Consider the following 72,089-nt stretch of genomic DNA (forward strand, 5'->3'; position numbering starts at 1 on the left):
TGTATTCAACTCACAGAGTTGAACCTTTCTTTAGACAGAGCAGATTTGAAACACTCTTTTTGTGGATTTTACAAGTGGAGATTTCAAGCGATTTGAGGCCAATTGTAGTAAAGGAAATATCCTCGTTTAAAAACTAGACAGAATCATTCTCAGAAACTACTGTGTGATGTGTGCGTTCAACTCACAGAGTTTCACCTTTCTTTTCATAGAGCAGTTTGGAAACACTCTGTTTGTTAAGTTTGCAAGAGGATATTTGGACCACTTTGAGGCCTTCGTTGGAAACGGGATTTCTCAGGATAATGCTAGACAGATGAATTCCCAGTAACTTCTTTGTGTTGTGTCTGTTCAACTGCCAGAGTTGAACCTTCCTTTAGACAGAGCAGTTTGCAAACACTCTTTTTATGGAATTTGCAAGTGGAGATTTCAAGCGATTTCAGGCCAATCTTAGAAAGGGAAATATCTTTGTATAAAAACTAGACAGAACCATTCTCAGAAACTACTTTGTGTTGTGTGCGTTCCACTCACAGAGTTCAACCTTTCTTTTCATAGAGCAGTTTGGAAACACTCTGTTTGTTAAGTCTGCAAGGGGATATTTAGACCTCTTTGACGCCTTCGTTGGAAACGGGATTTCTTCATCTACAGCTAGACACATGAATTCTCAGTAACTTCTTTGTGTTGTGTGTATTCAACTCACAGAGTTGAACCTTTCTTTAGACAGAGCAGATTTGAAACACTCTTTTTGTGGATTTTACAAGTGGAGATTTCAAGCGATTTGAGGCCAATTGTAGTAAAGGAAATATCCTCGTTTAAAAACTAGACAGAATCATTCTCAGAAACTACTGTGTGATGTGTGCGTTCAACTCACAGAGTTTCACCTTTCTTTTCATAGAGCAGTTGGGAAACACTCTGTTTGTTAAGTTTGCAAGAGGATATTTGGACCACTTTGAGGCCTTCGTTGGAAACGGGATTTCTCAGGATAATGCTAGACAGATGAATTCCCAGTAACTTCTTTGTGTTGTGTCTGTTCAACTGCCAGAGTTGAACCTTCCTTTAGACAGAGCAGTTTGCAAACACTCTTTTTGTGGAATTTGCAAGTGGAGATTTCAAGCGATTTCAGGCCAATCTTAGAAAGGGAAATATCTTTGTATAAAAACTAGACAGAACCATTCTCAGAAACTACTTTGTGTTGTGTGCGTTCCACTCACAGAGTTCAACCTTTCTTTTCATAGAGCAGTTTGGAAACACTCTGTTTGTTACGTCTGCAAGGGGATATTTAGACCTCTTTGACGCCTTCGTTGGAAACGGGATTTCTTCATCTACAGCTAGACACATGAATTCTCAGTAACTTCTTTGTGTTGTGTGTATTCAACTCACAGAGTTGAACCTTTCTTTAGACAGAGCAGATTTGAAACACTCTTTTTGTGGATTTTACAAGTGGAGATTTCAAGCGATTTGAGGCCAATTGTAGTAAAGGAAATATCCTCGTTTAAAAACTAGACAGAATCATTCTCAGAAACTACTGTGTGATGTGTGCGTTCAACTCACAGAGTTTCACCTTTCTTTTCATAGAGCAGTTGGGAAACACTCTGTTTGTTAAGTTTGCAAGAGGATATTTGGACCACTTTGAGGCCTTCGTTGGAAACGGGATTTCTCAGTATAATGCTAGACAGATGAATTCCCAGTAACTTCTTTGTGTTGTGTCTGTTCAACTGCCAGAGTTGAACCTTCCTTTAGACAGAGCAGTTTGCAAACACTCTTTTTATGGAATTTGCAAGTGGAGATTTCAAGCGATTTCAGGCCAATCTTAGAAAGGGAAATATCTTTGTATAAAAACTAGACAGAACCATTCTCAGAAACTACTTTGTGTTGTGTGCGTTCCACTCACAGAGTTCAACCTTTCTTTTCATAGAGCAGTTTGGAAACACTCTGTTTGTTAAGTCTGCAAGGGGATATTTAGACCTCTTTGACGCCTTCGTTGGAAACGGGATTTCTTCATCTACAGCTAGACACATGAATTCTCAGTAACTTCTTTGTGTTGTGTGTATTCAACTCACAGAGTTGAACCTTTCTTTAGACAGAGCAGATTTGAAACACTCTTTTTGTGGATTTTACAAGTGGAGATTTCAAGCGATTTGAGGCCAATTGTAGTAAAGGAAATATCCTCGTTTAAAAACTAGACAGAATCATTCTCAGAAACTACTGTGTGATGTGTGCGTTCAACTCACAGAGTTTCACCTTTCTTTTCATAGAGCAGTTGGGAAACACTCTGTTTGTTAAGTTTGCAAGAGGATATTTGGACCACTTTGAGGCCTTCGTTGGAAATGGGATTTCTCAGGATAATGCTAGACAGATGAATTCCCAGTAACTTCTTTGTGTTGTGTCTATTCAACTCACAGAGTTGAACCTTCCTTTAGACAGAGCAGTTTGCAAACACTGTTTTTGTGGAATTTGCAAGTGGAGATTTCAAGCGATTTCAGGCCAATCTTAGAAAGGGAAATATCTTTGTATAAAAACTAGACAGAATCATTCTCAGAAACTACTTTGTGTTGTGTGCGTTCCACTCACAGAGTTTAACCTTTCTTTTCATAGAGCAGTTTGGAAACACTCTGTTTGTTAAGTCTGCAAGGGGATATTTAGACCTCTTTGACGCCTTCGTTGGAAACGGGATTTCTTCATCTACAGCTAGACACATGAATTCTCAGTAACTTCTTTGTGTTGTGTGTATTCAACTCACAGAGTTGAACCTTTCTTCAGCAGAGCAGATTTGAAACACTCTTTTTGTGGATTTTACAAGTAGAGATTTCAAGCGATTTGAGGCCAATTGTAGTAAAGGAAGTATCCTCGTTTAAAAAGTAGACAAAATCATTCTCAGAAACTACTTTGTGATGTGTGCGTTCAACTCACAGAGTTTCACCTTTCTTTTCATAGAGTAGTTTGGAAACACTCTGTTTGTTAAGTTTGCAAGAGGATATTTGGAGCACTTTGAGGCCTTCGTTGGAAACGGGATTTCTCAGGATAAGGCTAGACAGATGAATTCCCAGTAACTTCTTTGTGTTGTGTCTATTCAACTCCCAGAGTTGAACCTTCCTTTAGACAGAGCAGTTTGCAAACACTGTTTTTGTGGAATTTGCAAGTGGAGATTTCAAGCGATTTCAGGCCAATCTTAGAAAGGGAAATATCTTTGTATAAAAACTAGACAGAATCATTCTCAGAAACTACTTTGTGTTGTGTGCGTTCCACTCACAGAGTTTAACCTTTCTTTTCATAGAGCAGTTTGGAAACACTCTCTTTCTTAAGTCTGCAAGGGGATATTTAGACCTCTTTGACGCCTTCGTTGGAAACGGGATTTCTTCATCTACAGCTAGACACATGAATTCTCAGTAACTTCTTTGTGTTGTGTGTATTCAACTCACAGAGTTGAACCTTTCTTTAGACAGAGCAGATTTGAAACACTCTTTTTGTGGATTTTACAAGTAGAGATTTCAAGCGATTTGAGGCCAATTGTAGTAAAGGAAGTATCCTCGTTTAAAAAGTAGACAAAATCATTCTCAGAAACTACTGTGTGATGTGTGCGTTCAACTCACAGAGTTTCACCTTTCTTTTCATAGAGCAGTTGGGAAACACTCTGTTTCTTAAGTTTGCAAGAGGATATTTGGACCACTTTGAGGCCTTCGTTGGAAACGGGATTTCTCAGTATAATGCTAGACAGATGAATTCCCAGTAACTTCTTTGTGTTGTGTCTGTTCAACTGCCAGAGTTGAACCTTCCTTTAGACAGAGCAGTTTGCAAACACTCTTTTTATGGAATTTGCAAGTGGAGATTTCAAGCGATTTCAGGCCAATCTTAGAAAGGGAAATATCTTTGTATAAAAACTAGACAGAACCATTCTCAGAAACTACTTTGTGTTGTGTGCGTTCCACTCACAGAGTTCAACCTTTCTTTTCATAGAGCAGTTTGGAAACACTCTGTTTGTTAAGTCTGCAAGGGGATATTTAGACCTCTTTGACGCCTTCGTTGGAAACGGGATTTCTTCATCTACAGCTAGACACATGAATTCTCAGTAACTTCTTTGTGTTGTGTGTATTCAACTCACAGAGTTGAACCTTTCTTTAGACAGAGCAGATTTGAAACACTCTTTTTGTGGATTTTACAAGTGGAGATTTCAAGCGATTTGAGGCCAATTGTAGTAAAGGAAATATCCTCGTTTAAAAACTAGACAGAATCATTCTCAGAAACTACTCTGTGATGTGTGCGTTCAACTCACAGAGTTTCACCTTTCTTTTCATAGAGCAGTTTGGAAACACTCTGTTTGTTAAGTTTGCAAGAGGATATTTGGACCACTTTGAGGCCTTCGTTGGAAACGGGATTTCTCAGTATAATGCTAGACAGATGAATTCCCAGTAACTTCTTTGTGTTGTGTCTATTCAACTCACAGAGTTGAACCTTCCTTTAGACAGAGCAGTTTGCAAACACTCTTTTTGTGGAATTTGCAAGTGGAGATTTCAAGCGATTTCAGGCCAATCTTAGAAAGGGAAATATCTTTGTATAAAAACTAGACAGAATCATTCTCAGAAACTACTTTGTGTTGTGTGCGTTCCACTCACAGAGTTTAACCTTTCTTTTCATAGAGCAGTTTGGAAACACTCTGTTTGTTAAGTCTGCAAGGGGATATTTAGACCTCTTTGACGCCTTCGTTGGAAACGGGATTTCTTCATCTACAGCTAGACACATGAATTCTCAGTAACTTCTTTGTGTTGTGTGTATTCAACTCACAGAGTTGAACCTTTCTTCAGCAGAGCAGATTTGAAACACTCTTTTTGTGGATTTTACAAGTAGAGATTTCAAGCGATTTGAGGCCAATTGTAGTAAAGGAAGTATCCTCGTTTAAAAAGTAGACAAAATCATTCTCAGAAACTACTTTGTGATGTGTGCGTTCAACTCACAGAGTTTCCCCTTTCTTTTCATAGAGTAGTTTGGAAACACTCTGTTTGTTAAGTTTGCAAGAGGATATTTGGACCACTTTGAGGCCTTCGTTGGAAACGGGATTTCTCAGGATAAGGCTAGACAGATGAATTCCCAGTAACTTCTTTGTGTTGTGTCTATTCAACTCCCAGAGTTGAACCTTCCTTTAGACAGAGCAGTTTGCAAACACTGTTTTTGTGGAATTTGCAAGTGGAGATTTCAAGCGATTTCAGGCCAATCTTAGAAAGGGAAATCTCTTTGTATAAAAACTAGACAGAATCATTCTCAGAAACTACTTTGTGTTGTGTGCGTTCCACTCACAGAGTTTAACCTTTCTTTTCATAGAGCAGTTTGGAAACACTCTGTTTCTTAAGTCTGCAAGGGGATATTTAGACCTCTTTGACGCCTTCGTTGGAAACGGGATTTCTTCATCTACAGCTAGACACATGAATTCTCAGTAACTTCTTTGTGTTGTGTGTATTCAACTCACAGAGTTGAACCTTTCTTTAGACAGAGCAGATTTGAAACACTCTTTTTGTGGATTTTACAAGTGGAGATTTCAAGCGATTTGAGGCCAATTGTAGTAAAGGAAATATCCTCGTTTAAAAACTAGACAGAATCATTCTCAGAAACTACTGTGTGATGTGTGCGTTCAACTCACAGAGTTTCACCTTTCTTTTCATAGAGCAGTTGGGAAACACTCTGTTTGTTAAGTTTGCAAGAGGATATTTGGACCACTTTGAGGCCTTCGTTGGAAACGGGATTTCTCAGGATAATGCTAGACAGATGAATTCCCAGTAACTTCTTTGTGTTGTGTCTGTTCAACTGCCAGAGTTGAACCTTCCTTTAGACAGAGCAGTTTGCAAACACTCTTTTTATGGAATTTGCAAGTGGAGATTTCAAGCGATTTCAGGCCAATCTTAGAAAGGGAAATATCTTTGTATAAAAACTAGACAGAACCATTCTCAGAAACTACTTTGTGTTGTGTGCGTTCCACTCACAGAGTTCAACCTTTCTTTTCATAGAGCAGTTTGGAAACACTCTGTTTGTTAAGTCTGCAAGGGGATATTTAGACCTCTTTGACGCCTTCGTTGGAAACGGGATTTCTTCATCTACAGCTAGACACATGAATTCTCAGTAACTTCTTTGTGTTGTGTGTATTCAACTCACAGAGTTGAACCTTTCTTTAGACAGAGCAGATTTGAAACACTCTTTTTGTGGATTTTACAAGTGGAGATTTCAAGCGATTTGAGGCCAATTGTAGTAAAGGAAATATCCTCGTTTAAAAACTAGACAGAATCATTCTCAGAAACTACTGTGTGATGTGTGCATTCAACTCACAGAGTTTCACCTTTCTTTTCATAGAGCAGTTTGGAAACACTCTGTTTGTTAAGTTTGCAAGAGGATATTTGGACCACTTTGAGGCCTTCGTTGGAAACGGGATTTCTCAGTATAATGCTAGACAGATGAATTCCCAGTAACTTCTTTGTGTTGTGTCTATTCAACTCACAGAGTTGAACCTTCCTTTAGACAGAGCAGTTTGCAAACACTGTTTTTGTGGAATTTGCAAGTGGAGATTTCAAGCGATTTCAGGCCAATCTTAGAAAGGGAAATATCTTTGTATAAAAACTAGACAGAATCATTCTCAGAAACTACTTTGTGTTGTGTGCGTTCCACTCACAGAGTTTAACCTTTCTTTTCATAGAGCAGTTTGGAAACACTCTGTTTGTTAAGTCTGCAAGGGGATATTTAGACCTCTTTGACGCCTTCGTTGGAAACGGGATTTCTTCATCTACAGCTAGACACATGAATTCTCAGTAACTTCTTTGTGTTGTGTGTATTCAACTCACAGAGTTGAACCTTTCTTTAGACAGAGCAGATTTGAAACACTCTTTTTGTGGATTTTACAAGTGGAGATTTCAAGCGATTTGAGGCCAATTGTAGTAAAGGAAGTATCCTCGTTTAAAAAGTAGACAAAATCATTCTCAGAAACTACTTTGTGATGTGTGCGTTCAACTCACAGAGTTTCACCTTTCTTTTCATAGAGTAGTTTGGAAACACTCTGTTTGTTAAGTTTGCAAGAGGATATTTGGAGCACTTTGAGGACTTCGTTGGAAACGGGATTTCTCAGGATAAGGCTAGACAGATGAATTCCCAGTAACTTCTTTGTGTTGTGTCTATTCAACTCACAGAGTTGAACCTTCCTTTAGACAGAGCAGTTTGCAAACACTCTTTTTGTGGAATTTGCAAGTGGAGATTTCAAGCGATTTCAGGCCAATCTTAGAAGGGGAAATCTCTTTGTATAAAAACTAGACAGAATCATTCTCAGAAACTACTTTGTGTTGTGTGCGTTCCACTCACAGAGTTCAACCTTTCTTTTCATAGAGCAGTTTGGAAACACTCTGTTTCTTAAGTCTGCAAGGGGATATTTAGACCTCTTTGACGCCTTCGTTGGAAACGGGATTTCTTCATCTACAGCTAGACACATGAATTCTCAGTAACTTCTTTGTGTTGTGTGTATTCAACTCACAGAGTTGAACCTTTCTTTAGACAGAGCAGATTTGAAACACTCTTTTTGTGGATTTTACAAGTAGAGATTTCAAGCGATTTGAGGCCAATTGTAGTAAAGGAAGTATCCTCGTTTAAAAAGTAGACAAAATCATTCTCAGAAACTACTGTGTGATGTGTGCGTTCAACTCACAGAGTTTCACCTTTCTTTTCATAGAGCAGTTGGGAAACACTCTGTTTCTTAAGTTTGCAAGAGGATATTTGGACCACTTTGAGGCCTTCGTTGGAAACGGGATTTCTCAGTATAATACTAGACAGATGAATTCCCAGTAACTTCTTTGTGTTGTGTCTGTTCAACTGCCAGAGTTGAACCTTCCTTTAGACAGAGCAGTTTGCAAACACTCTTTTTATGGAATTTGCAAGTGGAGATTTCAAGCGATTTCAGGCCAATCTTAGAAAGGGAAATATCTTTGTATAAAAACTAGACAGAACCATTCTCAGAAACTACTTTGTGTTGTGTGCGTTCCACTCACAGAGTTCAACCTTTCTTTTCATAGAGCAGTTTGGAAACACTCTGTTTGTTAAGTCTGCAAGGGGATATTTAGACCTCTTTGACGCCTTCGTTGGAAACGGGATTTCTTCATCTACAGCTAGACACATGAATTCTCAGTAACTTCTTTGTGTTGTGTGTATTCAACTCACAGAGTTGAACCTTTCTTTAGACAGAGCAGATTTGAAACACTCTTTTTGTGGATTTTACAAGTGGAGATTTCAAGCGATTTGAGGCCAATTGTAGTAAAGGAAATATCCTCGTTTAAAAACTAGACAGAATCATTCTCAGAAACTACTCTGTGATGTGTGCGTTCAACTCACAGAGTTTCACCTTTCTTTTCATAGAGCAGTTTGGAAACACTCTGTTTGTTAAGTTTGCAAGAGGATATTTGGACCACTTTGAGGCCTTCGTTGGAAACGGGATTTCTCAGTATAATGCTAGACAGATGAATTCCCAGTAACTTCTTTGTGTTGTGTCTATTCAACTCACAGAGTTGAACCTTCCTTTAGACAGAGCAGTTTGCAAACACTGTTTTTGTGGAATTTGCAAGTGGAGATTTCAAGCGATTTCAGGCCAATCTTAGAAAGGGAAATATCTTTGTATAAAAACTAGACAGAATCATTCTCAGAAACTACTTTGTGTTGTGTGCGTTCCACTCACAGAGTTTAACCTTTCTTTTCATAGAGCAGTTTGGAAACACTCTGTTTGTTAAGTCTGCAAGGGGATATTTAGACCTCTTTGACGCCTTCGTTGGAAACGGGATTTCTTCATCTACAGCTAGACACATGAATTCTCAGTAACTTCTTTGTGTTGTGTGTATTCAACTCACAGAGTTGAACCTTTCTTCAGCAGAGCAGATTTGAAACACTCTTTTTGTGGATTTTACAAGTAGAGATTTCAAGCGATTTGAGGCCAATTGTAGTAAAGGAAGTATCCTCGTTTAAAAAGTAGACAAAATCATTCTCAGAAACTACTTTGTGATGTGTGCGTTCAACTCACAGAGTTTCACCTTTCTTTTCATAGAGTAGTTTGGAAACACTCTGTTTGTTAAGTTTGCAAGAGGATATTTGGACCACTTTGAGGCCTTCGTTGGAAACGGGATTTCTCAGGATAAGGCTAGACAGATGAATTCCCAGTAACTTCTTTGTGTTGTGTCTATTCAACTCACAGAGTTGAACCTTCCTTTAGACAGAGCAGTTTGCAAACACTCTTTTTGTGGAATTTGCAAGTGGAGATTTCAAGCGATTTCAGGCCAATCTTAGAAAGGGAAATCTCTTTGTATAAAAACTAGACAGAATCATTCTCAGAAACTACTTTGTGTTGTGTGCGTTCCACTCACAGAGTTCAACCTTTCTTTTCATAGAGCAGTTTGGAAACACTCTGTTTCTTAAGTCTGCAAGGGGATATTTAGACCTCTTTGACGCCTTCGTTGGAAACGGGATTTCTTCATCTACAGCTAGACACATGAATTCTCAGTAACTTCTTTGTGTTGTGTGTATTCAACTCACAGAGTTGAACCTTTCTTTAGACAGAGCAGATTTGAAACACTCTTTTTGTGGATTTTACAAGTGGAGATTTCAAGCGATTTGAGGCCAATTGTAGTAAAGGAAATATCCTGGTTTCAAAACTAGACAGAATCATTCTCAGAAACTACTTTGTGATGTGTGCATTCAACTCACAGAGTTTCACCTTTCTTTTCATAGAGCAGTTGGGAAACACTCTTTTTCTTAAGTTTGCAAGAGGATATTTGGACCACTTTGAGGCCTTCGTTGGAAACGGGATTACTCAGTATAATGCTAGACAGATGAATTCCCAGTAACTTCTTTGTGTTGTGTCTATTCAACTCCCAGAGTTGAACCTTCCTTTAGACAGAGCAGTTTGCAAACACTGTTTTTGTGGAATTTGCAAGTGGAGATTTCAAGCGATTTCAGGCCAATCTTAGAAAGGGAAATATCTTTGTATAAAAACTAGACAGAATCATTCTCAGAAACTACTTTGTGTTGTGTGCGTTCCACTCACAGAGTTCAACCTTTCTTTTCATAGAGCAGTTTGGAAACACTCTGTTTGTTAAGTCTGCAAGGGGATATTTAGACCTCTTTGACGCCTTCGTTGGAAACGGGATTTCTTCATCTACAGCTAGACACATGAATTCTCAGTAACTTCTTTGTGTTGTGTGTATTCAACTCACAGAGTTGAACCTTTCTTTAGACAGAGCAGATTTGAAACACTCTTTTTGTGGATTTTACAAGTGGAGATTTCAAGCGATTTGAGGCCAATTGTAGTAAAGGAAATATCCTCGTTTAAAAACTAGACAGAATCATTCTCAGAAACTACTGTGTGATGTGTGCGTTCAACTCACAGAGTTTCACCTTTCTTTTCATAGAGCAGTTGGGAAACACTCTGTTTGTTAAGTTTGCAAGAGGATATTTGGACCACTTTGAGGCCTTCGTTGGAAACGGGATTTCTCAGGATAATGCTAGACAGATGAATTCCCAGTAACTTCTTTGTGTTGTGTCTGTTCAACTGCCAGAGTTGAACCTTCCTTTAGACAGAGCAGTTTGCAAACACTCTTTTTATGGAATTTGCAAGTGGAGATTTCAAGCGATTTCAGGCCAATCTTAGAAAGGGAAATATCTTTGTATAAAAACTAGACAGAACCATTCTCAGAAACTACTTTGTGTTGTGTGCGTTCCACTCACAGAGTTCAACCTTTCTTTTCATAGAGCAGTTTGGAAACACTCTGTTTGTTAAGTCTGCAAGGGGATATTTAGACCTCTTTGACGCCTTCGTTGGAAACGGGATTTCTTCATCTACAGCTAGACACATGAATTCTCAGTAACTTCTTTGTGTTGTGTGTATTCAACTCACAGAGTTGAACCTTTCTTTAGACAGAGCAGATTTGAAACACTCTTTTTGTGGATTTTACAAGTGGAGATTTCAAGCGATTTGAGGCCAATTGTAGTAAAGGAAATATCCTCGTTTAAATCTAGACAGAATCATTCTCAGAAACTACTGTGTGATGTGTGCGTTCAACTCACAGAGTTTCACCTTTCTTTTCATAGAGCAGTTTGGAAACACTCTGTTTGTTAAGTTTGCAAGAGGATATTTGGACCACTTTGAGGCCTTCGTTGGAAACGGGATTTCTCAGTATAATGCTAGACAGATGAATTCCCAGTAACTTCTTTGTGTTGTGTCTATTCAACTCACAGAGTTGAACCTTCCTTTAGACAGAGCAGTTTGCAAACACTATTTTTGTGGAATTTGCAAGTGGAGATTTCAAGCGATTTCAGGCCAATCTTAGAAAGGGAAATATCTTTGTATAAAAACTAGACAGAATCATTCTCAGAAACTACTTTGTGTTGTGTGCGTTCCACTCACAGAGTTTAACCTTTCTTTTCATAGAGCAGTTTGGAAACACTCTGTTTGTTAAGTCTGCAAGGGGATATTTAGACCTCTTTGACGCCTTCGTTGGAAACGGGATTTCTTCATCTACAGCTAGACACATGAATTCTCAGTAACTTCTTTGTGTTGTGTGTATTCAACTCACAGAGTTGAACCTTTCTTTAGACAGAGCAGATTTGAAACACTCTTTTTGTGGATTTTACAAGTGGAGATTTCAAGCGATTTGAGGCCAATTGTAGTAAAGGAAATATCCTCGTTTCAGAACTAGACAGAATCATTCTCAGAAACTACTTTGTGATGTGTGCGTTCAACTCACAGAGTTTCACCTTTCTTTTCATAGAGCAGTTGGGAAACACTCTGTTTCTTAAGTTTGCAAGAGGATATTTGGACCAATTTGAGGCCTTCGTTGGAAACGGGATTACTCAGTATAATGCTAGACAGATGAATTCCCAGTAACTTCTTTGTGTTGTGTCTGTCCAACTGCCAGAGTTGAACCTTCCTTTAGACAGAGCAGTTTGCAAACACTGTTTTTGTGGAATTTGCAAGTGGAGATTTCAAGCGATTTCAGGCCAATCTTAGAAAGGGAAATATCTTTGTATAAAAACTAGACAGAATCATTGTCAGAAACTACTTTGTGTTGTGTGCGTTCCACTCACAGAGTTTAACCTTTCTTTTCATAGAGCAGTTTGGAAACACTCTGTTTGTTAAGTCTGCAAGGGGATATTTAGACCTCTTTGACGCCTTCGTTGGAAACGGGATTTCTTCATATACAGCTAGACACATGAATTCTCAGTAACTTCTTTGTGTTGTGTGTATTCAACTCACAGAGTTGAACCTTTCTTTAGACAGAGCAGATTTGAAACACTCTTTTTGTGGATTTTACAAGTGGAGATTTCAAGCGATTTGAGGCCAATTGTAGTAAAGGAAATATCCTCGTTTAAAAACTAGACAGAATCATTCTCAGAAACTACTGTGTGATGTGTGTGTTCAACTCACAGAGTTTCACCTTTCTTTTCATAGAGCAGTTGGGAAACACTCTGTTTGTTAAGTTTGCAAGAGGATATTTGGACCACTTTGAGGTCTTCGTTGGAAACGGGATTTCTCAGGATAATGCTAGACAGATGAATTCCCAGTAACTTCTTTGTGTTTTGTCTGTTCAACTGCCAGAGTTGAACCTTCCTTTAGACAGAGCAGTTTGCAAACACTCTTTTTGTGGAATTTGCAAGTGGAGATTTCAAGCGATTTCAGGCCAATCTTAGAAAGGGAAATATCTTTGTATAAAAACTAGACAGAACCATTCTCAGAAACTACTTTGTGTTGTGTGCGTTCCACTCACAGAGTTCAACCTTTCTTTTCATAGAGCAGTTTGGAAACACTCTGTTTGTTAAGTCTGCAAGGGGATATTTAGACCTGTTTGACGCCTTCGTTGGAAACGGGATTTCTTCATCTACAGCTAGACACATGAATTCTCACTAACTTCTTTGTGTTGTGTGTATTCAACTCACAGAGTTGAACCTTTCTTTAGACAGAGCAGATTTGAAACACTCTTTTTGTGGATTTTACAAGTGGAGATTTCAAGCGATTTGAGGCCAATTGTAGTAAAGGAAATATCCTCGTTTAAAAACTAGACAGAATCATTCTCAGAAACTACTGTGTGATGTGTGCGTTCAACTCACAGAGTTTCACCTTTCTTTTCATAGAGCAGTTTGGAAACACTCTGTTTGTTAAGTTTGCAAGAGGATATTTGGACCACTTTGAGGCCTTCGTTGGAAACGGGATTTCTCAGTATAATGCTAGACAGATGAATTCCCAGTAACTTCTTTGTGTTGTGTCTATTCAACTCACAGAGTTGAACCTTCCTTTAGACAGAGCAGTTTGCAAACACTGTTTTTGTGGAATTTGCAAGTGGAGATTTCAAGCGATTTCCGGCCAGTCTTAGAAAGGGAAATATCTTTGTATAAAAACTAGACAGAATCATTCTCAGAAACTACTTTGTGTTGTGTGCGTTCCACTCACAGAGTTTAACCTTTCTTTTCATAGAGCAGTTTGGAAACACTCTGTTTGTTAAGTCTGCAAGGGGATATTTAGACCTCTTTGACGCCTTCGTTGGAAACGGGATTTCTTCATATACAGCTAGACACATGAATTCGCAGTAACTTCTTTGTATTGTGTGTATTAAACTCACAGAGTTGAACCTTTCTTTAGACAGAGCAGATTTGAAACACTCTTTTTGTGGATTTTACAAGTGGAGATTTCAAGCGATTTGAGGCCAATTGTAGTAAAGGAAATATCCTCGTTTAAAAATTAGACAGAATAATTCTCAGAAACTACTGTGTGATGTGCGCGTTCAACTCACAGAGTTTCACCTTTCTTTTCATAGAGCAGTTTGGAAACACTCTGTTTATTAAGTTTGCAAGAGGATATTTGGACCACTTTGAGGCCTTCGTTGGAAACGGGATTTCTCAGGATAATGCTAGACAGATGAATTCCCAGTAACTTCTTTGTGTTGTGTCTGTTCAACTGCCAGAGTTGAACCTTCCTTTAGACAGAGCAGTTTGCAAACACTCTTTTTGTGGAATTTGCAAGTGGAGATTTCAAGCGATTTCAGGCCAATCTTAGAAAGGGAAATATCTTTGTATAAAAAATAGACAGAACCATTCTCAGAAACTACTTTGTGTTGTGTGCGTTCCACTCACAGAGTTCAACCTTTCTTTTCATAGAGCAGTTTGGAAACACTCTGTTTGTTAAGTCTGCAAGGGGATATTTAGACCTCTTTGACGCCTTCGTTGGATACGGGATTTCTTCATCTACAGCTAGACACATGAATTCTCAGTAACTTCTTTGTGTTGTGTGTATTCAACTCACAGAGTTGAACCTTTCTTTAGACAGAGCAGATTTGAAACACTCTTTTTGTGGATTTTACAAGTGGAGATTTCAAGCGATTTGAGGCCAATTGTAGTAAAGGAAATATCCTCGTTTAAAAACTAGACAGAATCATTCTCAGAAACTACTGTGTGATGTGTGCGTTCAACTCACAGAGTTTCACGTTTCTTTTCATAGAGCAGTTTGGAAACACTCTGTTTGTTAAGTTTGCAAGAGGATATTTGGACCACTTTGAGGCCTTCGTTGGAAACGGGATTTCTCAGGATAATGCTAGACAGATGAATTCCCAGTAACTTCTTTGTGTTGTGTCTGTTCAACTGCCAGAGTTGAACCTTCCTTTAGACAGAGCAGTTTGCAAACACTCTTTTTATGGAATTTGCAAGTGGAGATTTCAAGCGATTTCAGGCCAATCTTAGAAAGGGAAATATCTTTGTATAAAAACTAGACAGAACCATTCTCAGAAACTACTTTGTGTTGTGTGCGTTCCACTCACAGAGTTCAACCTTTCTTTTCATAGAGCAGTTTGGAAACACTCTGTTTGTTAAGTCTGCAAGGGGATATTTAGACCTCTTTGACGCCTTCGTTGGAAACGGGATTTCTTCATCTACAGCTAGACACATGAATTCTCAGTAACTTCTTTGTGTTGTGTGTATTCAACTCACAGAGTTGAACCTTTCTTTAGACAGAGCAGATTTGAAACACTCTTTTTGTGGATTTTACAAGTGGAGATTTCAAGCGATTTGAGGCCAATTGTAGTAAAGGAAATATCCTCGTTTAAAAACTAGACAGAATCATTCTCAGAAACTACTGTGTGATGTGTGCGTTCAACTCACAGAGTTTCACCTTTCTTTTCATAGAGCAGTTGGGAAACACTCTGTTTGTTAAGTTTGCAAGAGGATATTTGGACCACTTTGAGGCCTTCGTTGGAAACGGGATTTCTCAGGATAATGCTAGACAGATGAATTCCCAGTAACTTCTTTGTGTTGTGTCTGTTCAACTGCCAGAGTTGAACCTTCCTTTAGACAGAGCAGTTTGCAAACACTCTTTTTGTGGAATTTGCAAGTGGAGATTTCAAGCGATTTCAGGCCAATCTTAGAAAGGGAAATATCTTTGTATAAAAACTAGACAGAATCATTCTCAGAAACTACTTTGTGTTGTGTGCGTTCCACTCACAGAGTTTAACCTTTCTTTTCATAGAGCAGTTTGGAAACACTCTGTTTGTTAAGTCTGCAAGGGGATATTTAGACCTCTTTGACGCCTTCGTTGGAAACGGGATTTCTTCATCTACAGCTAGACACATGAATTCTCAGTAACTTCTTTGTGTTGTGTGTATTCAACTCACAGAGTTGAACCTTTCTTCAGCAGAGCAGATTTGAAACACTCTTTTTGTGGATTTTACAAGTAGAGATTTCAAGCGATTTGAGGCCAATTGTAGTAAAGGAAGTATCCTCGTTTAAAAAGTAGACAAAATCATTCTCAGAAACTACTTTGTGATGTGTGCGTTCAACTCACAGAGTTTCACCTTTCTTTTCATAGAGTAGTTTGGAAACACTCTGTTTGTTAAGTTTGCAAGAGGATATTTGGAGCACTTTGAGGCCTTCGTTGGAAACGGGATTTCTCAGGATAAGGCTAGACAGATGAATTCCCAGTAACTTCTTTGTGTTGTGTCTATTCAACTCCCAGAGTTGAACCTTCCTTTAGACAGAGCAGTTTGCAAACACTGTTTTTGTGGAATTTGCAAGTGGAGATTTCAAGCGATTTCAGGCCAATCTTAGAAAGGGAAATATCTTTGTATAAAAACTAGACAGAATCATTCTCAGAAACTACTTTGTGTTGTGTGCGTTCCACTCACAGAGTTTAACCTTTCTTTTCATAGAGCAGTTTGGAAACACTCTCTTTCTTAAGTCTGCAAGGGGATATTTAGACCTCTTTGACGCCTTCGTTGGAAACGGGATTTCTTCATCTACAGCTAGACACATGAATTCTCAGTAACTTCTTTGTGTTGTGTGTATTCAACTCACAGAGTTGAACCTTTCTTTAGACAGAGCAGATTTGAAACACTCTTTTTGTGGATTTTACAAGTAGAGATTTCAAGCGATTTGAGGCCAATTGTAGTAAAGGAAGTATCCTCGTTTAAAAAGTAGACAAAATCATTCTCAGAAACTACTGTGTGATGTGTGCGTTCAACTCACAGAGTTTCACCTTTCTTTTCATAGAGCAGTTGGGAAACACTCTGTTTCTTAAGTTTGCAAGAGGATATTTGGACCACTTTGAGGCCTTCGTTGGAAACGGGATTTCTCAGTATAATGCTAGACAGATGAATTCCCAGTAACTTCTTTGTGTTGTGTCTGTTCAACTGCCAGAGTTGAACCTTCCTTTAGACAGAGCAGTTTGCAAACACTCTTTTTATGGAATTTGCAAGTGGAGATTTCAAGCGATTTCAGGCCAATCTTAGAAAGGGAAATATCTTTGTATAAAAACTAGACAGAACCATTCTCAGAAACTACTTTGTGTTGTGTGCGTTCCACTCACAGAGTTCAACCTTTCTTTTCATAGAGCAGTTTGGAAACACTCTGTTTGTTAAGTCTGCAAGGGGATATTTAGACCTCTTTGACGCCTTCGTTGGAAACGGGATTTCTTCATCTACAGCTAGACACATGAATTCTCAGTAACTTCTTTGTGTTGTGTGTATTCAACTCACAGAGTTGAACCTTTCTTTAGACAGAGCAGATTTGAAACACTCTTTTTGTGGATTTTACAAGTGGAGATTTCAAGCGATTTGAGGCCAATTGTAGTAAAGGAAATATCCTCGTTTAAAAACTAGACAGAATCATTCTCAGAAACTACTCTGTGATGTGTGCGTTCAACTCACAGAGTTTCACCTTTCTTTTCATAGAGCAGTTTGGAAACACTCTGTTTGTTAAGTTTGCAAGAGGATATTTGGACCACTTTGAGGCCTTCGTTGGAAACGGGATTTCTCAGTATAATGCTAGACAGATGAATTCCCAGTAACTTCTTTGTGTTGTGTCTATTCAACTCACAGAGTTGAACCTTCCTTTAGACAGAGCAGTTTGCAAACACTCTTTTTGTGGAATTTGCAAGTGGAGATTTCAAGCGATTTCAGGCCAATCTTAGAAAGGGAAATATCTTTGTATAAAAACTAGACAGAATCATTCTCAGAAACTACTTTGTGTTGTGTGCGTTCCACTCACAGAGTTTAACCTTTCTTTTCATAGAGCAGTTTGGAAACACTCTGTTTGTTAAGTCTGCAAGGGGATATTTAGACCTCTTTGACGCCTTCGTTGGAAACGGGATTTCTTCATCTACAGCTAGACACATGAATTCTCAGTAACTTCTTTGTGTTGTGTGTATTCAACTCACAGAGTTGAACCTTTCTTCAGCAGAGCAGATTTGAAACACTCTTTTTGTGGATTTTACAAGTAGAGATTTCAAGCGATTTGAGGCCAATTGTAGTAAAGGAAGTATCCTCGTTTAAAAAGTAGACAAAATCATTCTCAGAAACTACTTTGTGATGTGTGCGTTCAACTCACAGAGTTTCCCCTTTCTTTTCATAGAGTAGTTTGGAAACACTCTGTTTGTTAAGTTTGCAAGAGGATATTTGGACCACTTTGAGGCCTTCGTTGGAAACGGGATTTCTCAGGATAAGGCTAGACAGATGAATTCCCAGTAACTTCTTTGTGTTGTGTCTATTCAACTCCCAGAGTTGAACCTTCCTTTAGACAGAGCAGTTTGCAAACACTGTTTTTGTGGAATTTGCAAGTGGAGATTTCAAGCGATTTCAGGCCAATCTTAGAAAGGGAAATCTCTTTGTATAAAAACTAGACAGAATCATTCTCAGAAACTACTTTGTGTTGTGTGCGTTCCACTCACAGAGTTTAACCTTTCTTTTCATAGAGCAGTTTGGAAACACTCTGTTTCTTAAGTCTGCAAGGGGATATTTAGACCTCTTTGACGCCTTCGTTGGAAACGGGATTTCTTCATCTACAGCTAGACACATGAATTCTCAGTAACTTCTTTGTGTTGTGTGTATTCAACTCACAGAGTTGAACCTTTCTTTAGACAGAGCAGATTTGAAACACTCTTTTTGTGGATTTTACAAGTGGAGATTTCAAGCGATTTGAGGCCAATTGTAGTAAAGGAAATATCCTCGTTTAAAAACTAGACAGAATCATTCTCAGAAACTACTGTGTGATGTGTGCGTTCAACTCACAGAGTTTCACCTTTCTTTTCATAGAGCAGTTGGGAAACACTCTGTTTGTTAAGTTTGCAAGAGGATATTTGGACCACTTTGAGGCCTTCGTTGGAAACGGGATTTCTCAGGATAATGCTAGACAGATGAATTCCCAGTAACTTCTTTGTGTTGTGTCTGTTCAACTGCCAGAGTTGAACCTTCCTTTAGACAGAGCAGTTTGCAAACACTCTTTTTATGGAATTTGCAAGTGGAGATTTCAAGCGATTTCAGGCCAATCTTAGAAAGGGAAATATCTTTGTATAAAAACTAGACAGAACCATTCTCAGAAACTACTTTGTGTTGTGTGCGTTCCACTCACAGAGTTCAACCTTTCTTTTCATAGAGCAGTTTGGAAACACTCTGTTTGTTAAGTCTGCAAGGGGATATTTAGACCTCTTTGACGCCTTCGTTGGAAACGGGATTTCTTCATCTACAGCTAGACACATGAATTCTCAGTAACTTCTTTGTGTTGTGTGTATTCAACTCACAGAGTTGAACCTTTCTTTAGACAGAGCAGATTTGAAACACTCTTTTTGTGGATTTTACAAGTGGAGATTTCAAGCGATTTGAGGCCAATTGTAGTAAAGGAAATATCCTCGTTTAAAAACTAGACAGAATCATTCTCAGAAACTACTGTGTGATGTGTGCATTCAACTCACAGAGTTTCACCTTTCTTTTCATAGAGCAGTTTGGAAACACTCTGTTTGTTAAGTTTGCAAGAGGATATTTGGACCACTTTGAGGCCTTCGTTGGAAACGGGATTTCTCAGTATAATGCTAGACAGATGAATTCCCAGTAACTTCTTTGTGTTGTGTCTATTCAACTCACAGAGTTGAACCTTCCTTTAGACAGAGCAGTTTGCAAACACTGTTTTTGTGGAATTTGCAAGTGGAGATTTCAAGCGATTTCAGGCCAATCTTAGAAAGGGAAATATCTTTGTATAAAAACTAGACAGAATCATTCTCAGAAACTACTTTGTGTTGTGTGCGTTCCACTCACAGAGTTTAACCTTTCTTTTCATAGAGCAGTTTGGAAACACTCTGTTTGTTAAGTCTGCAAGGGGATATTTAGACCTCTTTGACGCCTTCGTTGGAAACGGGATTTCTTCATCTACAGCTAGACACATGAATTCTCAGTAACTTCTTTGTGTTGTGTGTATTCAACTCACAGAGTTGAACCTTTCTTTAGACAGAGCAGATTTGAAACACTCTTTTTGTGGATTTTACAAGTGGAGATTTCAAGCGATTTGAGGCCAATTGTAGTAAAGGAAGTATCCTCGTTTAAAAAGTAGACAAAATCATTCTCAGAAACTACTTTGTGATGTGTGCGTTCAACTCACAGAGTTTCACCTTTCTTTTCATAGAGTAGTTTGGAAACACTCTGTTTGTTAAGTTTGCAAGAGGATATTTGGAGCACTTTGAGGACTTCGTTGGAAACGGGATTTCTCAGGATAAGGCTAGACAGATGAATTCCCAGTAACTTCTTTGTGTTGTGTCTATTCAACTCACAGAGTTGAACCTTCCTTTAGACAGAGCAGTTTGCAAACACTCTTTTTGTGGAATTTGCAAGTGGAGATTTCAAGCGATTTCAGGCCAATCTTAGAAGGGGAAATCTCTTTGTATAAAAACTAGACAGAATCATTCTCAGAAACTACTTTGTGTTGTGTGCGTTCCACTCACAGAGTTCAACCTTTCTTTTCATAGAGCAGTTTGGAAACACTCTGTTTCTTAAGTCTGCAAGGGGATATTTAGACCTCTTTGACGCCTTCGTTGGAAACGGGATTTCTTCATCTACAGCTAGACACATGAATTCTCAGTAACTTCTTTGTGTTGTGTGTATTCAACTCACAGAGTTGAACCTTTCTTTAGACAGAGCAGATTTGAAACACTCTTTTTGTGGATTTTACAAGTAGAGATTTCAAGCGATTTGAGGCCAATTGTAGTAAAGGAAGTATCCTCGTTTAAAAAGTAGACAAAATCATTCTCAGAAACTACTGTGTGATGTGTGCGTTCAACTCACAGAGTTTCACCTTTCTTTTCATAGAGCAGTTGGGAAACACTCTGTTTCTTAAGTTTGCAAGAGGATATTTGGACCACTTTGAGGCCTTCGTTGGAAACGGGATTTCTCAGTATAATACTAGACAGATGAATTCCCAGTAACTTCTTTGTGTTGTGTCTGTTCAACTGCCAGAGTTGAACCTTCCTTTAGACAGAGCAGTTTGCAAACACTCTTTTTATGGAATTTGCAAGTGGAGATTTCAAGCGATTTCAGGCCAATCTTAGAAAGGGAAATATCTTTGTATAAAAACTAGACAGAACCATTCTCAGAAACTACTTTGTGTTGTGTGCGTTCCACTCACAGAGTTCAACCTTTCTTTTCATAGAGCAGTTTGGAAACACTCTGTTTGTTAAGTCTGCAAGGGGATATTTAGACCTCTTTGACGCCTTCGTTGGAAACGGGATTTCTTCATCTACAGCTAGACACATGAATTCTCAGTAACTTCTTTGTGTTGTGTGTATTCAACTCACAGAGTTGAACCTTTCTTTAGACAGAGCAGATTTGAAACACTCTTTTTGTGGATTTTACAAGTGGAGATTTCAAGCGATTTGAGGCCAATTGTAGTAAAGGAAATATCCTCGTTTAAAAACTAGACAGAATCATTCTCAGAAACTACTCTGTGATGTGTGCGTTCAACTCACAGAGTTTCACCTTTCTTTTCATAGAGCAGTTTGGAAACACTCTGTTTGTTAAGTTTGCAAGAGGATATTTGGACCACTTTGAGGCCTTCGTTGGAAACGGGATTTCTCAGTATAATGCTAGACAGATGAATTCCCAGTAACTTCTTTGTGTTGTGTCTATTCAACTCACAGAGTTGAACCTTCCTTTAGACAGAGCAGTTTGCAAACACTGTTTTTGTGGAATTTGCAAGTGGAGATTTCAAGCGATTTCAGGCCAATCTTAGAAAGGGAAATATCTTTGTATAAAAACTAGACAGAATCATTCTCAGAAACTACTTTGTGTTGTGTGCGTTCCACTCACAGAGTTTAACCTTTCTTTTCATAGAGCAGTTTGGAAACACTCTGTTTGTTAAGTCTGCAAGGGGATATTTAGACCTCTTTGACGCCTTCGTTGGAAACGGGATTTCTTCATCTACAGCTAGACACATGAATTCTCAGTAACTTCTTTGTGTTGTGTGTATTCAACTCACAGAGTTGAACCTTTCTTCAGCAGAGCAGATTTGAAACACTCTTTTTGTGGATTTTACAAGTAGAGATTTCAAGCGATTTGAGGCCAATTGTAGTAAAGGAAGTATCCTCGTTTAAAAAGTAGACAAAATCATTCTCAGAAACTACTTTGTGATGTGTGCGTTCAACTCACAGAGTTTCACCTTTCTTTTCATAGAGTAGTTTGGAAACACTCTGTTTGTTAAGTTTGCAAGAGGATATTTGGACCACTTTGAGGCCTTCGTTGGAAACGGGATTTCTCAGGATAAGGCTAGACAGATGAATTCCCAGTAACTTCTTTGTGTTGTGTCTATTCAACTCACAGAGTTGAACCTTCCTTTAGACAGAGCAGTTTGCAAACACTCTTTTTGTGGAATTTGCAAGTGGAGATTTCAAGCGATTTCAGGCCAATCTTAGAAAGGGAAATCTCTTTGTATAAAAACTAGACAGAATCATTCTCAGAAACTACTTTGTGTTGTGTGCGTTCCACTCACAGAGTTCAACCTTTCTTTTCATAGAGCAGTTTGGAAACACTCTGTTTCTTAAGTCTGCAAGGGGATATTTAGACCTCTTTGACGCCTTCGTTGGAAACGGGATTTCTTCATCTACAGCTAGACACATGAATTCTCAGTAACTTCTTTGTGTTGTGTGTATTCAACTCACAGAGTTGAACCTTTCTTTAGACAGAGCAGATTTGAAACACTCTTTTTGTGGATTTTACAAGTGGAGATTTCAAGCGATTTGAGGCCAATTGTAGTAAAGGAAATATCCTGGTTTCAAAACTAGACAGAATCATTCTCAGAAACTACTTTGTGATGTGTGCATTCAACTCACAGAGTTTCACCTTTCTTTTCATAGAGCAGTTGGGAAACACTCTTTTTCTTAAGTTTGCAAGAGGATATTTGGACCACTTTGAGGCCTTCGTTGGAAACGGGATTACTCAGTATAATGCTAGACAGATGAATTCCCAGTAACTTCTTTGTGTTGTGTCTATTCAACTCCCAGAGTTGAACCTTCCTTTAGACAGAGCAGTTTGCAAACACTGTTTTTGTGGAATTTGCAAGTGGAGATTTCAAGCGATTTCAGGCCAATCTTAGAAAGGGAAATATCTTTGTATAAAAACTAGACAGAATCATTCTCAGAAACTACTTTGTGTTGTGTGCGTTCCACTCACAGAGTTCAACCTTTCTTTTCATAGAGCAGTTTGGAAACACTCTGTTTGTTAAGTCTGCAAGGGGATATTTAGACCTCTTTGACGCCTTCGTTGGAAACGGGATTTCTTCATCTACAGCTAGACACATGAATTCTCAGTAACTTCTTTGTGTTGTGTGTATTCAACTCACAGAGTTGAACCTTTCTTTAGACAGAGCAGATTTGAAACACTCTTTTTGTGGATTTTACAAGTGGAGATTTCAAGCGATTTGAGGCCAATTGTAGTAAAGGAAATATCCTCGTTTAAAAACTAGACAGAATCATTCTCAGAAACTACTGTGTGATGTGTGCGTTCAACTCACAGAGTTTCACCTTTCTTTTCATAGAGCAGTTGGGAAACACTCTGTTTGTTAAGTTTGCAAGAGGATATTTGGACCACTTTGAGGCCTTCGTTGGAAACGGGATTTCTCAGGATAATGCTAGACAGATGAATTCCCAGTAACTTCTTTGTGTTGTGTCTGTTCAACTGCCAGAGTTGAACCTTCCTTTAGACAGAGCAGTTTGCAAACACTCTTTTTATGGAATTTGCAAGTGGAGATTTCAAGCGATTTCAGGCCAATCTTAGAAAGGGAAATATCTTTGTATAAAAACTAGACAGAACCATTCTCAGAAACTACTTTGTGTTGTGTGCGTTCCACTCACAGAGTTCAACCTTTCTTTTCATAGAGCAGTTTGGAAACACTCTGTTTGTTAAGTCTGCAAGGGGATATTTAGACCTCTTTGACGCCTTCGTTGGAAACGGGATTTCTTCATCTACAGCTAGACACATGAATTCTCAGTAACTTCTTTGTGTTGTGTGTATTCAACTCACAGAGTTGAACCTTTCTTTAGACAGAGCAGATTTGAAACACTCTTTTTGTGGATTTTACAAGTGGAGATTTCAAGCGATTTGAGGCCAATTGTAGTAAAGGAAATATCCTCGTTTAAATCTAGACAGAATCATTCTCAGAAACTACTGTGTGATGTGTGCGTTCAACTCACAGAGTTTCACCTTTCTTTTCATAGAGCAGTTTGGAAACACTCTGTTTGTTAAGTTTGCAAGAGGATATTTGGACCACTTTGAGGCCTTCGTTGGAAACGGGATTTCTCAGTATAATGCTAGACAGATGAATTCCCAGTAACTTCTTTGTGTTGTGTCTATTCAACTCACAGAGTTGAACCTTCCTTTAGACAGAGCAGTTTGCAAACACTATTTTTGTGGAATTTGCAAGTGGAGATTTCAAGCGATTTCAGGCCAATCTTAGAAAGGGAAATATCTTTGTATAAAAACTAGACAGAATCATTCTCAGAAACTACTTTGTGTTGTGTGCGTTCCACTCACAGAGTTTAACCTTTCTTTTCATAGAGCAGTTTGGAAACACTCTGTTTGTTAAGTCTGCAAGGGGATATTTAGACCTCTTTGACGCCTTCGTTGGAAACGGGATTTCTTCATCTACAGCTAGACACATGAATTCTCAGTAACTTCTTTGTGTTGTGTGTATTCAACTCACAGAGTTGAACCTTTCTTTAGACAGAGCAGATTTGAAACACTCTTTTTGTGGATTTTACAAGTGGAGATTTCAAGCGATTTGAGGCCAATTGTAGTAAAGGAAATATCCTCGTTTCAGAACTAGACAGAATCATTCTCAGAAACTACTTTGTGATGTGTGCGTTCAACTCACAGAGTTTCACCTTTCTTTTCATAGAGCAGTTGGGAAACACTCTGTTTCTTAAGTTTGCAAGAGGATATTTGGACCAATTTGAGGCCTTCGTTGGAAACGGGATTACTCAGTATAATGCTAGACAGATGAATTCCCAGTAACTTCTTTGTGTTGTGTCTGTCCAACTGCCAGAGTTGAACCTTCCTTTAGACAGAGCAGTTTGCAAACACTGTTTTTGTGGAATTTGCAAGTGGAGATTTCAAGCGATTTCAGGCCAATCTTAGAAAGGGAAATATCTTTGTATAAAAACTAGACAGAATCATTGTCAGAAACTACTTTGTGTTGTGTGCGTTCCACTCACAGAGTTTAACCTTTCTTTTCATAGAGCAGTTTGGAAACACTCTGTTTGTTAAGTCTGCAAGGGGATATTTAGACCTCTTTGACGCCTTCGTTGGAAACGGGATTTCTTCATATACAGCTAGACACATGAATTCTCAGTAACTTCTTTGTGTTGTGTGTATTCAACTCACAGAGTTGAACCTTTCTTTAGACAGAGCAGATTTGAAACACTCTTTTTGTGGATTTTACAAGTGGAGATTTCAAGCGATTTGAGGCCAATTGTAGTAAAGGAAATATCCTCGTTTAAAAACTAGACAGAATCATTCTCAGAAACTACTGTGTGATGTGTGTGTTCAACTCACAGAGTTTCACCTTTCTTTTCATAGAGCAGTTGGGAAACACTCTGTTTGTTAAGTTTGCAAGAGGATATTTGGACCACTTTGAGGTCTTCGTTGGAAACGGGATTTCTCAGGATAATGCTAGACAGATGAATTCCCAGTAACTTCTTTGTGTTTTGTCTGTTCAACTGCCAGAGTTGAACCTTCCTTTAGACAGAGCAGTTTGCAAACACTCTTTTTGTGGAATTTGCAAGTGGAGATTTCAAGCGATTTCAGGCCAATCTTAGAAAGGGAAATATCTTTGTATAAAAACTAGACAGAACCATTCTCAGAAACTACTTTGTGTTGTGTGCGTTCCACTCACAGAGTTCAACCTTTCTTTTCATAGAGCAGTTTGGAAACACTCTGTTTGTTAAGTCTGCAAGGGGATATTTAGACCTGTTTGACGCCTTCGTTGGAAACGGGATTTCTTCATCTACAGCTAGACACATGAATTCTCACTAACTTCTTTGTGTTGTGTGTATTCAACTCACAGAGTTGAACCTTTCTTTAGACAGAGCAGATTTGAAACACTCTTTTTGTGGATTTTACAAGTGGAGATTTCAAGCGATTTGAGGCCAATTGTAGTAAAGGAAATATCCTCGTTTAAAAACTAGACAGAATCATTCTCAGAAACTACTGTGTGATGTGTGCGTTCAACTCACAGAGTTTCACCTTTCTTTTCATAGAGCAGTTTGGAAACACTCTGTTTGTTAAGTTTGCAAGAGGATATTTGGACCACTTTGAGGCCTTCGTTGGAAACGGGATTTCTCAGTATAATGCTAGACAGATGAATTCCCAGTAACTTCTTTGTGTTGTGTCTATTCAACTCACAGAGTTGAACCTTCCTTTAGACAGAGCAGTTTGCAAACACTGTTTTTGTGGAATTTGCAAGTGGAGATTTCAAGCGATTTCCGGCCAGTCTTAGAAAGGGAAATATCTTTGTATAAAAACTAGACAGAATCATTCTCAGAAACTACTTTGTGTTGTGTGCGTTCCACTCACAGAGTTTAACCTTTCTTTTCATAGAGCAGTTTGGAAACACTCTGTTTGTTAAGTCTGCAAGGGGATATTTAGACCTCTTTGACGCCTTCGTTGGAAACGGGATTTCTTCATATACAGCTAGACACATGAATTCGCAGTAACTTCTTTGTATTGTGTGTATTAAACTCACAGAGTTGAACCTTTCTTTAGACAGAGCAGATTTGAAACACTCTTTTTGTGGATTTTACAAGTGGAGATTTCAAGCGATTTGAGGCCAATTGTAGTAAAGGAAATATCCTCGTTTAAAAATTAGACAGAATAATTCTCAGAAACTACTGTGTGATGTGCGCGTTCAACTCACAGAGTTTCACCTTTCTTTTCATAGAGCAGTTTGGAAACACTCTGTTTATTAAGTTTGCAAGAGGATATTTGGACCACTTTGAGGCCTTCGTTGGAAACGGGATTTCTCAGGATAATGCTAGACAGATGAATTCCCAGTAACTTCTTTGTGTTGTGTCTGTTCAACTGCCAGAGTTGAACCTTCCTTTAGACAGAGCAGTTTGAAAACACTCTTTTTGTGGAATTTGCAAGTGGAGATTTCAAGCGATTTCAGGCCAATCTTAGAAAGGGAAATATCTTTGTATAAAAAATAGACAGAACCATTCTCAGAAACTACTTTGTGTTGTGTGCGTTCCACTCACAGAGTTCAACCTTTCTTTTCATAGAGCAGTTTGGAAACACTCTGTTTGTTAAGTCTGCAAGGGGATATTTAGACCTCTTTGACGCCTTCGTTGGATACGGGATTTCTTCATCTACAGCTAGACACATGAATTCTCAGTAACTTCTTTGTGTTGTGTGTATTCAACTCACAGAGTTGAACCTTTCTTTAGACAGAGCAGATTTGAAACACTCTTTTTGTGGATTTTACAAGTGGAGATTTCAAGCGATTTGAGGCCAATTGTAGTAAAGGAAATATCCTCGTTTAAAAACTAGACAGAATCATTCTCAGAAACTACTGTGTGATGTGTGCGTTCAACTCACAGAGTTTCACCTTTCTTTTCATAGAGCAGTTTGGAAACACTCTGTTTGTTAAGTTTGCAAGAGGATATTTGGACCACTTTGAGGCCTTCGTTGGAAACGGGATTTCTCAGGATAATGCTAGACAGATGAATTCCCAGTAACTTCTTTGTGTTGTGTCTGTTCAACTGCCAGAGTTGAACCTTCCTTTAGACAGAGAAGTTTGCAAACACTCTTTTTGTGGAATTTGCAAGTGGAGATTTCAAGCGATTTCAGGCCAATCTTAGAAAGGGAAATATCTTTGTATAAAAACTAGACAGAATCATTCTCAGAAACTACTTTGTGTTGTGTGCGTTCCACTCACAGAGTTCAACCTTTCTTTTCATAGAGTAGTTTGGAAACACTCTGTTTGTTAAGTCTGCAAGGGGATATTTAGACCTCTTTGACGCCTTCGTTGGAAACGGGATTTCTTCATCTACAGCTAGACACATGAATTCTCAGTAACTTCTTTGTGTTGTGTGTATTCAACTCACAGAGTTGAACCTTTCTTTAGACAGAGCAGATTTGAAACACTCTTTTTGTGGATTTTACAAGTGGAGATTTCAAGCGATTTGAGGCCAATTGTAGTAAAGGAAATATCCTCGTTTCAAAACTAGACAGAATCATTCTCAGAAACTACTTTGTGATGTGTGCATTCAACTCACAGAGTTTCACCTTTCTTTTCATAGAGCAGTTGGGAAACACTCTGTTTGTTAAGTTTGCAAGAGGATATTTGGACCACTTTGAGGCCTTCGTTGGAAACGGGATTTCTCAGTATAATGCTAGACAGATGAATTCCCAGTAACTTCTTTGTGTTGTGTCTATTCAACTCACAGAGTTGAACCTTCCTTTAGACAGAGCAGTTTGCAAACACTGTTTTCGTGGAATTTGCAAGTGGAGATTTCAAGCGATTTCAGGCCAATCTTAGAAAGGGAAATCTCTTTGTATAAAAACTAGACAGAATCATTCTCAGAAACTACTTTGTGTTGTGTGCGTTCCACTCACAGAGTTCAACCTTTCTTTTCATAGAGCAGTTTGGAAACACTCTGTTTGTTAAGTCTGCAAGGGGATATTTAGACCTCTTTGACGCCTTCGTTGGAAACGGGATTTCTTCATCTACAGCTAGACACATGAATTCTCAGTAACTTCTTTGTGTTGTGTGTATTCAACTCACAGAGTTGAACCTTTCTTTAGACAGAGCAGATTTGAAACACTCTTTTTGTGGATTTTACAAGTGGAGATTTCAAGCGATTTGAGGCCAATTGTAGTAAAGGAAATATCCTCGTTTTAAAACTAGACAGAATCATTCTCAGAAACTACTGTGTGATGTGTGCGTTCAACTCACAGAGTTTCCCCTTTCTTTTCATAGAGCAGTTGGGAAACAATCTGTTTGTTAAGTTTGCAAGAGGATATTTGGACCACTTTGAGGACTTCGTTGGAAACGGGATTTCTCAGTATAATGCTAGACAGATGAATTCCCAGTAACTTCTTTGTGTTGTGTCTATTCAACTCACAGAGTTGAACCTTTCTTTAGACAGAGTAGTTTGCAAACACTCTTTTTGTGGAATTTGCAAGTGGAGATTTCAAGCGATTTGAGGCCAATCTTAGAAAGGGAAATATCTTTGTATAAAAACTAGACAGAATCATTCTCAGAAACTACTTTGTGTTGTGTGCGTTCCACTCACAGAGTTTAACCTTTCTTTTCATAGAGCAGTTTGGAAACACTCTGTTTCTTAAGTTTGCAAGAGGATATTTGGACCACTTTGAGGCCTTCGTTGGAAACGGGATTTCTCAGTATAGCTAGACAGATGAATTCCCAGTAACTTCCTTGTGTTGTGTCTATTCAACTCACAGAGTTGAACCTTCCTTTAGACAGAGCAGTTTGCAAACACTGTTTTTGTGGAATTTGCAAGTGGAGATTTCAAGCGATTTCAGGCCAATCTTAGAAAGGGAAATATCTTTGTATAAAAAATAGACAGAACCATTCTCAGAAACTACTTTGTGTTGTGTGCGTTCCACTCACAGAGTTCAACCTTTCTTTTCATAGAGCAGTTTGGAAACACTCTGTTTGTTAAGTCTGCAAGGGGATATTTAGACCTCTTTGACGCCTTCGTTGGATACGGGATTTCTTCATCTACAGCTAGACACATGAATTCTCAGTAACTTCTTTGTGTTGTGTGTATTCAACTCACAGAGTTGAACCTTTCTTTAGACAGAGCAGATTTGAAACACTCTTTTTGTGGATTTTACAAGTGGAGATTTCAAGCGATTTGAGGCCAATTGTAGTAAAGGAAATATCCTCGTTTAAAAACTAGACAGAATCATTCTCAGAAACTACTGTGTGATGTGTGCGTTCAACTCACAGAGTTTCACCTTTCTTTTCATAGAGCAGTTTGGAAACACTCTGTTTGTTAAGTTTGCAAGAGGATATTTGGACCACTTTGAGGCCTTCGTTGGAAACGGGATTTCTCAGGATAATGCTAGACAGATGAATTCCCAGTAACTTCTTTGTGTTGTGTCTGTTCAACTGCCAGAGTTGAACCTTCCTTTAGACAGAGAAGTTTGCAAACACTCTTTTTGTGGAATTTGCAAGTGGAGATTTCAAGCGATTTCAGGCCAATCTTAGAAAGGGAAATATCTTTGTATAAAAACTAGACAGAATCATTCTCAGAAACTACTTTGTGTTGTGTGCGTTCCACTCACAGAGTTCAACCTTTCTTTTCATAGAGTAGTTTGGAAACACTCTGTTTGTTAAGTCTGCAAGGGGATATTTAGACCTCTTTGACGCCTTCGTTGGAAACGGGATTTCTTCATCTACAGCTAGACACATGAATTCTCAGTAACTTCTTTGTGTTGTGTGTATTCAACTCACAGAGTTGAACCTTTCTTTAGACAGAGCAGATTTGAAACACTCTTTTTGTGGATTTTACAAGTGGAGATTTCAAGCGATTTGAGGCCAATTGTAGTAAAGGAAATATCCTCGTTTAAAAACTAGACAGAATCATTCTCAGAAACTACTGTGTGATGTGTGCGTTCAACTCACAGAGTTTCACCTTTCTTTTCATAGAGCAGTTTGGAAACACTCTGTTTGTTAAGTTTGCAAGAGGATATTTGGACCACTTTGAGGCCTTCGTTGGAAACGGGATTTCTCAGGATAATGCTAGACAGATGAATTCCCAGTAACTTCTTTGTGTTGTGTCTGTTCAACTGCCAGAGTTGAATCTTCCTTTAGACAGAGAAGTTTGCAAACACTCTTTTTGTGGAATTTGCAAGTGGAGATTTCAAGCGATTTCAGGCCAATCTTAGAAAGGGAAATATCTTTGTATAAAAACTAGACAGAATCATTCTCAGAAACTACTTTGTGTTGTGTGCGTTCCACTCACAGAGTTCAACCTTTCTTTTCATAGAGTAGTTTGGAAACACTCTGTTTGTTAAGTCTGCAAGGGGACATTTAGACCTCTTTGACGCCTTCGTTGGAAACGGGATTTCTTCATCTACAGCTAGACACATGAATTCTCAGTAACTTCTTTGTGTTGTGTGTATTCAACTCACAGAGTTGAACCTTTCTTTAGACAGAGCAGATTTGAAACACTCTTTTTGTGGATTTTACAAGTGGAGATTTCAAGCGATTTGAGGCCAATTGTAGTAAAGGAAATATCCTCGTTTCAAAACTAGACAGAATCATTCTCAGAAACTACTTTGTGATGTGTGCATTCAACTCACAGAGTTTCACCTTTCTTTTCATAGAGCAGTTGGGAAACACTCTGTTTGTTAAGTTTGCAAGAGGATATTTGGACCACTTTGAGGCCTTCGTTGGAAACGGGATTTCTCAGTATAATGCTAGACAGATGAATTCCCAGTAACTTCTTTGTGTTGTGTCTATTCAACTCACAGAGTTGAACCTTCCTTTAGACAGAGCAGTTTGCAAACACTGTTTTTGTGGAATTTGCAAGTGGAGATTTCAAGCGATTTCAGGCCAATCTTAGAAAGGGAAATCTCTTTGTATAAAAACTAGACAGAATCATTCTCAGAAACTACTTTGTGTTGTGTGCGTTCCACTCACAGAGTTCAACCTTTCTTTTCATAGAGCAGTTTGGAAACACTCTGTTTGTTAAGTCTGCAAGGGGATATTTAGACCTCTTTGACGCCTTCGTTGGAAACGGGATTTCTTCATCTACAGCTAGACACATGAATTCTCAGTAACTTCTTTGTGTTGTGTGTATTCAACTCACAGAGTTGAACCTTTCTTTAGACAGAGCAGATTTGAAACACTCTTTTTGTGGATTTTACAAGTGGAGATTTCAAGCGATTTGAGGCCAATTGTAGTAAAGGAAATATCCTCGTTTCAAAACTAGACAGAATCATTCTCAGAAACTACTTTGTGATGTGTGCATTCAACTCACAGAGTTTCACCTTTCTTTTCATAGAGCAGTTGGGAAACACTCTGTTTGTTAAGTTTGCAAGAGGATATTTGGACCACTTTGAGGCCTTCGTTGGAAACGGGATTTCTCAGTATAATGCTAGACAGATGAATTCCCAGTAACTTCTTTGTGTTGTGTCTATTCAACTCACAGAGTTGAACCTTCCTTTAGACAGAGCAGTTTGCAAACACTGTTTTCGTGGAATTTGCAAGTGGAGATTTCAAGCGATTTCAGGCCAATCTTAGAAAGGGAAATCTCTTTGTATAAAAACTAGACAGAATCATTCTCAGAAACTACTTTGTGTTGTGTGCGTTCCACTCACAGAGTTCAACCTTTCTTTTCATAGAGCAGTTTGGAAACACTCTGTTTGTTAAGTCTGCAAGGGGATATTTAGACCTCTTTGACGCCTTCGTTGGAAACGGGATTTCTTCATCTACAGCTAGACACATGAATTCTCAGTAACTTCTTTGTGTTGTGTGTATTCAACTCACAGAGTTGAACCTTTCTTTAGACAGAGCAGATTTGAAACACTCTTTTTGTGGATTTTACAAGTGGAGATTTCAAGCGATTTGAGGCCAATTGTAGTAAAGGAAATATCCTCGTTTTAAAACTAGACAGAATCATTCTCAGAAACTACTGTGTGATGTGTGCGTTCAACTCACAGAGTTTCCCCTTTCTTTTCATAGAGCAGTTGGGAAACAATCTGTTTGTTAAGTTTGCAAGAGGATATTTGGACCACTTTGAGGACTTCGTTGGAAACGGGATTTCTCAGTATAATGCTAGACAGATGAATTCCCAGTAACTTCTTTGTGTTGTGTCTATTCAACTCACAGAGTTGAACCTTTCTTTAGACAGAGTAGTTTGCAAACACTCTTTTTGTGGAATTTGCAAGTGGAGATTTCAAGCGATTTGAGGCCAATCTTAGAAAGGGAAATATCTTTGTATAAAAACTAGACAGAATCATTCTCAGAAACTACTTTGTGTTGTGTGCGTTCCACTCACAGAGTTTAACCTTTCTTTTCATAGAGCAGTTTGGAAACACTCTGTTTCTTAAGTTTGCAAGAGGATATTTGGACCACTTTGAGGCCTTCGTTGGAAACGGGATTTCTCAGTATAGCTAGACAGATGAATTCCCAGTAACTTCCTTGTGTTGTGTCTATTCAACTCACAGAGTTGAACCTTCCTTTAGACAGAGCAGTTTGCAAACACTGTTTTTGTGGAATTTGCAAGTGGAGATTTCAAGCGATTTCAGGCCAATCTTAGAAAGGGAAATATCTTTGTATAAAAAATAGACAGAACCATTCTCAGAAACTACTTTGTGTTGTGTGCGTTCCACTCACAGAGTTCAACCTTTCTTTTCATAGAGCAGTTTGGAAACACTCTGTTTGTTAAGTCTGCAAGGGGATATTTAGACCTCTTTGACGCCTTCGTTGGATACGGGATTTCTTCATCTACAGCTAGACACATGAATTCTCAGTAACTTCTTTGTGTTGTGTGTATTCAACTCACAGAGTTGAACCTTTCTTTAGACAGAGCAGATTTGAAACACTCTTTTTGTGGATTTTACAAGTGGAGATTTCAAGCGATTTGAGGCCAATTGTAGTAAAGGAAATATCCTCGTTTAAAAACTAGACAGAATCATTCTCAGAAACTACTGTGTGATGTGTGCGTTCAACTCACAGAGTTTCACCTTTCTTTTCATAGAGCAGTTTGGAAACACTCTGTTTGTTAAGTTTGCAAGAGGATATTTGGACCACTTTGAGGCCTTCGTTGGAAACGGGATTTCTCAGGATAATGCTAGACAGATGAATTCCCAGTAACTTCTTTGTGTTGTGTCTGTTCAACTGCCAGAGTTGAACCTTCCTTTAGACAGAGAAGTTTGCAAACACTCTTTTTGTGGAATTTGCAAGTGGAGATTTCAAGCGATTTCAGGCCAATCTTAGAAAGGGAAATATCTTTGTATAAAAACTAGACAGAATCATTCTCAGAAACTACTTTGTGTTGTGTGCGTTCCACTCACAGAGTTCAACCTTTCTTTTCATAGAGTAGTTTGGAAACACTCTGTTTGTTAAGTCTGCAAGGGGATATTTAGACCTCTTTGACGCCTTCGTTGGAAACGGGATTTCTTCATCTACAGCTAGACACATGAATTCTCAGTAACTTCTTTGTGTTGTGTGTATTCAACTCACAGAGTTGAACCTTTCTTTAGACAGAGCAGATTTGAAACACTCTTTTTGTGGATTTTACAAGTGGAGATTTCAAGCGATTTGAGGCCAATTGTAGTAAAGGAAATATCCTCGTTTAAAAACTAGACAGAATCATTCTCAGAAACTACTGTGTGATGTGTGCGTTCAACTCACAGAGTTTCACCTTTCTTTTCATAGAGCAGTTTGGAAACACTCTGTTTGTTAAGTTTGCAAGAGGATATTTGGACCACTTTGAGGCCTTCGTTGGAAACGGGATTTCTCAGGATAATGCTAGACAGATGAATTCCCAGTAACTTCTTTGTGTTGTGTCTGTTCAACTGCCAGAGTTGAATCTTCCTTTAGACAGAGAAGTTTGCAAACACTCTTTTTGTGGAATTTGCAAGTGGAGATTTCAAGCGATTTCAGGCCAATCTTAGAAAGGGAAATATCTTTGTATAAAAACTAGACAGAATCATTCTCAGAAACTACTTTGTGTTGTGTGCGTTCCACTCACAGAGTTCAACCTTTCTTTTCATAGAGTAGTTTGGAAACACTCTGTTTGTTAAGTCTGCAAGGGGATATTTAGACCTCTTTGACGCCTTCGTTGGAAACGGGATTTCTTCATCTACAGCTAGACACATGAATTCTCAGTAACTTCTTTGTGTTGTGTGTATTCAACTCACAGAGTTGAACCTTTCTTTAGACAGAGCAGATTTGAAACACTCTTTTTGTGGATTTTACAAGTGGAGATTTCATGCGATTTGAGGCCAATTGTAGTAAAGGAAATATCCTCGTTTAAAAACTAGACAGAATCATTCTCAGAAACTACTGTGTGATGTGTGCGTTCAACTCACAGAGTTTCACCTTTCTTTTCATAGAGCGGTTTGGAAACACTCTGTTTGTTAAGTTTGCAAGAGGATATTTGGACCACTTTGAGGCCTTCGTTGGAAACGGGATTTCTCAGTATAATGCTAGACAGATGAATTCCCAGTAACTTCTTTGTGTTGTGTCTATTCAACTCACAGAGTTGAACCTTCCTTTAGACAGAGCAGTTTGCAAACACTGTTTTTGTGGAATTTGCAAGTGGAGATTTCAAGCGATTTCAGGCCAATCTTAGAAAGGGAAATATCTTTGTATAAAAACTAGACAGAATCATTCTCAGAAACTACTTTGTGTTGTGTGCGTTCCACTCACAGAGTTTAACCTTTCTTTTCATAGAGCAGTTTGGAAACACTCTGTTTGTTAAGTCTGCAAGGGGATATTTAGACCTCTTTGACGCCTTCGTTGGAAACGGGATTTCTTCATCTACAGCTAGACACATGAATTCTCAGTAACTTCTTTGTGTTGTGTGTATTCAACTCACAGAGTTGAACCTTTCTTCAGCAGAGCAGATTTGAAACACTCTTTTTGTAAATTTTACAAGTAGAGATTTCAAGCGATTTGAGGCCAATTGTAGTAAAGGAAGTATCCTCGTTTAAAAAGTAGACAAAATCATTCTCAGAAACTACTTTGTGATGTGTGCGTTCAACTCACAGAGTTTCACCTTTCTTTTCATAGAGTAGTTTGGAAACACTCTGTTTGTTAAGTTTGCAAGAGGATATTTGGAGCACTTTGAGGCCTTCGTTGGAAACGGGATTTCTCAGGATAAGGCTAGACAGATGAATTCCCAGTAACTTCTTTGTGTTGTGTCTATTCAACTCCCAGAGTTGAACCTTCCTTTAGACAGAGCAGTTTGCAAACACTCTTTTTGTGGAATTTGCAAGTGGAGATTTCAAGCGATTTCAGGCCAATCTTAGGGAAATCTCTTTGTATAAAAACTAGACAGAATCATTCTCAGAAACTATTTTGTGTTGTGTGCGTTCCACTCACAGAGTTCAACCTTTCTTTTCATAGAGCAGTTTGGAAACACTCTGTTTCTTAAGTCTGCAAGGGGATATTTAGACCTCTTTGACGCCTTCGTTGGAAACGGGATTTCTTCATCTACAGCTAGACACATGAATTCTCAGTAACTTCTTTGTGTTGTGTGTATTCAACTCACAGAGTTGAACCTTTCTTTAGACAGAGCAGATTTGAAACACTCTTTTTGTGGATTTTACAAGTGGAGATTTCAAGCGATTTGAGGCCAATTGTAGTAAAGGAAATATCCTGGTTTCAAAACTAGACAGAATCATTCTCAGAAACTACTTTGTGATGTGTGCATTCAACTCACAGAGTTTCACCTTTCTTTTCATAGAGCAGTTGGGAAACACTCTTTTTCTTAAGTTTGCAAGAGGATATTTGGACCACTTTCAGGCCTTCGTTGGAAACGGGATTACTCAGTATAAGGCTAGACAGATGAATTCCCAGTAACTTCTTTGTGTTGTGTCTATTCAACTCCCAGAGTTGAACCTTCCTTTAGACAGAGCAGTTTGCAAACACTGTTTTTGTGGAATTTGCAAGTGGAGATTTCAAGCGATTTCAGGCCAATCTTAGAAAGGGAAATATCTTTGTATAAAAACTAGACAGAATCATTCTCAGAAACTACTTTGTGTTGTGTGCGTTCCACTCACAGAGTTTAACCTTTCTTTTCATAGAGCAGTTTGGAAACACTCTGTTTGTTAAGTCTGCAAGGGGATATTTAGACCTCTTTGACGCCTTCGTTGGAAACGGGATTTCTTCATCTACAGCTAGACACATGAATTCTCAGTAACTTCTTTGTGTTGTGTGTATTCAACTCACAGAGTTGAACCTTTCTTTAGACAGAGCAGATTTGAAACACTCTTTTTGTGGATTTTACAAGTGGAGATTTCAAGCGATTTGAGGCCAATTGTAGTAAAGGAAATATCCTCGTTTAAAAACTAGACAGAATCATTCTCAGAAACTACTGTGTGATGTGTGCGTTCAACTCACAGAGTTTCACCTTTCTTTTCATAGAGCAGTTTGGAAACACTCTGTTTGTTAAGTTTGCAAGAGGATATTTGGACCACTTTGAGGCCTTCGTTGGAAACGGGATTTCTCAGTATAATGCTAGACAGATGAATTCCCAGTAACTTCTTTGTGTTGTGTCTATTCAACTCACAGAGTTGAACCTTCCTTTAGACAGAGCAGTTTGCAAACACTGTTTTTGTGGAATTTGCAAGTGGAGATTTCAAGCGATTTCCGGCCAGTCTTAGAAAGGGAAATATCTTTGTATAAAAACTAGACAGAATCATTCTCAGAAACTACTTTGTGTTGTGTGCGTTCCACTCACAGAGTTCAACCTTTCTTTTCATAGAGCAGTTTGGAAACACTCTGTTTCTTAAGTCTGCAAGGGGATATTTAGACCTCTTTGACGCCTTCGTTGGAAACGGGATTTCTTCATCTACAGCTAGACACATGAATTCTCAGTAACTTCTTTGTGTTGTGTGTATTCAACTCACAGAGTTGAACCTTTCTTTAGACAGAGCAGATTTGAAACACTCTTTTTGTGGATTTTACAAGTGGAGATTTCAAGCGATTTGAGGCCAATTGTAGTAAAGGAAATATCCTCGTTTAAAAACTAGACAGAATCATTCTCAGAAACTACTGTGTGATGTGTGCATTCAACTCACAGAGTTTCACCTTTCTTTTCATAGAGCAGTTTGGAAACACTCTGTTTGTTAAGTTTGCAAGAGGATATTTGGACCACTTTGAGGCCTTCGTTGGAAACGGGATTTCTCAGTATAATGCTAGACAGATGAATTCCCAGTAACTTCTTTGTGTTGTGTCTATTCAACTCACAGAGTTGAACCTTCCTTTAGACAGAGCAGTTTGCAAACACTGTTTTTGTGGAATTTGCAAGTGGAGATTTCAAGCGATTTCAGGCCAATCTTAGAAAGGGAAATCTCTTTGTATAAAAACTAGACAGAATCATTCTCAGAAACTACTTTGTGTTGTGTGCGTTCCACTCACAGAGTTCAACCTTTCTATTCATAGAGCAGTTTGGAAACACTCTGTTTGTTAAGTCTGCAAGGGGATATTTAGACCTCTTTGACGCCTTCGTTGGAAACGGGATTTCTTCATCTACAGCTAGACACATGAATTCTCAGTAACTTCTTTGTGTTGTGTGTATTCAACTCACAGAGTTGAACCTTTCTTTAGACAGAGCAGATTTGAAACACTCTTTTTGTGGATTTTACAAGTGGAGATTTCAAGCGATTTGAGGCCAATTGTAGTAAAGGAAATATCCTCGTTTCAAAACTAGACAGAATCATTCTCAGAAACTACTTTGTGATGTGTGCATTCAACTCACAGAGTTTCACCTTTCTTTTCATAGAGCAGTTGGGAAACACTCTGTTTGTTAAGTTTGCAAGAGGATATTTGGACCACTTTGAGGCCTTCGTTGGAAACGGGATTTCTCAGTATAATGCTAGACAGATGAATTCCCAGTAACTTCTTTGTGTTGTGTCTATTCAACTCACAGAGTTGAACCTTCCTTTAGACAGAGCAGTTTGCAAACACTGTTTTTGTGGAATTTGCAAGTGGAGATTTCAAGCGATTTCAGGCCAATCTTAGAAAGGGAAATCTCTTTGTATAAAAACTAGACAGAATCATTCTCAGAAACTAATTTGTGTTGTGTGCGTTCCACTCACAGAGTTCAACCTTTCTTTTCATAGAGCAGTTTGGAAACACTCTGTTTGTTAAGTCTGCAAGGGGATTTAGACCTCTTTGACGCCTTCGTTGGAAACGGGATTTCTTCATCTACAGCTAGACACATGAATTCTCAGTAACTTCTTTGTGTTGTGTGTATTCAACTCACAGAGTTGAACCTTTCTTTAGACAGAGCAGATTTGAAACACTCTTTTTGTGGATTTTACAAGTGGAGATTTCAAGCGATTTGAGGCCAATTGTAGTAAAGGAAATATCCTCGTTTTAAAACTAGACAGAATCATTCTCAGAAACTACTGTGTGATGTGTGCGTTCAACTCACAGAGTTTCCCCTTTCTTTTCATAGAGCAGTTGGGAAACAATCTGTTTGTTAAGTTTGCAAGAGGATATTTGGACCACTTTGAGGCCTTCGTTGGAAACGGGATTTCTCAGTATAATGCTAGACAGATGAATTCCCAGTAACTTCTTTGTGTTGTGTCTATTCAACTCACAGAGTTGAACCTTTCTTTAGACAGAGCAGTTTGCAAACACTCTTTTTGTGGAATTTGCAAGTGGAGATTTCAAGCGATTTGAGGCCAATCTTAGAAAGGGAAATATCTTTGTATAAAAACTAGACAGAATCATTCTCAGAAACTACTTTGTGTTGTGTGCGTTCCACTCACAGAGTTTAACCTTTCTTTTCATAGAGCAGTTTGGAAACACTCTGTTTCTTAAGTTTGCAAGAGGATATTTGGACCACTTTGAGGCCTTCGTTGGAAACGGGATTTCTCAGTATAATGCTAGACAGATGAATTCCCAGTAACTTCCTTGTGTTGTGTCTATTCAACTCACAGAGTTGAACCTTCCTTTAGACAGAGCAGTTTGCAAACACTGTTTTTGTGGAATTTGCAAGTGGAGATTTCAAGCGATTTCAGGCCAATCTTAGAAAGGGAAATATCTTTGTATAAAAAATAGACAGAATCATTCTCAGAAACTACTTTGTGTTGTGTGCGTTCCACTCACAGAGTTCAACCTTTCTTTTCATAGAGCAGTTTGGAAACACTCTGTTTGTTAAGTCTGCAAGGGGATATTTAGACCTCTTTGACGCCTTCGTTGGAAACGGGATTTCTTCATCTACAGCTAGACACATGAATTCTCAGTAACTTCTTTGTGTTGTGTGTATTCAACTCACAGAGTTGAACCTTTCTTTAGACAGAGCAGATTTGAAACACTCTTTTTGTGGATTTTACAAGTGGAGATTTCAAGCGATTTGAGGCCAATTGTAGTAAAGGAAATATCCTCGTTTAAAAACTAGACAGAATCATTCTCAGAAACTACTGTGTGATGTGTGCGTTCAACTCACAGAGTTTCACCTTTCTTTTCATAGAGCAGTTGGGAAACACTCTGTTTCTTAAGTTTGCAAGAGGATATTTGGACCAATTTGAGGCCTTCGTTGGAAACGGGATTACTCAGTATAATGCTAGACAGATGAATTCCCAGTAACTTCTTTGTGTTGTGTCTGTCCAACTGCCAGAGTTGAACCTTCCTTTAGACAGAGCAGTTTGCAAACACTGTTTTTGTGGAATTTGCAAGTGGAGATTTCAAGCGATTTCAGGCCAATCTTAGAAAGGGAAATATCTTTGTATAAAAACTAGACAGAATCATTGTCAGAAACTACTTTGTGTTGTGTGCGTTCCACTCACAGAGTTTAACCTTTCTTTTCATAGAGCAGTTTGGAAACACTCTGTTTGTTAATTCTGCAAGGGGATATTTAGACCTCTTTGACGCCTTCGTTGGAAACGGGATTTCTTCATATACAGCTAGACACATGAATTCTCAGTAACTTCTTTGTGTTGTGTGTATTCAACTCACAGAGTTGAACCTTTCTTTAGACAGAGCAGATTTGAAACACTCTTTTTGTGGATTTTACAAGTGGAGATTTCAAGCGATTTGAGGCCAATTGTAGTAAAGGAAATATCCTCGTTTAAAAACTAGACAGAATCATTCTCAGAAACTACTGTGTGATGTGTGTGTTCAACTCACAGAGTTTCACCTTTCTTTTCACAGAGCAGTTGGGAAACACTGTGTTTGTTAAGTTTGCAAGAGGATATTTGGACCACTTTGAGGTCTTCGTTGGAAACGGGATTTCTCAGGATAATGCTAGACAGATGAATTCCCAGTAACTTCTTTGTGTTTTGTCTGTTCAACTGCCAGAGTTGAACCTTCCTTTAGACAGAGCAGTTTGCAAACACTCTTTTTGTGGAATTTGCAAGTGGAGATTTCAAGCGATTTCAGGCCAATCTTAGAAAGGGAAATATCTTTGTATAAAAACTAGACAGAACCATTCTCAGAAACTACTTTGTGTTGTGTGCGTTCCACTCACAGAGTTCAACCTTTCTTTTCATAGAGCAGTTTGGAAACACTCTGTTTGTTAAGTCTGCAAGGGGATATTTAGACCTGTTTGACGCCTTCGTTGGAAACGGGATTTCTTCATCTACAGCTAGACACATGAATTCTCACTAACTTCTTTGTGTTGTGTGTATTCAACTCACAGAGTTGAACCTTTCTTTAGACAGAGCAGATTTGAAACACTCTTTTTGTGGATTTTACAAGTGGAGATTTCAAGCGATTTGAGGCCAATTGTAGTAAAGGAAATATCCTCGTTTAAAAACTAGACAGAATCATTCTCAGAAACTACTGTGTGATGTGTGCGTTCAACTCACAGAGTTTCACCTTTCTTTTCATAGAGCAGTTTGGAAACACTCTGTTTGTTAAGTTTGCAAGAGGATATTTGGACCACTTTGAGGCCTTCGTTGGAAACGGGATTTCTCAGTATAATGCTAGACAGATGAATTCCCAGTAACTTCTTTGTGTTGTGTCTATTCAACTCACAGAGTTGAACCTTCCTTTAGACAGAGCAGTTTGCAAACACTGTTTTTGTGGAATTTGCAAGTGGAGATTTCAAGCGATTTCCGGCCAGTCTTAGAAAGGGAAATATCTTTGTATAAAAACTAGACAGAATCATTCTCAGAAACTACTTTGTGTTGTGTGCGTTCCACTCACAGAGTTTAACCTTTCTTTTCATAGAGCAGTTTGGAAACACTCTGTTTGTTAAGTTTGCAAGGGGATATTTAGACCTCTTTGACGCCTTCGTTGGAAACGGGATTTCTTCATATACAGCTAGACACATGAATTCGCAGTAACTTCTTTGTATTGTGTGTATTAAACTCACAGAGTTGAACCTTTCTTTAGACAGAGCAGATTTGAAACACTCTTTTTGTGGATTTTACAAGTGGAGATTTCAAGCGATTTGAGGCCAATTGTAGTAAAGGAAATATCCTCGTTTAAAAATTAGACAGAATAATTCTCAGAAACTACTGTGTGATGTGCGCGTTCAACTCACAGAGTTTCACCTTTCTTTTCATAGAGCAGTTTGGAAACACTCTGTTTATTAAGTTTGCAAGAGGATATTTGGACCACTTTGAGGCCTTCGTTGGAAACGGGATTTCTCAGGATAATGCTAGACAGATGAATTCCCAGTAACTTCTTTGTGTTGTGTCTGTTCAACTGCCAGAGTTGAACCTTCCTTTAGACAGAGCAGTTTGCAAACACTCTTTTTGTGGAATTTGCAAGTGGAGATTTCAAGCGATTTCAGGCCAATCTTAGAAAGGGAAATATCTTTGTATAAAAAATAGACAGAACCATTCTCAGAAACTACTTTGTGTTGTGTGCGTTCCACTCACAGAGTTCAACCTTTCTTTTCATAGAGCAGTTTGGAAACACTCTGTTTGTTAAGTCTGCAAGGGGATATTTAGACCTCTTTGACGCCTTCGTTGGATACGGGATTTCTTCATCTACAGCTAGACACATGAATTCTCAGTAACTTCTTTGTGTTGTGTGTATTCAACTCACAGAGTTGAACCTTTCTTTAGACAGAGCAGATTTGAAACACTCTTTTTGTGGATTTTACAAGTGGAGATTTCAAGCGATTTGAGGCCAATTGTAGTAAAGGAAATATCCTCGTTTCAAAACTAGACAGAATCATTCTCAGAAACTACTGTGTGATGTGTGCGTTCAACTCACAGAGTTTCACCTTTCTTTTCATAGAGCAGTTTGGAAACACTCTGTTTGTTAAGTTTGCAAGAGGATATTTGGACCACTTTGAGGCCTTCGTTGGAAACGGGATTTCTCAGGATAATGCTAGACAGATGAATTCCCAGTAACTTCTTTGTGTTGTGTCTGTTCAACTGCCAGAGTTGAACCTTCCTTTAGACAGAGAAGTTTGCAAACACTCTTTTTGTGGAATTTGCAAGTGGAGATTTCAAGCGATTTCAGGCCAATCTTAGAAAGGGAAATCTCTTTGTATAAAAACTAGACAGAATCATTCTCAGAAACTACTTTGTGTTGTGTGCGTTCCACTCACAGAGTTCAACCTTTCTTTTCATAGAGTAGTTTGGAAACACTCTGTTTGTTAAGTCTGCAAGGGGATATTTAGACCTCTTTGACGCCTTCGTTGGAAACGGGATTTCTTCATCTACAGCTAGACACATGAATTCTCAGTAACTTCTTTGTGTTGTGTGTATTCAACTCACAGAGTTGAACCTTTCTTTAGACAGAGCAGATTTGAAACACTCTTTTTGTGGATTTTACAAGTGGAGATTTCAAGCGATTTGAGGCCAATTGTAGTAAAGGAAATATCCTCGTTTAAAAACTAGACAGAATCATTCTCAGAAACTACTGTGTGATGTGTGCGTTCAACTCACAGAGTTTCACCTTTCTTTTCATAGAGCGGTTTGGAAACACTCTGTTTGTTAAGTTTGCAAGAGGATATTTGGACCACTTTGAGGCCTTCGTTGGAAACGGGATTTCTCAGTATAATGCTAGACAGATGAATTCCCAGTAACTTCTTTGTGTTGTGTCTATTCAACTCACAGAGTTGAACCTTCCTTTAGACAGAGCAGTTTGCAAACACTGTTTTTGTGGAATTTGCAAGTGGAGATTTCAAGCGATTTCCGGCCAGTCTTAGAAAGGGAAATATCTTTGTATAAAAACTAGACAGAATCATTCTCAGAAACTACTTTGTGTTGTGTGCGTTCCACTCACAGAGTTCAACCTTTCTTTTCATAGAGCAGTTTGGAAACACTCTGTTTCTTAAGTCTGCAAGGGGATATTTAGACCTCTTTGACGCCTTCGTTGGAAACGGGATTTCTTCATCTACAGCTAGACACATGAATTCTCAGTAACTTTTTTGTGTTGTGTGTATTCAACTCACAGAGTTGAACCTTTCTTTAGACAGAGCAGATTTGAAACACTCTTTTTGTGGATTTTACAAGTGGAGATTTCAAGCGATTTGAGGCCAATTGTAGTAAAGGAAATATCCTCGTTTCAAAACTAGACAGAATCATTCTCAGAAACTACTTTGTGATGTGTGCATTCAACTCACAGAGTTTCACCTTTCTTTTCATAGAGCAGTTGGGAAACACTCTGTTTGTTAAGTTTGCAAGAGGATATTTGGACCACTTTGAGGCCTTCGTTGGAAACGGGATTTCTCAGTATAATGCTAGACAGATGAATTCCCAGTAACTTCTTTGTGTTGTGTCTATTCAACTCACAGAGTTGAACCTTCCTTTAGACAGAGCAGTTTGCAAACACTGTTTTTGTGGAATTTGCAAGTGGAGATTTCAAGCGATTTCAGGCCAATCTTAGAAAGGGAAATATCTTTGTATAAAAACTAGACAGAATCATTCTCAGAAACTACTTTGTGTTGTGTGCGTTCCACTCACAGAGTTCAACCTTTCTTTTCATAGAGCAGTTTGGAAACACTCTGTTTGTTAAGTCTGCAAGGGGATATTTAGACCTCTTTGACGCCTTCGTTGGAAACGGGATTTCTTCATCTACAGCTAGACACATGAATTCTCAGTAACTTCTTTGTGTTGTGTGTATTCAACTCACAGAGTTGAACCTTTCTTTAGACAGAGCAGATTTGAAACACTCTTTTTGTGGATTTTACAAGTGGAGATTTCAAGCGATTTGAGGCCAATTGTAGTAAAGGAAATATCCTCGTTTCAAAACTAGACAGAATCATTCTCAGAAACTACTTTGTGATGTGTGCATTCAACTCACAGAGTTTCACCTTTCTTTTCATAGAGCAGTTGGGAAACACTCTGTTTGTTAAGTTTGCAAGAGGATATTTGGACCACTTTGAGGCCTTCGTTGGAAACGGGATTTCTCAGTATAATGCTAGACAGATGAATTCCCAGTAACTTCTTTGTGTTGTGTCTATTCAACTCACAGAGTTGAACCTTCCTTTAGACAGAGCAGTTTGCAAACACTGTTTTTGTGGAATTTGCAAGTGGAGATTTCAAGCGATTTCAGGCCAATCTTAGAAAGGGAAATCTCTTTGTATAAAAACAAGACAGAATCATTCTCAGAAACTACTTTGTGTTGTGTGCGTTCCACTCACAGAGTTCAACCTTTCTTTTCATAGAGCAGTTTGGAAACACTCTGTTTGTTAAGTCTGCAAGGGGATATTTAGACCTCTTTGACGCCTTCGTTGGAAACGGGATTTCTTCATCTACAGCTAGACACATGAATTCTCAGTAACTTCTTTGTGTTGTGTGTATTCAACTCACAGAGTTGAACCTTTCTTTAGACAGAGCAGATTTGAAACACTCTTTTTGTGGATTTTACAAGTGGAGATTTCAAGCGATTTGAGGCCAATTGTAGTAAAGGAAATATCCTCGTTTTAAAACTAGACAGAATCATTCTCAGAAACTACTGTGTGATGTGTGCGTTCAACTCACAGAGTTTCCCCTTTCTTTTCATAGAGCAGTTGGGAAACAATCTGTTTGTTAAGTTTGCAAGAGGATATTTGGACCACTTTGAGGACTTCGTTGGAAACGGGATTTCTCAGTATAATGCTAGACAGATGAATTCCCAGTAACTTCTTTGTGTTGTGTCTATTCAACTCACAGAGTTGAACCTTTCTTTAGACAGAGCAGTTTGCAAACACTCTTTTTGTGGAATTTGCAAGTGGAGATTTCAAGCGATTTGAGGCCAATCTTAGAAAGGGAAATATCTTTGTATAAAAACTAGACAGAATCATTCTCAGAAACTACTTTGTGTTGTGTGCGTTCCACTCACAGAGTTTAACCTTTCTTTTCATAGAGCAGTTTGGAAACACTCTGTTTCTTAAGTTTGCAAGAGGATATTTGGACCACTTTGAGGCCTTCGTTGGAAACGGGATTTCTCAGTATAATGCTAGACAGATGAATTCCCAGTAACTTCCTTGTGTTGTGTCTATTCAACTCACAGAGTTGAACCTTCCTTTAGACAGAGCAGTTTGCAAACACTGTTTTTGTGGAATTTGCAAGTGGAGATTTCAAGCGATTTCAGGCCAATCTTAGAAAGGGAAATATCTTTGTATAAAAAATAGACAGAATCATTCTCAGAAACTACTTTGTGTTGTGTGCGTTCCACTCACAGAGTTCAACCTTTCTTTTCATAGAGCAGTTTGGAAACACTCTGTTTATTAAGTCTGCAAGGGGATATTTAGACCTCTTTGACGCCTTCGTTGGATACGGGATTTCTTCATCTACAGCTAGACACATGAATTCTCAGTAACTTCTTTGTGTTGTGTGTATTCAACTCACAGAGTTGAACCTTTCTTTAGACAGAGCAGATTTGAAACACTCTTTTTGTGGATTTTACAAGTGGAGATTTCAAGCGATTTGAGGCCAATTGTAGTAAAGGAAATATCCTCGTTTAAAAACTAGACAGAATCATTCTCAGAAACTACTGTGTGATGTGTGCGTTCAACTCACAGAGTTTCACCTTTCTTTTCATAGAGCAGTTTGGAAACACTCTGTTTGTTAAGTTTGCAAGAGGATATTTGGACCACTTTGAGGCCTTCGTTGGAAACGGGATTTCTCAGGATAATGCTAGACAGATGAATTCCCAGTAACTTCTTTGTGTTGTGTCTGTTCAACTGCCAGAGTTGAACCTTCCTGTAGACAGAGAAGTTTGCAAACACTGTTTTTGTGGAATTTGCAAGTGGAGATTTCAAGCGATTTCAGGCCAATCTTAGAAAGGGAAATATCTTTGTATAAAAACTAGACAGAATCATTCTCAGAAACTACTTTGTGTTGTGTGCGTTCCACTCACAGAGTTCAACCTTTCTTTTCATAGAGTAGTTTGGAAACACTCTGTTTGTTAAGTCTGCAAGGGGATATTTAGACCTCTTTGACGCCTTCGTTGGAAACGGGATTTCTTCATCTACAGCTAGACACATGAATTCTCAGTAACTTCTTTGTGTTGTGTGTATTCAACTCACAGAGTTGAACCTTTCTTTAGACAGAGCAGATTTGAAACACTCTTTTTGTGGATTTTACAAGTGGAGATTTCAAGCGATTTGAGGCCAATTGTAGTAAAGGAAATATCCTCGTTTAAAAACTAGACAGAATCATTCTCAGAAACTACTGTGTGATGTGTGCGTTCAACTCACAGAGTTTCACCTTTCTTTTCATAGAGCGGTTTGGAAACACTCTGTTTGTTAAGTTTGCAAGAGGATATTTGGACCACTTTGAGGCCTTCGTTGGAAACGGGATTTCTCAGTATAATGCTAGACAGATGAATTCCCAGTAACTTCTTTGTGTTGTGTCTATTCAACTCACAGAGTTGAACCTTCCTTTAGACAGAGCAGTTTGCAAACACTGTTTTTGTGGAATTTGCAAGTGGAGATTTCAAGCGATTTCAGGCCAATCTTAGAAAGGGAAATCTCTTTGTATAAAAACTAGACAGAATCATTCTCAGAAACTACTTTGTGTTGTGTGCGTTCCACTCACAGAGTTCAACCTTTCTTTTCATAGAGCAGTTTGGAAACACTCTGTTTGTTAAGTCTGCAAGGGGATATTTAGACCTCTTTGACGCCTTCGTTGGAAACGGGATTTCTTCATCTACAGCTAGACACATGAATTCTCAGTAACTTCTTTGTGTTGTGTGTATTCAACTCACAGAGTTGAACCTTTCTTTAGACAGAGCAGATTTGAAACACTCTTTTTGTGGATTTTACAAGTGGAGATTTCAAGCGATTTGAGGCCAATTGTAGTAAAGGAAATATCCTCGTTTAAAAACTAGACAGAATCATTCTCAGAAACTACTTTGTGATGTGTGCATTCAACTCACAGAGTTTCACCTTTCTTTTCATAGAGCAGTTGGGAAACACTCTGTTTGTTAAGTTTGCAAGAGGATATTTGGACCACTTTGAGGCCTTCGTTGGAAACGGGATTTCTCAGTATAATGCTAGACAGATGAATTCCCAGTAACTTCTTTGTGTTGTGTCTATTCAACTCACAGAGTTGAACCTTCCTTTAGACAGAGCAGTTTGCAAACACTGTTTTTGTGGAATTTGCAAGTGGAGATTTCAAGCGATTTCAGGCCAATCTTAGAAAGGGAAATCTCTTTGTATAAAAACTAGACAGAATCATTCTCAGAAACTACTTTGTGTTGTGTGCGTTCCACTCACAGAGTTCAACCTTTCTTTTCATAGAGCAGTTTGGAAACACTCTGTTTGTTAAGTCTGCAAGGGGATATTTAGACCTGTTTGACGCCTTCGTTGGAAACGGGATTTCTTCATCTACAGCTAGACACATGAATTCTCAGTAACTTCTTTGTGTTGTGTGTATTCAACTCACAGAGTTGAACCTTTCTTTAGACAGAGCAGATTTGAAACACTCTTTTTGTGGATTTTACAAGTGGAGATTTCAAGCGATTTGAGGCCAATTGTAGTAAAGGAAATATCCTCGTTTTAAAACTAGACAGAATCATTCTCAGAAACTACTGTGTGATGTGTGCGTTCAACTCACAGAGTTTCCCCTTTCTTTTCATAGAGCAGTTGGGAAACAATCTGTTTGTTAAGTTTGCAAGAGGATATTTGGACCACTTTGAGGACTTCGTTGGAAACGGGATTTCTCAGTATAATGCTAGACAGATGAATTCCCAGTAACTTCTTTGTGTTGTGTCTATTCAACTCACAGAGTTGAACCTTTCTTTAGACAGAGCAGTTTGCAAACACTCTTTTTGTGGAATTTGCAAGTGGAGATTTCAAGCGATTTGAGGCCAATCTTAGAAAGGGAAATATCTTTGTATAAAAACTAGACAGAATCATTCTCAGAAACTACTTTGTGTTGTGTGCGTTCCACTCACAGAGTTTAACCTTTCTTTTCATAGAGCAGTTTGGAAACACTCTGTTTCTTAAGTTTGCAAGAGGATATTTGGACCACTTTGAGGCCTTCGTTGGAAACGGGATTTCTCAGTATAATGCTAGACAGATGAATTCCCAGTAACTTCCTTGTGTTGTGTCTATTCAACTCACAGAGTTGAACCTTCCTTTAGACAGAGCAGTTTGCAAACACTGTTTTTGTGGAATTTGCAAGTGGAGATTTCAAGCGATTTCAGGCCAATCTTAGAAAGGGAAATATCTTTGTATAAAAAATAGACAGAATCATTCTCAGAAACTACTTTGTGTTGTGTGCGTTCCACTCACAGAGTTCAACCTTTCTTTTCATAGAGCAGTTTGGAAACACTCTGTTTGTTAAGTCTGCAAGGGGATATTTAGACCTCTTTGACGCCTTCGTTGGATACGGGATTTCTTCATCTACAGCTAGACACATGAATTCTCAGTAACTTCTTTGTGTTGTGTGTATTCAACTCACAGAGTTGAACCTTTCTTTAGACAGAGCAGATTTGAAACACTCTTTTTGTGGATTTTACAAGTGGAGATTTCAAGCGATTTGAGGCCAATTGTAGTAAAGGAAATATCCTCGTTTAAAAACTAGACAGAATCATTCTCAGAAACTACTGTGTGATGTGTGCGTTCAACTCACAGAGTTTCACCTTTCTTTTCATAGAGCAGTTTGGAAACACTCTGTTTGTTAAGTTTGCAAGAGGATATTTGGACCACTTTGAGGCCTTCGTTGGAAACGGGATTTCTCAGGATAATGCTAGACAGATGAATTCCCAGTAACTTCTTTGTGTTGTGTCTGTTCAACTGCCAGAGTTGAACCTTCCTTTAGACAGAGAAGTTTGCAAACACTCTTTTTGTGGAATTTGCAAGTGGAGATTTCAAGCGATTTCAGGCCAATCTTAGAAAGGGAAATCTCTTTGTATAAAAACTAGACAGAATCATTCTCAGAAACTACTTTGTGTTGTGTGCGTTCCACTCACAGAGTTCAACCTTTCTTTTCATAGAGTAGTTTGGAAACACTCTGTTTGTTAAGTCTGCAAGGGGATATTTAGACCTCTTTGACGCCTTCGTTGGAAACGGGATTTCTTCATCTACAGCTAGACACATGAATTCTCAGTAACTTCTTTGTGTTGTGTGTATTCAACTCACAGAGTTGAACCTTTCTTTAGACAGAGCAGATTTGAAACACTCTTTTTGTGGATTTTACAAGTGGAGATTTCAAGCGATTTGAGGCCAATTGTAGTAAAGGAAATATCCTCGTTTAAAAACTAGACAGAATCATTCTCAGAAACTACTGTGTGATGTGTGCGTTCAACTCACAGAGTTTCACCTTTCTTTTCATAGAGCAGTTTGGAAACACTCTGTTTGTTAAGTTTGCAAGAGGATATTTGGACCACTTTGAGGCCTTCGTTGGAAACGGGATTTCTCAGGATAATGCTAGACAGATGAATTCCCAGTAACTTCTTTGTGTTGTGTCTGTTCAACTGCCAGAGTTGAACCTTCCTTTAGACAGAGAAGTTTGCAAACACTCTTTTTGTGGAATTTGCAAGTGGAGATTTCAAGCGATTTCAGGCCAATCTTAGAAAGGGAAATATCTTTGTATAAAAACTAGACAGAATCATTCTCAGAAACTACTTTGTGTTGTGTGCGTTCCACTCACAGAGTTCAACCTTTCTTTTCATAGAGTAGTTTGGAAACACTCTGTTTGTTAAGTCTGCAAGGGGATATTTAGACCTCTTTGACGCCTTCGTTGGAAACGGGATTTCTTCATCTACAGCTAGACACATGAATTCTCAGTAACTTCTTTGTGTTGTGTGTATTCAACTCACAGAGTTGAACCTTTCTTTAGACAGAGCAGATTTGAAACACTCTTTTTGTGGATTTTACAAGTGGAGATTTCAAGCGATTTGAGGCCAATTGTAGTAAAGGAAATATCCTCGTTTAAAAACTAGACAGAATCATTCTCAGAAACTACTGTGTGATGTGTGCGTTCAACTCACAGAGTTTCACCTTTCTTTTCATAGAGCGGTTTGGAAACACTCTGTTTGTTAAGTTTGCAAGAGGATATTTGGACCACTTTGAGGCCTTCGTTGGAAACGGGATTTCTCAGTATAATGCTAGACAGATGAATTCCCAGTAACTTCTTTGTGTTGTGTCTATTCAACTCACAGAGTTGAACCTTCCTTTAGACAGAGCAGTTTGCAAACACTGTTTTTGTGGAATTTGCAAGTGGAGATTTCAAGCGATTTCCGGCCAGTCTTAGAAAGGGAAATATCTTTGTATAAAAACTAGACAGAATCATTCTCAGAAACTACTTTGTGTTGTGTGCGTTCCACTCACAGAGTTCAACCTTTCTTTTCATAGAGCAGTTTGGAAACACTCTGTTTGTTAAGTCTGCAAGGGGATATTTAGACCTCTTTGACGCCTTCGTTGGAAACGGGATTTCTTCATCTACAGCTAGACACATGAATTCTCAGTAACTTCTTTGTGTTGTGTGTATTCAACTCACAGAGTTGAACCTTTCTTTAGACAGAGCAGATTTGAAACACTCTTTTTGTGGATTTTACAAGTGGAGATTTCAAGCGATTTGAGGCCAATTGTAGTAAAGGAAATATCCTCGTTTAAAAACTAGACAGAATCATTCTCAGAAACTACTGTGTGATGTGTGCGTTCAACTCACAGAGTTTCACCTTTCTTTTCATAGAGCAGTTTGGAAACACTCTGTTTGTTAAGTTTGCAAGAGGATATTTGGACCACTTTGAGGCCTTCGTTGGAAACGGGATTTCTCAGGATAATGCTAGACAGATGAATTCCCAGTAACTTCTTTGTGTTGTGTCTGTTCAACTGCCAGAGTTGAACCTTCCTTTAGACAGAGAAGTTTGCAAACACTCTTTTTGTGGAATTTGCAAGTGGAGATTTCAAGCGATTTCAGGCCAATCTTAGAAAGGGAAATATCTTTGTATAAAAACTAGACAGAATCATTCTCAGAAACTACTTTGTGTTGTGTGCGTTCCACTCACAGAGTTCAACCTTTCTTTTCATAGAGTAGTTTGGAAACACTCTGTTTGTTAAGTCTGCAAGGGGATATTTAGACCTCTTTGACGCCTTCGTTGGAAACGGGATTTCTTCATCTACAGCTAGACACATGAATTCTCAGTAACTTCTTTGTGTTGTGTGTATTCAACTCACAGAGTTGAACCTTTCTTTAGACAGAGCAGATTTGAAACACTCTTTTTGTGGATTTTACAAGTGGAGATTTCAAGCGATTTGAGGCCAATTGTAGTAAAGGAAATATCCTCGTTTAAAAACTAGACAGAATCATTCTCAGAAACTACTGTGTGATGTGTGCGTTCAACTCACAGAGTTTCACCTTTCTTTTCATAGAGCGGTTTGGAAACACTCTGTTTGTTAAGTTTGCAAGAGGATATTTGGACCACTTTGAGGCCTTCGTTGGAAACGGGATTTCTCAGTATAATGCTAGACAGATGAATTCCCAGTAACTTCTTTGTGTTGTGTCTATTCAACTCACAGAGTTGAACCTTCCTTTAGACAGAGCAGTTTGCAAACACTGTTTTTGTGGAATTTGCAAGTGGAGATTTCAAGCGATTTCCGGCCAGTCTTAGAAAGGGAAATATCTTTGTATAAAAACTAGACAGAATCATTCTCAGAAACTACTTTGTGTTGTGTGCGTTCCACTCACAGAGTTCAACCTTTCTTTTCATAGAGCAGTTTGGAAACACTCTGTTTGTTAAGTCTGCAAGGGGATATTTAGACCTCTTTGACGCCTTCGTTGGAAACGGGATTTCTTCATCTACAGCTAGACACATGAATTCTCAGTAACTTCTTTGTGTTGTGTGTATTCAACTCACAGAGTTGAACCTTTCTTTAGACAGAGCAGATTTGAAACACTCTTTTTGTGGATTTTACAAGTGGAGATTTCAAGCGATTTGAGGCCAATTGTAGTAAAGGAAATATCCTCGTTTCAAAACTAGACAGAATCATTCTCAGAAACTACTTTGTGATGTGTGCATTCAACTCACAGAGTTTCACCTTTCTTTTCATAGAGCAGTTGGGAAACACTCTGTTTGTTAAGTTTGCAAGAGGATATTTGGACCACTTTGAGGCCTTCGTTGGAAACGGGATTTCTCAGTATAATGCTAGACAGATGAATTCCCAGTAACTTCTTTGTGTTGTGTCTATTCAACTCACAGAGTTGAACCTTCCTTTAGACAGAGCAGTTTGCAAACACTGTTTTTGTGGAATTTGCAAGTGGAGATTTCAAGCGATTTCAGGCCAATCTTAGAAAGGGAAATCTCTTTGTATAAAAACTAGACAGAATCATTCTCAGAAACTACTTTGTGTTGTGTGCGTTCCACTCACAGAGTTCAACCTTTCTTTTCATAGAGCAGTTTGGAAACACTCTGTTTGTTAAGTCTGCAAGGGGATATTTAGACCTCTTTGACGCCTTCGTTGGAAACGGGATTTCTTCATCTACAGCTAGACACATGAATTCTCAGTAACTTCTTTGTGTTGTGTGTATTCAACTCACAGAGTTGAACCTTTCTTTAGACAGAGCAGATTTGAAACACTCTTTTTGTGGATTTTACAAGTGGAGATTTCAAGCGATTTGAGGCCAATTGTAGTAAAGGAAATATCCTCGTTTTAAAACTAGACAGAATCATTCTCAGAAACTACTGTGTGATGTGTGCGTTCAACTCACAGAGTTTCCCCTTTCTTTTCATAGAGCAGTTGGGAAACAATCTGTTTGTTAAGTTTGCAAGAGGATATTTGGACCACTTTGAGGACTTCGTTGGAAACGGGATTTCTCAGTATAATGCTAGACAGATGAATTCCCAGTAACTTCTTTGTGTTGTGTCTATTCAACTCACAGAGTTGAACCTTCCTTTAGACAGAGCAGTTTGCAAACACTCTTTTTGTGGAATTTGCAAGTGGAGATTTCAAGCGATTTCAGGCCAATCTTAGAAAGGGAAATCTCTTTGTATAAAAACTAGACAGAATCATTCTCAGAAACTACTTTGTGTTGTGTGCGTTCCACTCACAGAGTTCAACCTTTCTTTTCATAGAGCAGTTTGGCAACACTCTGTTTGTTAAGTCTGCAAGGGGATATTTAGACCTCTTTGACGCCTTCGTTGGAAACGGGATTTCTTCATCTACAGCTAGACACATGAATTCTCATTAACTCCTTTGTGTTGTGTGTATTCAACTCACAGAGTTGAACCTTTCTTTAGACAGAGCAGATTTGAAACACTCTTTTTGTGGATTTTACAAGTGGAGATTTCAAGCGATTTGAGGCCAATTGTAGTAAAGGAAATATCCTCGTTTCAAAACTAGACAGAATCATTCTCAGAAACTACTTTGTGATGTGTGCGTTCAACTCACAGAGTTTCACCTTTCTTTTCATAGAGCAGTTGGGAAACACTCTGTTTCTTAAGTTTGCAAGAGGATATTTGGACCACTTTGAGGCCTTCGTTGGAAACGGGATTACTCAGTATAATGCTAGACAGATGAATTCCCAGTAACTTCTTTGTGTTGTGTCTATTCAACTCCCAGAGTTGAACCTTCCTTTAGACAGAGCAGTTTGCAAACACTGTTTTTGTGGAATTTGCAAGTGGAGATTTCAAGCGATTTCAGGCCAATCTTAGAAAGGGAAATATCTTTGTATAAAAACTAGACAGAATCATTCTCAGAAACTACTTTGTGTTGTGTGCGTTCCACTCACAGAGTTTAACCTTTCTTTTCATAGAGCAGTTTGGAAACACTCTGTTTGTTAAGTCTGCAAGGGGATATTTAGACCTCTTTGACGCCTTCGTTGGAAACGGGATTTCTTCATCTACAGCTAGACACATGAATTCTCAGTAACTTCTTTGTGTTGTGTGTATTCAACTCACAGAGTTGACCCTTTCTTCAGCAGAGCAGATTTGAAACACTCTTTTTGTGGATTTTACAAGTAGAGATTTCAAGCGATTTGAGGCCAATTGTAGTAAAGGAAGTATCCTCGTTTAAAAAGTAGACAAAATCATTCTCAGAAACTACTTTGTGATGTGTGCGTTCAACTCACAGAGTTTCACCTTTCTTTTCATAGAGTAGTTTGGAAACACTCTGTTTGTTAAGTTTGCAAGAGGATATTTGGAGCACTTTGAGGCCTTCGTTGGAAACGGGATTTCTCAGGATAAGGCTAGACAGATGAATTCCCAGTAACTTCTTTGTGTTGTGTCTATTCAACTCACAGAGTTGAACCTTCCTTTAGACAGAGCAGTTTGCAAACACTCTTTTTGTGGAATTTGCAAGTGGAGATTTCAAGCGATTTCAGGCCAATCTTAGAAAGGGAAATCTCTTTGTATAAAAACTAGACAGAATCATTCTCAGAAACTACTTTGTGTTGTGTGCGTTCCACTCACAGAGTTCAACCTTTCTTTTCATAGAGCAGTTTGGCAACACTCTGTTAAGTCTGCAAGGGGATATTTAGACCTCTTTGACGCCTTCGTTGGAAACGGGATTTCTTCATCTACAGCTAGACACATGAATTCTCAGTAACTGCTTTGTGTTGTGTGTATTCAACTCACAGAGTTGAACCTTTCTTTAGACAGAGCAGATTTGAAACACTCCTTTTGTGGATTTTACAAGTGGAGATTTCAAGCGATTTGAGGCCAATTGTAGTAAAGGAAATATCCTCGTTTCAAAACTAGACAGAATCATTCTCAGAAACTACTTTGTGATGTGTGCGTTCAACTCACAGAGTTTCACCTTTCTTTTCATAGAGCAGTTGGGAAACAATCTGTTTGTTAAGTTTGCAAGAGGATATTTGGACCACTTTGAGGCCTTCGTTGGAAACGGGATTTCTCAGGATAATGCTAGACAGATGAATTCCCAGTAACTTCTTTGTGTTGTGTCTGTTCAACTGCCAGAGTTGAACCTTCCTTTAGACAGAGAAGTTTGCAAACACTCTTTTTGTGGAATTTGCAAGTGGAGATTTCAAGCGATTTCAGGCCAATCTTAGAAAGGGAAATATCTTTGTATAAAAACTAGACAGAATCATTCTCAGAAACTACTTTGTGTTGTGTGCGTTCCACTCACAGAGTTCAACCTTTCTTTTCATAGAGTAGTTTGGAAACACTCTGTTTGTTAAGTCTGCAAGGGGATATTTAGACCTCTTTGACGCCTTCGTTGGAAACGGGATTTCTTCATCTACAGCTAGACACATGAATTCTCAGTAACTTCTTTGTGTTGTGTGTATTCAACTCACAGAGTTGAACCTTTCTTTAGACAGAGCAGATTTGAAACACTCTTTTTGTGGATTTTACAAGTGGAGATTTCAAGCGATTTGAGGCCAATTGTAGTAAAGGAAATATCCTCGTTTAAAAACTAGACAGAATCATTCTCAGAAACTACTGTGTGATGTGTGCGTTCAACTCACAGAGTTTCACCTTTCTTTTCATAGAGCGGTTTGGAAACACTCTGTTTGTTAAGTTTGCAAGAGGATATTTGGACCACTTTGAGGCCTTCGTTGGAAACGGGATTTCTCAGTATAATGCTAGACAGATGAATTCCCAGTAACTTCTTTGTGTTGTGTCTATTCAACTCACAGAGTTGAACCTTCCTTTAGACAGAGCAGTTTGCAAACACTGTTTTTGTGGAATTTGCAAGTGGAGATTTCAAGCGATTTCCGGCCAGTCTTAGAAAGGGAAATATCTTTGTATAAAAACTAGACAGAATCATTCTCAGAAACTACTTTGTGTTGTGTGCGTTCCACTCACAGAGTTCAACCTTTCTTTTCATAGAGCAGTTTGGAAACACTCTGTTTGTTAAGTCTGCAAGGGGATATTTAGACCTCTTTGACGCCTTCGTTGGAAACGGGATTTCTTCATCTACAGCTAGACACATGAATTCTCAGTAACTTCTTTGTGTTGTGTGTATTCAACTCACAGAGTTGAACCTTTCTTTAGACAGAGCAGATTTGAAACACTCTTTTTGTGGATTTTACAAGTGGAGATTTCAAGCGATTTGAGGCCAATTGTAGTAAAGGAAATATCCTCGTTTCAAAACTAGACAGAATCATTCTCAGAAACTACTTTGTGATGTGTGCATTCAACTCACAGAGTTTCACCTTTCTTTTCATAGAGCAGTTGGGAAACACTCTGTTTGTTAAGTTTGCAAGAGGATATTTGGACCACTTTGAGGCCTTCGTTGGAAACGGGATTTCTCAGTATAATGCTAGACAGATGAATTCCCAGTAACTTCTTTGTGTTGTGTCTATTCAACTCACAGAGTTGAACCTTCCTTTAGACAGAGCAGTTTGCAAACACTGTTTTTGTGGAATTTGCAAGTGGAGATTTCAAGCGATTTCAGGCCAATCTTAGAAAGGGAAATCTCTTTGTATAAAAACTAGACAGAATCATTCTCAGAAACTACTTTGTGTTGTGTGCGTTCCACTCACAGAGTTCAACCTTTCTTTTCATAGAGCAGTTTGGAAACACTCTGTTTGTTAAGTCTGCAAGGGGATATTTAGACCTCTTTGACGCCTTCGTTGGAAACGGGATTTCTTCATCTACAGCTAGACACATGAATTCTCAGTAACTTCTTTGTGTTGTGTGTATTCAACTCACAGAGTTGAACCTTTCTTTAGACAGAGCAGATTTGAAACACTCTTTTTGTGGATTTTACAAGTGGAGATTTCAAGCGATTTGAGGCCAATTGTAGTAAAGGAAATATCCTCGTTTTAAAACTAGACAGAATCATTCTCAGAAACTACTGTGTGATGTGTGCGTTCAACTCACAGAGTTTCCCCTTTCTTTTCATAGAGCAGTTGGGAAACAATCTGTTTGTTAAGTTTGCAAGAGGATATTTGGACCACTTTGAGGACTTCGTTGGAAACGGGATTTCTCAGTATAATGCTAGACAGATGAATTCCCAGTAACTTCTTTGTGTTGTGTCTATTCAACTCACAGAGTTGAACCTTCCTTTAGACAGAGCAGTTTGCAAACACTCTTTTTGTGGAATTTGCAAGTGGAGATTTCAAGCGATTTCAGGCCAATCTTAGAAAGGGAAATCTCTTTGTATAAAAACTAGACAGAATCATTCTCAGAAACTACTTTGTGTTGTGTGCGTTCCACTCACAGAGTTCAACCTTTCTTTTCATAGAGCAGTTTGGCAACACTCTGTTTGTTAAGTCTGCAAGGGGATATTTAGACCTCTTTGACGCCTTCGTTGGAAACGGGATTTCTTCATCTACAGCTAGACACATGAATTCTCATTAACTCCTTTGTGTTGTGTGTATTCAACTCACAGAGTTGAACCTTTCTTTAGACAGAGCAGATTTGAAACACTCTTTTTGTGGATTTTACAAGTGGAGATTTCAAGCGATTTGAGGCCAATTGTAGTAAAGGAAATATCCTCGTTTCAAAACTAGACAGAATCATTCTCAGAAACTACTTTGTGATGTGTGCGTTCAACTCACAGAGTTTCACCTTTCTTTTCATAGAGCAGTTGGGAAACACTCTGTTTCTTAAGTTTGCAAGAGGATATTTGGACCACTTTGAGGCCTTCGTTGGAAACGGGATTACTCAGTATAATGCTAGACAGATGAATTCCCAGTAACTTCTTTGTGTTGTGTCTATTCAACTCCCAGAGTTGAACCTTCCTTTAGACAGAGCAGTTTGCAAACACTGTTTTTGTGGAATTTGCAAGTGGAGATTTCAAGCGATTTCAGGCCAATCTTAGAAAGGGAAATATCTTTGTATAAAAACTAGACAGAATCATTCTCAGAAACTACTTTGTGTTGTGTGCGTTCCACTCACAGAGTTTAACCTTTCTTTTCATAGAGCAGTTTGGAAACACTCTGTTTGTTAAGTCTGCAAGGGGATATTTAGACCTCTTTGACGCCTTCGTTGGAAACGGGATTTCTTCATCTACAGCTAGACACATGAATTCTCAGTAACTTCTTTGTGTTGTGTGTATTCAACTCACAGAGTTGACCCTTTCTTCAGCAGAGCAGATTTGAAACACTCTTTTTGTGGATTTTACAAGTAGAGATTTCAAGCGATTTGAGGCCAATTGTAGTAAAGGAAGTATCCTCGTTTAAAAAGTAGACAAAATCATTCTCAGAAACTACTTTGTGATGTGTGCGTTCAACTCACAGAGTTTCACCTTTCTTTTCATAGAGTAGTTTGGAAACACTCTGTTTGTTAAGTTTGCAAGAGGATATTTGGAGCACTTTGAGGCCTTCGTTGGAAACGGGATTTCTCAGGATAAGGCTAGACAGATGAATTCCCAGTAACTTCTTTGTGTTGTGTCTATTCAACTCACAGAGTTGAACCTTCCTTTAGACAGAGCAGTTTGCAAACACTCTTTTTGTGGAATTTGCAAGTGGAGATTTCAAGCGATTTCAGGCCAATCTTAGAAAGGGAAATCTCTTTGTATAAAAACTAGACAGAATCATTCTCAGAAACTACTTTGTGTTGTGTGCGTTCCACTCACAGAGTTCAACCTTTCTTTTCATAGAGCAGTTTGGCAACACTCTGTTAAGTCTGCAAGGGGATATTTAGACCTCTTTGACGCCTTCGTTGGAAACGGGATTTCTTCATCTACAGCTAGACACATGAATTCTCAGTAACTGCTTTGTGTTGTGTGTATTCAACTCACAGAGTTGAACCTTTCTTTAGACAGAGCAGATTTGAAACACTCCTTTTGTGGATTTTACAAGTGGAGATTTCAAGCGATTTGAGGCCAATTGTAGTAAAGGAAATATCCTCGTTTCAAAACTAGACAGAATCATTCTCAGAAACTACTTTGTGATGTGTGCGTTCAACTCACAGAGTTTCACCTTTCTTTTCATAGAGCAGTTGGGAAACACTCTGTTTGTTAAGTTTGCAAGAGGATATTTGGACCACTTTGAGGCCTTCGTTGGAAACGGGATTTCTCAGTATAATGCTAGACAGATGAATTCCCAGTAACTTCTTTGTGTTGTGTCTATTCAACTCACAGAGTTGAACCTTCCTTTAGACAGAGCAGTTTGCAAACACTGTTTTTGTGGAATTTGCAAGTGGAGATTTCAAGCGATTTCAGGCCAATCTTAGAAAGGGAAATCTCTTTGTATAAAAACTAGACAGAATCATTCTCAGAAACTACTTTGTGTTGTGTGCGTTCCACTCACAGAGTTCAACCTTTCTTTTCATAGAGCAGTTTGGAAACACTCTGTTTGTTAAGTCTGCAAGGGGATATTTAGACCTCTTTGACGCCTTCGTTGGAAACGGGATTTCTTCATCTACAGCTAGACACATGAATTCTCAGTAACTTCTTTGTGTTGTGTGTATTCAACTCACAGAGTTGAACCTTTCTTTAGACAGAGCAGATTTGAAACACTCTTTTTGTGGATTTTACAAGTGGAGATTTCAAGCGATTTGAGGCCAATTGTAGTAAAGGAAATATCCTCGTTTTAAAACTAGACAGAATCATTCTCAGAAACTACTGTGTGATGTGTGCGTTCAACTCACAGAGTTTCCCCTTTCTTTTCATAGAGCAGTTGGGAAACAATCTGTTTGTTAAGTTTGCAAGAGGATATTTGGACCACTTTGAGGACTTCGTTGGAAACGGGATTTCTCAGTATAATGCTAGACAGATGAATTCCCAGTAACTTCTTTGTGTTGTGTCTATTCAACTCACAGAGTTGAACCTTCCTTTAGACAGAGCAGTTTGCAAACACTCTTTTTGTGGAATTTGCAAGTGGAGATTTCAAGCGATTTCAGGCCAATCTTAGAAAGGGAAATCTCTTTGTATAAAAACTAGACAGAATCATTCTCAGAAACTACTTTGTGTTGTGTGCGTTCCACTCACAGAGTTCAACCTTTCTTTTCATAGAGCAGTTTGGCAACACTCTGTTTGTTAAGTCTGCAAGGGGATATTTAGACCTCTTTGACGCCTTCGTTGGAAACGGGATTTCTTCATCTACAGCTAGACACATGAATTCTCATTAACTTCTTTGTGTTGTGTGTATTCAACTCACAGAGTTGAACCTTTCTTTAGACAGAGCAGATTTGAAACACTCTTTTTGTGGATTTTACAAGTGGAGATTTCAAGCGATTTGAGGCCAATTGTAGTAAAGGAAATATCCTCGTTTCAAAACTAGACAGAATCATTCTCAGAAACTACTTTGTGATGTGTGCGTTCAACTCACAGAGTTTCACCTTTCTTTTCATAGAGCAGTTGGGAAACACTCTGTTTCTTAAGTTTGCAAGAGGATATTTGGACCACTTTGAGGCCTTCGTTGGAAACGGGATTACTCAGTATAATGCTAGACAGATGAATTCCCAGTAACTTCTTTGTGTTGTGTCTATTCAACTCCCAGAGTTGAACCTTCCTTTAGACAGAGCAGTTTGCAAACACTGTTTTTGTGGAATTTGCAAGTGGAGATTTCAAGCGATTTCAGGCCAATCTTAGAAAGGGAAATATCTTTGTATAAAAACTAGACAGAATCATTCTCAGAAACTACTTTGTGTTGTGTGCGTTCCACTCACAGAGTTTAACCTTTCTTTTCATAGAGCAGTTTGGAAACACTCTGTTTGTTAAGTCTGCAAGGGGATATTTAGACCTCTTTGACGCCTTCGTTGGAAACGGGATTTCTTCATCTACAGCTAGACACATGAATTCTCAGTAACTTCTTTGTGTTGTGTGTATTCAACTCACAGAGTTGACCCTTTCTTCAGCAGAGCAGATTTGAAACACTCTTTTTGTGGATTTTACAAGTAGAGATTTCAAGCGATTTGAGGCCAATTGTAGTAAAGGAAGTATCCTCGTTTAAAAAGTAGACAAAATCATTCTCAGAAACTACTTTGTGATGTGTGCGTTCAACTCACAGAGTTTCACCTTTCTTTTCATAGAGTAGTTTGGAAACACTCTGTTTGTTAAGTTTGCAAGAGGATATTTGGAGCACTTTGAGGCCTTCGTTGGAAACGGGATTTCTCAGGATAAGGCTAGACAGATGAATTCCCAGTAACTTCTTTGTGTTGTGTCTATTCAACTCACAGAGTTGAACCTTCCTTTAGACAGAGCAGTTTGCAAACACTCTTTTTGTGGAATTTGCAAGTGGAGATTTCAAGCGATTTCAGGCCAATCTTAGAAAGGGAAATCTCTTTGTATAAAAACTAGACAGAATCATTCTCAGAAACTACTTTGTGTTGTGTGCGTTCCACTCACAGAGTTCAACCTTTCTTTTCATAGAGCAGTTTGGCAACACTCTGTTAAGTCTGCAAGGGGATATTTAGACCTCTTTGACGCCTTCGTTGGAAACGGGATTTCTTCATCTACAGCTAGACACATGAATTCTCAGTAACTGCTTTGTGTTGTGTGTATTCAACTCACAGAGTTGAACCTTTCTTTAGACAGAGCAGATTTGAAACACTCCTTTTGTGGATTTTACAAGTGGAGATTTCAAGCGATTTGAGGCCAATTGTAGTAAAGGAAATATCCTCGTTTCAAAACTAGACAGAATCATTCTCAGAAACTACTGTGTGATGTGTGCGTTCAACTCACAGAGTTTCCCCTTTCTTTTCATAGAGCAGTTGGGAAACAATCTGTTTCTTAAGTTTGCAAGAGGATATTTGGACCACTTTGAGGCCTTCGTTGGAAACGGGATTACTCAGTATAATGCTAGACAGATGAATTCCCAGTAACTTCTTTGTGTTGTGTCTATTCAACTCCCAGAGTTGAACCTTCCTTTAGACAGAGCAGTTTGCAAACACTGTTTTTGTGGAATTTGCAAGTGGAGATTTCAAGCGATTTCAGGCCAATCTTAGAAAGGGAAATCTCTTTGTATAAAAACTAGACAGAATCATTCTCAGAAACTACTTTGTGTTGTGTGCGTTCCACTCACAGAGTTTAACCTTTCTTTTCATAGAGCAGTTTGGAAACACTCTGTTTGTTAAGTCTGCAAGGGGATATTTAGACCTCTTTGACGCCTTCGTTGGAAACGGGATTTCTTCATCTACAGCTAGACACATGAATTCTCAGTAACTTCTTTGTGTTGTGTGTATTCAACTCACAGAGTTGAACCTTTCTTTAGACAGAGCAGATTTGAAACACTCTTTTTGTGGATTTTACAAGTGGAGATTTCAAGCGATTTGAGGCCAATAGTAGTAAAGGAAATATTCTCGTTTCAAAACTAGACAGAATCATTCTCAGAAACTACTGTGTGATGTGTGCGTTCAACTCACAGAGTTTCACCTTTCTTTTCATAGAGTAGTTTGGAAACACTCTGTTTGTTAAGTTTGCAAGAGGATATTTGGAGCACTTTGAGGCCTTCGTTGGAAACGGGATTTCTCAGGATAAGGCTAGACAGATGAATTCCCAGTAACTTCTTTGTGTTGTGTCAATTCAACTCACAGAGTTGAACCTTCCTTTAGACAGAGCAGTTTGCAAACACTCTTTTTGTGGAATTTGCAAGTGGAGATTTCAAGCGATTTCAGGCCAATCTTAGAAAGGGAAATCTCTTTGTATAAAAACTAGACAGAAGCATTCTCAGAAACTACTTTGTGTTGTGTGCGTTCCACTCACAGAGTTCAACCTTTCTTTTCATAGAGCAGTTTGGCAACACTCTGTTTGTTAAGTCTGCAAGGGGATATTTAGACCTCTTTGACGCCTTCGTTGGAAACGGGATTTCTTCATCTACAGCTAGACACATGAATTCTCAGTAACTTCTTTGTGTTGTGTGTATTCAACTCACAGAGTTGAACCTTTCTTTAGACAGAGCAGATTTGAAACACTCTTTTTGTGGATTTTACAAGTGGAGATTTCAAGCGATTTGAGGCCAATTGTAGTAAAGGAAATATCCTCGTTTCAAAACTAGACAGAATCATTCTCAGAAACTACTTTGTGATGTGTGCGTTCAACTCACAGAGTTTCACCTTTCTTTTCATAGAGCAGTTGGGAAACACTCTGTTTCTTAAGTTTGCAAGAGGATATTTGGACCACTTTGAGGCCTTCGTTGGAAACGGGATTACTCAGTATAATGCTAGACAGATGAATTCCCAGTAACTTCTTTGTGTTGTGTCTATTCAACTCCCAGAGTTGAACCTTCCTTTAGACAGAGCAGTTTGCAAACACTGTTTTTGTGGAATTTGCAAGTGGAGATTTCAAGCGATTTCAGGCCAATCTTAGAAAGGGAAATATCTTTGTATAAAAACTAGACAGAATCATTCTCAGAAACTACTTTGTGTTGTGTGCGTTCCACTCACAGAGTTTAACCTTTCTTTTCATAGAGCAGTTTGGAAACACTCTGTTTGTTAAGTCTGCAAGGGGATATTTAGACCTCTTTGACGCCTTCGTTGGAAACGGGATTTCTTCATCTACAGCTAGACACATGAATTCTCAGTAACTTCTTTGTGTTGTGTGTATTCAACTCACAGAGTTGAACCTTTCTTTAGACAGAGCAGATTTGAAACACTCTTTTTGTGGATTTTACAAGTGGAGATTTCAAGCGATTTGAGGCCAATTGTAGTAAAGGAAATATCCTCGTTTCAAAACTAGACAGAATCATTCTCAGAAACTACTGTGTGATGTGTGCGTTCAACTCACAGAGTTTCACCTTTCTTTTCATAGAGCAGTTGGGAAACACTCTGTTTGTTAAGTTTGCAAGAGGATATTTGGACCACTTTGAGGCCTTCGTTGGAAACGGGATTTCTCAGGATAATGCTAGACAGATGAATTCCCAGTAACTTCTTTGTGTTGTGTCTGTTCAACTGCCAGAGTTGAACCTTCCTTTAGACAGAGCAGTTTGCAAACACTCTTTTTGTGGAATTTGCAAGTGGAGATTTCAAGCGATTTCAGGCCAATCTTAGAAAGGGAAATATCTTTGTATAAAAACTAGACAGAACCATTCTCAGAAACTACTTTGTGTTGTGTGCGTTCCACTCACAGAGTTCAACCTTTCTTTTCATAGAGCAGTTTGGAAACACTCTGTTTGTTAAGTCTGCAAGGGGATATTTAGACCTCTTTGACGCCTTCGTTGGAAACGGGATTTCTTCATCTACAGCTAGACACATGAATTCTCAGTAACTTCTTTGTGTTGTGTGTATTCAACTCACAGAGTTGAACCTTTCTTTAGACAGAGCAGATTTGAAACACTCTTTTTGTGGATTTTACAAGTGGAGATTTCAAGCGATTTGAGGCCAATTGTAGTAAAGGAAATATCCTCGTTTAAAAACTAGACAGAATCATTCTCAGAAACTACTGTGTGATGTGTGCGTTCAACTCACAGAGTTTCACCTTTCTTTTCATAGAGCAGTTTGGAAACACTCTGTTTGTTAAGTTTGCAAGAGGATATTTGGACCACTTTGAGGCCTTCGTTGGAAACGGGATTTCTCAGTATAATGCTAGACAGATGAATTCCCAGTAACTTCTTTGTGTTGTGTCTATTCAACTCACAGAGTTGAACCTTCCTTTAGACAGAGCAGTTTGCAAACACTGTTTTTGTGGAATTTGCAAGTGGAGATTTCAAGCGATTTCAGGCCAATCTTAGAAAGGGAAATATCTTTGTATAAAAACTAGACAGAATCATTCTCAGAAACTACTTTGTGTTGTGTGCGTTCCACTCACAGAGTTTAACCTTTCTTTTCATAGAGCAGTTTGGAAACACTCTGTTTGTTAAGTCTGCAAGGGGATATTTAGACCTCTTTGACGCCTTCGTTGGAAACGGGATTTCTTCATCTACAGCTAGACACATGAATTCTCAGTAACTTCTTTGTGTTGTGTGTATTCAACTCACAGAGTTGAACCTTTCTTCAGCAGAGCAGATTTGAAACACTCTTTTTGTGGATTTTACAAGTAGAGATTTCAAGCGATTTGAGGCCAATTGTAGTAAAGGAAGTATCCTCGTTTAAAAAGTAGACAAAATCATTCTCAGAAACTACTTTGTGATGTGTGCGTTTAACTCACAGAGTTTCACCTTTCTTTTCATAGAGTAGTTTGGAAACACTCTGTTTGTTAAGTTTGCAAGAGGATATTTGGACCACTTTGAGGCCTTCGTTGGAAACGGGATTTCTCAGGATAAGGCTAGACAGATGAATTCCCAGTAACTTCTTTGTGTTGTGTCTATTCAACTCCCAGAGTTGAACCTTCCTTTAGACAGAGCAGTTTGCAAACACTCTTTTTGTGGAATTTGCAAGTGGAGATTTCAAGCGATTTCAGGCCAATCTTAGAAAGGGAAATATCTTTGTATAAAAACTAGACAGAAGCATTCTCAGAAACTACTTTGTGTTGTGTGCGTTCCACTCACAGAGTTCAACCTTTCTTTTCATAGAGCAGTTTGGCAACACTCTGTTTGTTAAGTCTGCAAGGGGATATTTAGACCTCTTTGACGCCTTCGTTGGAAACGGGATTTCTTCATATACAGCTAGACACATGAATTCTCAGTAACTTCTTTGTGTTGTGTGTATTCAACTCACAGAGTTGAACCTTTCTTTAGACAGAGCAGATTTGAAACACTCTTTTTGTGGATTTTACAAGTGGAGATTTCAAGCGATTTGAGGCCAATTGTAGTAAAGGAAATATCCTCGTTTCAAAACTAGACAGAATCATTCTCAGAAACTACTTTGTGATGTGTGCGTTCAACTCACAGAGTTTCACCTTTCTTTTCATAGAGCAGTTGGGAAACACTCTGTTTCTTAAGTTTGCAAGAGGATATTTGGACCACTTTGAGGCCTTCGTTGGAAACGGGATTTCTCAGTATAATGCTAGACAGATGAATTCCCAGTAACTTCTTTGTGTTGTGTCTATTCAACTCCCAGAGTTGAACCTTCCTTTAGACAGAGCAGTTTGCACACACTGTTTTTGTGGAATTTGCAAGTGGAGATTTCAAGCGATTTCAGGCCAATCTTAGAAAGGGAAATCTCTTTGTATAAAAACTAGACAGAATCATTCTCAGAAACTACTTTGTGTTGTGTGCGTTCCACTCACAGAGTTCAACCTTTCTTTTCATAGAGCAGTTTGGAAACACTCTGTTTGTTAAGTCTGCAAGGGGATATTTAGACCTCTTTGACGCCTTCGTTGGAAACGGGATTTCTTCATCTACAGCTAGACACATGAATTCTCAGTAACTTCTTTGTGTTGTGTGTATTCAACTCACAGAGTTGAACCTTTCTTTAGACAGAGCAGATTTGAAACACTCTTTTTGTGGATTTTACAAGTGGAGATTTCAAGCGATTTGAGGCCAATTGTAGTAAAGGAAATATCCTCGTTTTAAAACTAGACAGAATCATTCTCAGAAACTACTGTGTGATGTGTGCGTTCAACTCACAGAGTTTCCCCTTTCTTTTCATAGAGCAGTTGGGAAACAATCTGTTTGTTAAGTTTGCAAGAGGATATTTGGACCACTTTGAGGACTTCGTTGGAAACGGGATTTCTCAGTATAATGCTAGACAGATGAATTCCCAGTAACTTCTTTGTGTTGTGTCTATTCAACTCCCAGAGTTGAACCTTCCTTTAGACAGAGCAGTTTGCAAACACTCTTTTTGTGGAATTTGCAAGTGGAGATTTCAAGCGATTTCAGGCCAATCTTAGAAAGGGAAATATCTTTGTATAAAAACTAGACAGAATCATTCTCAGAAACTACTTTGTGTTGTGTGCGTTCCACTCACAGAGTTTAACCTTTCTTTTCATAGAGCAGTTTGGAAACACTCTGTTTGTTAAGTCTGCAAGGGGATATTTAGACCTCTTTGACGCCTTCGTTGGAAACGGGATTTCTTCATATACAGCTAGACACATGAATTCTCAGTAACTTCTTTGTGTTGTGTGTATTCAACTCACAGAGTTGAACCTTTCTTTAGACAGAGCAGATTTGAAACACTCTTTTTGTGGATTTTACAAGTGGAGATTTCAAGCGATTTGAGGCCAATTGTAGTAAAGGAAATATCCTCGTTTCAAAACTAGACAGAATCATTCTCAGAAACTACTGTGTGATGTGTGCGTTCAACTCACAGAGTTTCACCTTTCTTTTCATAGAGTAGTTTGGAAACACTCTGTTTGTTAAGTTTGCAAGAGGATATTTGGACCACTTTGAGGCCTTCGTTGGAAACGGGATTTCTCAGGATAAGGCTAGACAGATGAATTCCCAGTAACTTCTTTGTGTTGTGTCAATTCAACTCACAGAGTTGAACCTTCCTTTAGACAGAGCAGTTTGCAAACACTCTTTTTGTGGAATTTGCAAGTGGAGATTTCAAGCGATTTCAGGCCAATCTTAGAAAGGGAAATCTCTTTGTATAAAAACTAGACAGAAGCATTCTCAGAAACTACTTTGTGTTGTGTGCGTTCCACTCACAGAGTTCAACCTTTCTTTTCATAGAGCAGTTTGGCAACACTCTGTTTGTTAAGTCTGCAAGGGGATATTTAGACCTCTTTGACGCCTTCGTTGGAAACGGGATTTCTTCATCTACAGCTAGACACATGAATTCTCAGTAACTTCTTTGTGTTGTGTGTATTCAACTCACAGAGTTGAACCTTTCTTTAGACAGAGCAGATTTGAAACACTCTTTTTGTGGATTTTACAAGTGGAGATTTCAAGCGATTTGAGGCCAATTGTAGTAAAGGAAATATCCTCGTTTAAAAACTAGACAGAATCATTCTCAGAAACTACTTTGTGATGTGTGCGTTCAACTCACAGAGTTTCACCTTTCTTTTCATAGAGCAGTTGGGAAACACTCTGTTTCTTAAGTTTGCAAGAGGATATTTGGACCACTTTGAGGCCTTCGTTGGAAACGGGATTACTCAGTATAATGCTAGACAGATGAATTCCCAGTAACTTCTTTGTGTTGTGTCTATTCAACTCCCAGAGTTGAACCTTCCTTTAGACAGAGCAGTTTGCAAACACTGTTTTTGTGGAATTTGCAAGTGGAGATTTCAAGCGATTTCAGGCCAATCTTAGAAAGGGAAATATCTTTGTATAAAAACTAGACAGAATCATTCTCAGAAACTACTTTGTGTTGTGTGCGTTCCACTCACAGAGTTTAACCTTTCTTTTCATAGAGCAGTTTGGAAACACTCTGTTTGTTAAGTCTGCAAGGGGATATTTAGACCTCTTTGACGCCTTCGTTGGAAACGGGATTTCTTCATCTACAGCTAGACACATGAATTCTCAGTAACTTCTTTGTGTTGTGTGTATTCAACTCACAGAGTTGAACCTTTCTTTAGACAGAGCAGATTTGAAACACTCTTTTTGTGGATTTTACAAGTGGAGATTTCAAGCGATTTGAGGCCAATTGTAGTAAAGGAAATATCCTCGTTTCAAAACTAGACAGAATCATTCTCAGAAACTACTGTGTGATGTGTGCGTTCAACTCACAGAGTTTCACCTTTCTTTTCATAGAGCAGTTGGGAAACACTCTGTTTGTTAAGTTTGCAAGAGGATATTTGGACCACTTTGAGGCCTTCGTTGGAAACGGGATTTCTCAGGATAATGCTAGACAGATGAATTCCCAGTAACTTCTTTGTGTTGTGTCTGTTCAACTGCCAGAGTTGAACCTTCCTTTAGACAGAGCAGTTTGCAAACACTCTTTTTGTGGAATTTGCAAGTGGAGATTTCAAGCGATTTCAGGCCAATCTTAGAAAGGGAAATATCTTTGTATAAAAACTAGACAGAACCATTCTCAGAAACTACTTTGTGTTGTGTGCGTTCCACTCACAGAGTTCAACCTTTCTTTTCATAGAGCAGTTTGGAAACACTCTGTTTGTTAAGTCTGCAAGGGGATATTTAGACCTCTTTGACGCCTTCGTTGGAAACGGGATTTCTTCATCTACAGCTAGACACATGAATTCTCAGTAACTTCTTTGTGTTGTGTGTATTCAACTCACAGAGTTGAACCTTTCTTTAGACAGAGCAGATTTGAAACACTCTTTTTGTGGATTTTACAAGTGGAGATTTCAAGCGATTTGAGGCCAATTGTAGTAAAGGAAATATCCTCGTTTAAAAACTAGACAGAATCATTCTCAGAAACTACTGTGTGATGTGTGCGTTCAACTCACAGAGTTTCACCTTTCTTTTCATAGAGCAGTTTGGAAACACTCTGTTTGTTAAGTTTGCAAGAGGATATTTGGACCACTTTGAGGCCTTCGTTGGAAACGGGATTTCTCAGTATAATGCTAGACAGATGAATTCCCAGTAACTTCTTTGTGTTGTGTCTATTCAACTCACAGAGTTGAACCTTCCTTTAGACAGAGCAGTTTGCAAACACTGTTTTTGTGGAATTTGCAAGTGGAGATTTCAAGCGATTTCAGGCCAATCTTAGAAAGGGAAATATCTTTGTATAAAAACTAGACAGAATCATTCTCAGAAACTACTTTGTGTTGTGTGCGTTCCACTCACAGAGTTTAACCTTTCTTTTCATAGAGCAGTTTGGAAACACTCTGTTTGTTAAGTCTGCAAGGGGATATTTAGACCTCTTTGACGCCTTCGTTGGAAACGGGATTTCTTCATCTACAGCTAGACACATGAATTCTCAGTAACTTCTTTGTGTTGTGTGTATTCAACTCACAGAGTTGAACCTTTCTTCAGCAGAGCAGATTTGAAACACTCTTTTTGTGGATTTTACAAGTAGAGATTTCAAGCGATTTGAGGCCAATTGTAGTAAAGGAAGTATCCTCGTTTAAAAAGTAGACAAAATCATTCTCAGAAACTACTTTGTGATGTGTGCGTTTAACTCACAGAGTTTCACCTTTCTTTTCATAGAGTAGTTTGGAAACACTCTGTTTGTTAAGTTTGCAAGAGGATATTTGGACCACTTTGAGGCCTTCGTTGGAAACGGGATTTCTCAGGATAAGGCTAGACAGATGAATTCCCAGTAACTTCTTTGTGTTGTGTCTATTCAACTCCCAGAGTTGAACCTTCCTTTAGACAGAGCAGTTTGCAAACACTCTTTTTGTGGAATTTGCAAGTGGAGATTTCAAGCGATTTCAGGCCAATCTTAGAAAGGGAAATATCTTTGTATAAAAACTAGACAGAAGCATTCTCAGAAACTACTTTGTGTTGTGTGCGTTCCACTCACAGAGTTCAACCTTTCTTTTCATAGAGCAGTTTGGCAACACTCTGTTTGTTAAGTCTGCAAGGGGATATTTAGACCTCTTTGACGCCTTCGTTGGAAACGGGATTTCTTCATCTACAGCTAGACACATGAATTCTCAGTAACTTCTTTGTGTTGTGTGTATTCAACTCACAGAGTTGAACCTTTCTTTAGACAGAGCAGATTTGAAACACTCTTTTTGTGGATTTTACAAGTGGAGATTTCAAGCGATTTGAGGCCAATTGTAGTAAAGGAAATATCCTCGTTTCAAAACTAGACAGAATCATTCTCAGAAACTACTTTGTGATGTGTGCGTTCAACTCACAGAGTTTCACCTTTCTTTTCATAGAGCAGTTGGGAAACACTCTGTTTCTTAAGTTTGCAAGAGGATATTTGGACCACTTTGAGGCCTTCGTTGGAAACGGGATTTCTCAGTATAATGCTAGACAGATGAATTCCCAGTAACTTCTTTGTGTTGTGTCTATTCAACTCCCAGAGTTGAACCTTCCTTTAGACAGAGCAGTTTGCAAACACTGTTTTTGTGGAATTTGCAAGTGGAGATTTCAAGCGATTTCAGGCCAATCTTAGAAAGGGAAATATCTTTGTATAAAAACTAGACAGAATCATTCTCAGAAACTACTTTGTGTTGTGTGCGTTCCACTCACAGAGTTTAACCTTTCTTTTCATAGAGCAGTTTGGAAACACTCTGTTTGTTAAGTCTGCAAGGGGATATTTAGACCTCTTTGACGCCTTCGTTGGAAACGGGATTTCTTCATCTACAGCTAGACACATGAATTCTCAGTAACTTCTTTGTGTTGTGTGTATTCAACTCACAGAGTTGAACCTTTCTTTAGACAGAGCAGATTTGAAACACTCTTTTTGTGGATTTTACAAGTGGAGATTTCAAGCGATTTGAGGCCAATTGTAGTAAAGGAAATATCCTCGTTTCAAAACTAGACAGAATCATTCTCAGAAACTACTGTGTGATGTGTGCGTTCAACTCACAGAGTTTCACCTTTCTTTTCATAGAGTAGTTTGGAAACACTCTGTTTGTTAAGTTTGCAAGAGGATATTTGGAGCACTTTGAGGCCTTCGTTGGAAACGGGATTTCTCAGGATAAGGCTAGACAGATGAATTCCCAGTAACTTCTTTGTGTTGTGTCTTTTCAACTCACAGAGTTGAACCTTCCTTTAGACAGAGCAGTT

This window comes from Pan troglodytes, chromosome 20, assembly GCF_028858775.2.
Source record: "Pan troglodytes isolate AG18354 chromosome 20, NHGRI_mPanTro3-v2.0_pri, whole genome shotgun sequence".
Classification (NCBI taxonomy): domain Eukaryota; kingdom Metazoa; phylum Chordata; class Mammalia; order Primates; family Hominidae; genus Pan; species Pan troglodytes.